At 29.4% G+C, this 72,089-nt stretch overlaps 2 protein-coding genes across 4 annotated transcripts; both read left to right on the top strand.

Moving 5' to 3' along the window:
- The first annotated feature begins 41,313 nt into the window (after positions 1 to 41,313).
- Positions 41,314 to 42,367, top strand: LOC147803054 (uncharacterized). Its single transcript, XM_087153202.1, has one exon. It carries the CDS (start codon positions 41,609 to 41,611, stop codon positions 42,365 to 42,367), a length of 759 nt encoding a protein of 252 aa, XP_087009328.1. The 5' UTR covers positions 41,314 to 41,608.
- A 5,130-nt stretch (positions 42,368 to 47,497) lies between these two features.
- Positions 47,498 to 59,418, top strand: LOC107436414 (chymotrypsin inhibitor). 3 transcript variants are annotated; one of them, XM_087153201.1, is made up of 3 exons: positions 47,498 to 47,657; positions 54,038 to 54,234; positions 59,117 to 59,418. In XM_087153201.1, the coding sequence occupies exons 1-2, from the start codon at positions 47,603 to 47,605 to the stop codon at positions 54,229 to 54,231; spliced, it is 249 nt and encodes an 82-aa protein (XP_087009327.1). In that variant the 5' UTR covers positions 47,498 to 47,602; the 3' UTR covers positions 54,232 to 54,234; positions 59,117 to 59,418. The 3 variants fall into 3 exon arrangements, with proteins under 3 accessions (XP_087009327.1, XP_087009326.1, XP_015903610.1); XM_087153200.1 differs by having other exon boundaries at positions 59,074 to 59,418; XM_016048124.4 differs by lacking the exon at positions 59,117 to 59,418 and having other exon boundaries at positions 54,038 to 54,275.
- Positions 59,419 to 72,089: the final 12,671 nt, after the last annotated feature.

The raw sequence follows: 72,089 nt of genomic DNA, 5'->3' as shown, positions 1-72,089 counted from the left end.
AGATAGAATTTAATAATTCTATCACGATACCTTAGAGCATGACGTGACAACCATTTATCCGGTTTATAATTTTGAAAACCAGAATTTCCGGTAAAATGATACCAAATGAACTAAAAAATTGCCAAATGAATGGTTAAAATATCGTATTTTTTTATTATTACCAGAATTATGTTTTTTTTCCAAACTACTGTAGCGTTACGACTAGAAATGTTATAACGCTACAGTAGTTTGACAATTTTACAAGAATATTTGTTCTCTGTGCAAGGTTCATGCAGCATAACTCAAGTATCTCATTGTTCTGTCGGGTGATTACTAAGTCTACTCTCTAAGTCAACTCTCTATACATTAACAATTATTATGTAGGTGACAAAATAACAAAAACGCTATCGAAATCTAACGAATCACAACTCAGAAAGGCAGGACTGATGACGTCAATTTTAAATGTCAGAAAAAACAGACAAGTGTTCAAAGGCAATTATTAACAACACCTCCAAGTCCTTTCTGGCAAATCAAACTATCTTTGCTGATTTTCATTCTGCTTTCGTCAGGTTTATAAAATTACCACTAAAGTAACACGAAATATTATTTTGTCCTCCAGAAGTTAATTCACGTTATGAAGTTTAAATTTTTCCCAATGCCCACCTGTGTTAACATCCGTCAATTCAGGCACATACAGGGCGATTTTGTTGGCCTCTCTTTTAGGGGCGCCATATTAGGTAGGCCAACGTCGCTCCCACAGTGAGGAGAGATAGTACAGATAAGGAAAAAACACTCATGCCTAGCCCGGGATTCGAATCCAGAACCTTTCTGATACAGGGACAGTTGTCTGCCCCTACACAGGCCGGTCGGCTTATGAAATTTAAATAATAATCTGGATTTTTTCTTCCAATGCCCACCCAGAATTAATCACCAAAGTGACACAGGCATCTGAAGGGCAGATTTGTTGGCCACTCTTTCTGGGGCACCATGGGCCAACGTTGCTCCCACAGTAAGAACAGATAGTACAGAGAACGAAGGAACATCCATGCCTTGTCCGGGATACGAACCCAGAAACTTTCTGATGCAAGGCCAGTTCCCAGATCTCTACACAGGCCGGTCAGCATTATCTGAAAATATGAATATATTGGAATATTAATTGCGTATTTAATTCTTTGGATTTAGTTGAATGTTATATTGAATTCATGTCGAGAAAAAGTATACGTTAACAATTATTATGAAGGTGATGAAATAAGAAAACGCTATCAAAATTTAACAATTCACAAATCAGAGAAACGGGACTGATGATGTCAGTTTTAAATGTCAGAAAAAACAGAGAAGGGTTCAAAGGCTAGCTATTATCTTATTAAAACAATTTATCTTATTAAAAACACCTCTCAAATAAAAAAAATCCCACCTTTATTAATTTAAAACCCTTACTGTACGTATTTGTTGGCTTAGTCTTAGCAAGAAGTTTTAAAATATATATTAACTGTGATAAAATACTTATTTATATATATATATCTAAATCACTCAGGAAATAAGGATGAAAATAGTTAAAGCCAACTGGGACAAAAACCAATAGTAGCGTAATGCTCTTTACATTTACGAACCTCTTTAAAAAATGAAAGACAAATAATGTAACAGAAAAAAATATTTCATATTAATATGAATAATATTAAACACTAAATAAATAGAAAAGTTGGACATTTTTAGGAAAATTTAACATCTGTCATCAAATTTAAATTCTAAAAGTTTTATGTAAAACAATTTATCATATTTTATATACTAGTATGACAAAGAAATAAGGTAATTTGCGCACTGAAGTACCAAAAGTGTCAAAATATTAATTTTAAAATGAAATAAATTATGCCTATTATTATTCAATATGTAACATATTTCCGGAAATTTTGACACTTCATCATTTGTAGCTAATTTTGTTAGAGTTATCCAGAGCACTAAGTTTGGCTCCAAATAAAGGAAAGAGTGATTTAGACAAGAGATTTATGATGTTGCCATGAAAAATATATTTCTAAGCAACAGCTGGGAAAAGCAGTAGTTGATAAATTAAGTTGACAAAACGAATTGAAAATAATGATACTTGTAGGAAAGGATCTCTTTTAAGATCTTGATGTTATCATTTTGAAAGAAAATTTAAATAATGAAAGATTCATACTGTATTTATGGTCTTTGTCTGCTTCCCCTACTGTAATTATAGATCGCGATGCTATAAAATAAAAAAGAGCTTACATCATAATTTTTTTTCTTCAAATTATAAGAAGTGTTTGGAAGTTTTTAGAAAAATTAGATAAAATGAAAATATTTGTATTAAAATTAACAAACTTTTTTAACAAGAAAAAAACTCATTTGGAATTTTAAGAGTTAGATTAAAGATGACAAATGCTTAATGTCTTTTGCAATAAGAATACGTTCTATTATCTTTCTTTTTCATTTACTTTTACATCACTTACTTTTTAAAAATTTGTCGAAATGTAACGTCAATAACAACACAGAGAACGAAATCATTGGAACAAATGTAAATGACGGAACACATGTTGTCTATATAACTAAAACACTCCCCACATCGGTTGTCTAGAGCAGGGCTTCTTAAACTTTTTTATATAGCGACCCCCTTCAATCTTAGGAAATTTAAACGACCCCCTCCTCCATATAATGAAATATATATTAACCGTAGATGTAGATGTAATATCGCACTATTTTACAATGTAAATAAAATAAGGATTAAAGAATACGTACCCATTCATTTCACATATATATAATTGGAAACGTTGACGGGATATCGGTCGTAATAAAACACAATAAATAGAATGACATAAAACTATATATATATTTATTCAATAGAAAAAATAAACTTTTGTAACAACTTTTTTATAAGAAAACATAAAACTATATCTATATATTCAATAGAAAAAATAAACTTTTGTAACAATTTTTTTAATAAAAACATATTATTAACATCAAACAATATTAATGTGACGGATGTGATTGTTTATTTTTACACAAATAATTAAATCTAGGCTCAATTTGAGTTAGTGCAGATCGTAATAAATTTTCAACGTTTATTAAAGTTGAACGGTATTTTGATTTGATGTAAGTTAATGTGGAAAAGGCTGATTCACATAAATATGTTGTACAAAATGGCAGTAATTTGTTCATTGCCATTTCCGATAGTAGGGGATATTCTGATTTGATTTCTATCCAAAATTCATGCGCAGGCACTTGAGAAAATCTAAGTCGCAAAGTAGTATCACTTGTTAATTCGGCAAATTCTTCTTGTGCTTTTAAGTTTAAAAAATTAATTTCTTCCATTTCAATTGAAAATGGATTGCAAATCCATTGTTGTGTATCGATATCATTGGGAAAATACCTATGCATGTAAACTTCCATATCCTTCAAATGATTAACTATAATTTTTGTTATAGGAGTATCTTTTTTTGAAATATTGTTACTAATTATATACTCGTCAGTAAATGGAAACATTTCGAGCGATCCACTTTCCACTCTGTTCTTCCATATAAGAATTTTTTTAACAAAGGCCTCAAGTTTATTTTTTAACATAAACATATTAACGCAGACTCCCTGCATTGATAAATTCATATCATTGATTTTATCAAAAATATCTGCCAAATAGCATAGCTTGAGAAGCCATAAATTATCTTGAAAATAATCGGCCAAATTAGAATTTTGCTCTGTTAGAAATATAACAACTTCATCTTTTAAAGTTAATAATCGTTTCAAACTTCGACCTCTTGATAGCCACCTAACTTCAGCATGTAGCAATAAACTTGTATAATCCGAATCCATATCAATGCACAAATTTTTAAACAATCGACTATTAAGTGCTCGACTTTTAATAAAGTTAATGATTTTGACTGCATCAAAAAACACAGTGTTTAATTCTGGTGCAATTTTTTTAACAAGTGCCTCTCGGTGAATCATACAATGTGTAAATGTAATATGATCATTTCCAGCTTTAACAAATGCTGTAAAACCAAGATCTTGTCCGGTCAATGCTGCAGCACCGTCCGTGCACACACCAACACAATTTTTCCAATTTAACCCTTTCGCGCCGACTGTCACAAATACGTGCCAGCATAAAATCGTATCAACCAGGGTAAAAAGATAAAACTGGTAATCAAAGTAATTCTTTAGCAATTTATTTGTGGGCGGAGTTATAATTGTTTGATTTATTTAACTCACCATTACTTTGTTCAAAATAAAAGTATTTTAGTTATACTTTGAATTAACATTGATTATATATATGATTAAACTAACAATAATTAAAACAAAAACAAAGTAAGTCTGTCAAATTAGAAACGACTACATTTAAGTTACCGTTTTTTATTTAATTACGTCCTGATCCTGATTTTGTACGAATGCTTTTCTGAATCACCCGTCCCCAAGAGGTTAATCCTTCTTTTCAAAAAACTCATTTACTTTTTTATATATATCTTTTCCACGAGTATGACCTTCCAGAGGACGACAAAACAGTATATCTTCATGAATACTTCCCTCATAAATATATCTTACAAAAAGTAACAACTGTGCCATTTTTGAAATGTCTGTCGACTCGTCCAGTTGTATTGCAAACTTTGAGCTGTCTTTAACCCTTTCGCGCCGACTATCACAAATATGTGACAGCATAAAACTGTATCAATCAGGGTAAAAATATAAAACTGGTAATCAAAGTAGTTCTTTAGCAGTTCATTTGTGGGCGGAGTTATAATTTTTTGATTTATTTAATTCACCATTACTTTGTTCAAAATAAAACTATTTAGTTATACTTTGAACTAACATTGATTATATATATGATTAAACTAACAATAATTAAAGTCAAAGCAAAGTAAGTCTGTTAAATTAGCAAAGACTGCATTTAAGTTACCGTTTTTTATTTAATTGCAACTTGATTCTGATTTTGTACGAATGCTTCTCTGAATCACCCGTCCCCAAGGGGTTAAGCCTCATAAGAAGCTGTTGAAATTGATCACTGCTAATGTCTGAAATTCTTTTGGACAAAGTGTCATTTGATAATGGAATTTTACTAATTTCAGCAGCATACTGTTTTCCATGAACAATTTCAGACATTCTTATAGCTGCAGGTAGTAAAAGTTGCTCTCCAATAGTAAAAGGCTTTTTCGTTTTTGCTATCAAATACGAAACTTCATACGATGCCAATAGATATTTATCATTCAAAGTAACATACTTCTCCAAAGTGTTCTTTTTTTTATTTGATGTTTGCAAAAGACGCTCAAAATATTCTATTGGCTTTTTTGATAACGTTGCATGTTTAGTATTCAAATGTCGTTGCAGTTTTGACGGTTTCATGCTTTCTGCAGCCAAAACTTCTTTGCAAATTAAGCACACTGGTTGTTCTTCATTGTTGTGAGAAGAGCATGTGAAGCCATACTGCAAATATGATTCGTCATATTTTCTTTTTTTTGTTTTGCTAGAAGTCGGATTTGAAGCACTGCAACTTGGTTGTGACGGCGTGGCAGACTTATTAGTTGGAATTTTAATTAGCCATTTATCCATGATGGTTAAATAATAATAAATAATTAAACAAAATGTAGTTGAACTTTAACGTAATAATTAAAAACACCAACTGAAAATTACACAGTAAATACACACATGTCACTACGAAGACAAAGCTGAGTCCAAACTGAAGTACAAACAGAAAAATAACTACACTCGAATCTTTACCAGTGCAATGACAACAAATTACGATCAGATCAACCACGACGCATGGCGTGTTCAAAGTGTGCAGCGCACAAAGGCACCGTATCACAAAGACGCCGAAAAAGAAGCTTTCATTTAATTTTTTTTATTATTCTTTTATAAAAATAATATGCCGATTCGCCTAGCCTAGCTTGATTATGCTTCCGTATTGTATGTGTAAGCTGGAAGGCGACGCAGCGTCTGGGTAATTATAATCACTAAGTTATCTTGCAAACACTGATTGTATTTATTATTTTAAATGCTACTTCCATATTTTCATTTATAGGCCCTACAGAACAGTTTTGCATTGCCACTTTTTTCAAAAAATAGTTATAATAAAACTACAATAGTATTTTGTATGATTTTTATTTGTATTTATATTTGTACGTAGTGTGTATACTAATTTTAAAATTTTATTTATAATGATTGAAAAGTATCAGATCTTTGCGACCCCCTTTCAGTAGTCTCGCGACCCCCCTGGGGGTCGCGACCCACAGTTTAAGAAGCCCTGGTCTAGAGTTCAGTCGGGGGCTATGGTTACGTGGTATGCTTCAAGCAGGGGTGTGCGGTAAGCAAGACAGGTTTCGACTCCGGCTGATAAGATATGTTTCAAAATTTTCACCCACATGCCTTTTTTTTCTTGTGTTCTTAGCAGCATGCAAGCCCAGGTTTTGGGGCGGTTCTTTTGTTAGACAGATCGTAATGCAGCTTTGGTACAATTAAGACATGTTTTTTTTAATTAAATCACGTTTCACAACTCATTTGATAAAACAAAACTTAACAGCAACTTAATTCCAATAACTTTTACCTTACAAAAAGCCCAGTTAAATTTTTTGTGTGTTTTCGGCACCCTGCTAGTTGTAAGTGGTTAAAAAACCACATAGTTTTGTTTTAATGGTTTCTTAACCCTACAAGTCGCAAACAGTTTCAAACCAGACAAAAAGTAAAACATGTTCTTTATCGAAAACTTTATGGTTAATTGGATGGATTGAGTACTGCCGCTTATTTTATCATAATTTAAAAATGAAAATTCTGACAGTGTGTTTCGAAATATTTTAAACTTTTAATGAATTTTTTAATATTTGCACCTTTTATTTTACTAACTAATTTAATTTTTAATTTTGGACATTTAATTTTTTTATCTTTACATTTTGTTAAGATTTAACTTCGTAACGAAAGTTCATGACAATTTATCGAAGTAATATTTTTTAGTTTTTATTAAGATGAATTTAACAGCGCTTAACAATCTATTTACTTTATTCATTTTGGAGAAATTTTGATGTTCCTTCTTTCTATTTTAATTTAAATTTTTATAAATTTATAGTTTTATATTTTAGAAAGCAATTCCGAAATTAAAGCTGTGTTTTTTTCCCAATGAAATATTGATGAGTTTCAAAAGAAAATAATTTCAAGATTCCATCATTCGAAAAATCAACAAAGCTTCTTTTAAATTTTCTCGAACGCACGTCGACTGAAAAATGAAGTAAATATAATGATTGATCGTAAATTATTTTTAGATTTTTGTGATACGTTTTTTTTTCTCTTTAAACAGATTTAGAATGGAAATCACTTACTTTTTAAAAAAAAGAAGTATTTGGAATGAGTCATCTTTAAATAAAATATGAACTGGGGCTCCCATATTTTACCTTTTTGAGAAAATGAAACGTCAAAAATTTCTTCATTTATCTCAAATACTCTTCATTTTAAATTCTTTCCACTAAAGAAATAAATTTATGCTGCCATTTGAAAATATTTCAAAAATGAATTATTATCGTGCTAGACTTTTGAAAGTTTCATTTTAAAGCAATGATTTAATTTCATTTCGGAAAATAATGAAATTTGGAATAAGAGATGAATGAATTTGTCAAACATTTATATCTATATTATAAAATGAAATAGCTAATAAATTCAAATAAAAGCATAGTGAAAAAACTTATATATTATGCATAAATATAGAGGACAAAAAGAAACATTTAACAGCCCAAGTTAAAAATTTGGATCGTTTTCCGTTGATGGATCAATATAATCTTGATGGTAACCATCAGTAATTCCCTCATGAACTACTATATTTTTGATGGTAAATGTAAGTAACCATCACTCGAATGTAGGAATTCAGACTGATTTATGATGGTACAACATGAGAATAGCCACTTGTTTTGATGGTTTGTTCTTGTTAAACTGTCAGAAATTTCCATCATAGTTTCTTAGAAATCAAATGTTGAAACGATCATAAATCAATGTAGGAATTCGGACTGATTTTTGTTGGGTCAACATAAAAAAATTGTTTTAATTTTATATTCCTGCTGAACCAACAATAATTCTCAATAAACCATCATGTAAATGCATAGTTGGAACCATCATGGATAGTTGGTCAATGAGAATCAAACTTTTCTTGATGGTTGACCATCATAGAATTAAAGTAGCATTTTTCACCATGGAATGATGGAAGCTTGTTGGCATATCAAAAACCATGAACGTATAATGGAAAATGTTGGATGATGGTGACCATCAAATGATGTTGAACCATCATGAATCGTACTGAAACCAACATAAACCATCAAAATGTTTAAATGGGGACCATCAGAAGTTTCGACTTAGGTATAAAGCCAGTCCTTCTTAAAAAATAAATCTTTATTGTGTTTCAAAAATAGTCATAATTTCTTCAAAAGGCATTCGATATACATTCTAAAATATTTCTATTATTCGTATGAGTATTATTCCATGGTCTCAGAAATAGAATATTTTTGTAACATATGAAATATGGTAAAGGCATTGGACAATATTTTAGTTGAAGATTTGGTATTTTTATCATTTGGTTACATCATGACTGAAAAAAGGGTTTCTCAAAATTTAGTAAAAATGCGCCATAAACAAAAGATAGTACAATTTAAAGACCCCATGTATTAAAAATTAAAACAGCTTATAGTCATTTTTGAACAAAAAGGCGTAGTATCAAATGTGCTATGTTTTCTTATCAGTTTTACACCACATTTATGCCTGAAATACATTAATACCTGTTAATATTTTAATTTAACAATATTTGATAAAAATACATTTCAGGCATGTGAGTACTTATTTTTAGAAAACGCATTTCACCAAAACATTAAATATTTAAGAGTCACGTCTGACACTTTATGTAAAATTGCCTGAATGACTTACAATGACTTGTTTTCAAACTGAAAACAAAAAGTTGATTTTTAAATATTATGTTTTTTTGGTGTGTGAAGTTCAAACATCTATATAGAAAACGTTTAGTTAATAGACATTGCCACAACGGAAAGAAAAATAATAAACTTTTTGATAAATTAGACAACTTATATTGTTAACTGTTATACAACGCAAAAAAATTCCGGATCAAATTCCGATAAAAAATACTCGCACTCAGGGTACCGTTGCTTTTTGCCGTAAAATCAATTTTTTCCGGGACATGTTATGAAGCAAAAAGTCTGTTATACCGTAATTTTTAAAATAATTATCTTAAAGTCACTAAATTACTCTAAATAATAAATTTTGCAGTAAAAATTACGATAACTGTAAAAGTTTATTTTACGGTAAAATGAACTTTATGGAGGATGCAGCCAAAGTGCCGGTACTTTATACTGTCATTTGATCCAGATTTTTTTACAGTGTAATTAATTGGACAATTAATATTGTTTTTACAGGTGATTACGCACATAAAAAAATTATGAAACACATTAAAATTTTAAGATAATAAGCGTATGTTTTAAAACTCAGTTATATTTACATCTAAATCAAAATATTGAAATTAATACTATACTAAATCCTTTTAATATTTTTTCTCGAAGTTATTAACTATTCAACAAGAGAAGCAGTTGAGAAGAGTCCCTTTTATAATAATCAATATTATAGTTTCTGAAGAGGTTTGAAGTTTGAGATAGCTTTAAAACTAATTAACAAGTTCGGTTAATTCCTTTGATTAATAACAGGGTGGTCTCCTTTGAAGCATGTATGTAATGATGTATAAAATTTCCTTTCTTGGTTCAAGTGGTGTTAAGTTCAAGTGCGAAAAAGGCACTTCAATCAAATAAAGTAGATAAAAGAGTGGGAAGCAATGTACTAAACTTCTAAATTTATTAAAAAAGAAAACTAAATTAATAAATTAATACCATGTCATACCACTTTTAATATTTTGAAATCATTAGTACAAACTTAACAAATTTTGGAGAGATTTAAGCAAATTATAATTTAAATATAACGAAAATTTATGTTACATAAATAACGTAATAGTGAATGTAGTATCATTTTCATTAACTTTTACTGCCATGAGAATGATAGCACATACCTATTCATAAAACTCGTTTAATTAATTAAAATTAAAGGTAAAAAATAATTTCAGCACACAAAAATATTATTAATTATTTAAATTTATGAACAAAAATAAGGAAATCGCATTAAATTACGGTAAAAAGCACCAGTACTCAGGGTGACAGTACTTCTTACTGCAAAATTAATTTTTTCCGAAACGTGTTATGGAACAAAAAATATGATACACCGTAGTTTGTGAAATTATAGCTACCATAAAATCACTTAATCGCTGTTAATAAATAAATATTACTGTAAAAATAATGGTATAATATTTTAAAGAGAAAAATAGATTTTACTGTAAAATGGATTTAAATTATCTGTTAAACAGCTTCAGAATTTTATAAAAAAGAATAAAAATATTTTTATTTAATAATTTTTGATAAAAATATATTTCAGACAGATGTGTATTTTTACAAATTGTATTTTACTAAAATATTAAATATTTACAAGTGTCGTGTTTGAAACCTTACGACAAAATTGCATGATTGAATTACAATAATTTGTTTTATTGAATTACAATGACATGAATGAATTACAATGAAGCAGGCAGTTGATTTTTAAATTTTATGTTTTTTAAGTGTGAAATTCTAACTTTTACATCGGAAAAAAATTTCGATTTATTTATAGATATTTCAAAAAGAAAAACAAAATAAACAACTTTTAGATAAATTGGATATACAGTGTATATCTTGACAGCAATTATTCACAGTAAAAAATTACGATAAAAAGTACCGACATTCGCGATACCGGTACTTCGAAAGAGAAGAAAAGAATAAGATATTAATGAATTGATAACAGATCACATCGCTTTTACTATTTAAAATGATTGGAACATATTTTACGAAATTTAAAGAGTTTAATGCAAATCGTATTTCAAATATTATGTTGTATTAATAATGTAATATTGAAGAATTTTACTGTAAAATTACGGTAAGAGTTTATGAAACAAAAATTAGGATACGCCATAATTTTTCACAGTAATATTTTCTTTAAAATTACTGTATCACTATAATTACATACGCAGTGTTTTTAGACCACTCATCTGCTTTTGACAGGGTTTGGCACCAAAATATGGCATTCGCACAGAAACATAAATGTGTCTGAACATGACTTTGGAGAACATTTTTACTTGGGCAGAGGAGCTAAAATTGAGACCATCTGTGCGGATAAGACTAGTGACTGCATTGTTTTCAACTGACAGACGACATAGAAGCAATTTCAAGGTTGACATCGAACTCTCAGGAAATCTCATAACAAGAAAATTCATTTCCCTACTTATCTATGTATTTCCTGAGATCCTGAATATAGCTTCATTAAGACCGTTGAACATACTGCTAATAGAGCTATTAGGAAACTAAACCTTCAAATGAAATTGTGCGCTACTTGCGGTTCAAGACCACAAACACTGAAAAGCATCTATTGCACTATCATTAGGTCTGTGATAAGCTGCCCCAATTCTGGCCAAAACTTAATTGCATGGTACAATTAAGTTCTTAGCAAAAACTTGATTCTGTTCTGTACAGACCTTTCAGAATTATTATTGGCGTCGTTTCTTCCCCCAGCAACTAGAAAGCTGAACAGGAATGTGGTCTACCACCTTTAGAGAGTACACGCAACTTGGTCACCATCAAGTTCATAAAGAAGAGTCACTGCAGCAATTCTGAACATATCTCTAGAAGAGCTCTCAACGACTGGAATTGTTCTACTAGACTTAAAAGATCCTCTACTTTACAATATGACAGAGACATTTGAAAGCGCATCCAATTGGAATATTCCTTCCTGAATGTTCTTCAAGAACTCATAATCCCAATTAAGCCACCTGAAGATTTTTCTAAACCTGAAGCAACCACCCACCAGAAATGAAGATCCCAACTTCACTGTAGTATTACAATAGTATCAGGCAAAAAGGCCTAGATACTGTAGTAAAGCTGTCTCAGGGGAACTTAGCTGTCGCATGCACCGACGCCTCCTCTGATAGCTTCCTCAACAGAGGAGATGCTGGCATTATGTTTATTCTTCCGGGAGGAGAGCAATCCAGACATCAAATCAGTATCAGTAAATTGCCCCCAATTTCACCTTCGAACTTCTGGCTATTAAAGAAGCCGTAAACCTATACTTGACTAACTCTTTAGTTCTAGACCTTTCAGAAGGGTTAGTCGTTTTCTTTGACTTCAAATCAGCCCTCAAAGATGTTGAAAATGCTAGATTATCTTCGCTATTAACAATCTAATAAATCAGCTGCATTATATGTGGAAATACTGTTTACTACAATGGGTACCAGCTTATGTAAATAAAGATGGCAATGAATATGCTGATCTTTTGGTCGAAGAAGCATGTGGCTACAGCAATCCAATAAAGACAGCATCCTCGCTGATGCAAATACAGTTGCCAAATGCAGACTAAATAACAGATCCACCAGAAAACCACTGATTACAGACTTCGATCGTCCTACAGATGTTAAATCTATGTTAATCAGACTTGACCGTAAAGCCAATGACTGCGGGTTCGAATCCTACTCTCGGCATGGATGTTTCTCTCGATGTGTTGTCCTCTGTTGTGTGTGATGTGTGAATGTGGCCCACCCTGTGAATGGGTATCTGTGGTAGCGTGGCGTGGGTAATGTTGTTCGCCTCCGTGACTTCTACTGGTATCCTGAATGCTGCTATTTTTTATCGTAATTTGTTCCGGATGTTCTGTACAGAGTATAAATTACAGTAAATTATTACGGTATTTTTTGTATTGTATTGATGGTTAGATATGATTCGGTCAGTTAGATTAACATTTAATTTGCAACATATTCTTAGAAGAAGAAAGTATCGAATATCAGAAAATAATGAATGCCACGAATACAATAACATAGAATAGATATTTTATAGCATTGGTGCCAAATTTCACTTTAATCTACCTTAATTAAATCAATAGAAACGATGTTTATGTTAACTAACCTTATTTTAATGCAATCATTACCGAAATTAGTAACACATTTATAATTTTTGTATTAAGTTGTCTGTTGATGAAGTGGTATATTTGAAAGTTTTATTATCAAAAAATATACATAATGCAGAATAAGTGTCATCCATAAGAACGCATTGAAAATTTTATTTAAAATTTTTAAATTACTAGGGCGAAAAAATTTAATCTTCATCATTCAGATTATTATTGCTGTAATAATAGTCTAGACCAATAATAATAAACCTAACTAACTTAGAAAAATGCATAGTTTATAATATTGTCGATTTAAGAAAAAAAACCTAAGTTAAATTACATATATTTTTCTTCAATAGTGATAAGTTATAAAAAGATAGAAAAAAAAAGGACGCGTTTTGGTTTCAGTGTGATAAATATTGTTAAGAAAATTACACTTCCTACAAATTCTCTACCACAAAAACTATTTACGAAAAATTATGAAGGAAATGTGTAATTTGGAGTCATTGTATGTGTGCAAATAAATGTTTATGATAATAATAAAAATAAGCAGTTTTATCCAGTAATAACTTTTATTGTGCGTAATTATGTATCCTCGTAAGAAATAAAGTAGAACAATAAATTTCCTCAATGAAGCAATGCGAAAATTACTTAGAAAGGATAGAAAAATTATCGAAAAAATAATAAACCGCTTACTGTTGGGTAATTAATTTTTAAAAGTAGTTAATTACCAAAACATTTTTTATTATGCTTAATTAAAAACTGTTTTTAATTTTTATTATCCTAGTTACATTTTTTTTAAAATTCCGTTATTTCGCTGAATTTATTTGCATGCATACAAGCAACTTAAGTAAATTCTGGAAAAATAGAATTTAATTTCATTCGAAGAAGATTTCGAAACCTAAGAATGTAATTATGCGAATTTTGTTTCTTAATTATTAATTATTTTTATGATAGTAATTCTTAAAGTAAGGTCTTTCTTTTAATACAAAACCCATTTATTAATTATGATATTACTTAATATTAAAGATGGAGCATTTTTCTGTTTTTCTACATGACTCTCACTTTCACCGATTCGTTTTTTAGATATAGAAAATAACTTTTGTATATCCTTGTCATGCCAGCTTCCTACCATGTCCTTGAAAATGTTTTAAATATTATTTTTCTCCTTGTAACAGTGAAATCGTCTCTCTCCTGCTGGAAATTCAATGGGACAACATCATAAATTCATTCTATAGTTAGGGTTTGGTAGTGACTATCAATTGATCGCTAAGTTATATGAATGTTTGGCTGATATAAGCAAAAGAGCCGCTCGTGAACTTTTCAAAGTTTCTAAGAGGTTGATAGTAGCTACATACAACCAATACAAAGCACGTCACCTAAACATGCATCCTACATGCAAAACATACAATTGAAATCTAACAAATTACTGCTGAGGAAAGTAAGACTGAAAAGCCTGTTTGGTTTTCAAAGATAACAGCAAAACTAAAAGGTGATTATTAAAAAAAACTAAGATTTATCACACAACTAAACTGGTTGTGAATTGTTTCAGTTCAACCTTCCTCAAACTGGTTGCGTAAGTTTCATATCGCTTTCTTGAAACTGGAATCGTCATTTTTCAATTTGCCTTCATCACTAAAGTTTCGATATTTTCGTTTTCAGTTTCTTCTTCGCTTAAATATTAACTTGCGACCCCCAATATGTGCTAGCTGTCTTGACATCCCTCTTTTTTGAAAACATTCTAAAAATTGACATTAAGGATGGTTATTACGGTTAAAATTTTTTTTTAATTATATGTATATATATATATATATATATATATATATATATATATATATATATATATATATATATATATATATATATATATATATATATATATATATATATATATATATATATATATATATATATATATATATATATATATATATATATATATATATATATATATATATATATATATATATATATATATATATATATATATATATATATACAAGGTTCGGCTATTAATTTCCAGGACTGACGTAACTGTAGGAGAAAGAAAAGCCAGAAGATGGTGCTAATGATTGCATATTGAAGAGTGTTTTCTTGCGCATGTGCAGTGCAATCGGCGCCATTCTGAAGTGAGTGGTTCTCGTGGAAAGGTGCATTAAAACGAAGCTCTTAAATTCCTGTTGTCGAAGTCAAATGGAGCAAAGAATTAACATTAAATTTTGCTTCAAATTGGGCAAGACAGCTGCAAAAACCTACAAATTGTTAAAACAAGTTTACGGCAAGGAAGCATTATCTCGCTCAAGAACTTTTGAATGGTTAAAACGCTTTCGAACGCGAAAGCGTGGAAGATGATCCGCACACAGTTCGTACGCAAGCCGGAAGCAATTGAAAAAGTTTGCGTCCACACATTGCGTTTGCCTGTGAGGCGATTCTTAACTCAGCATGGTGTCGTTGAGTAGCAGCATCCACCATACTCGCCAGACCTAGCACACACTTTTTCCGGTTTCTTAAGAAGAAAAATTCACTGAAGGGAACAAGATTTCAGGATGTCGATGCCTTCACGTAAACTGTAACGTCACTATAATAAAGAGCATTCCAAAAGAGGACTTGTAAACTTCTTTCCGAAATTTGTACAACCAAGCACAGACATGCATTACGGCTGATGGAGATTACTTCCAATAATATTAAATGGCTATGTGTTTAACTTTTTTTTCTTCTGAGTTATTCCATGAGTCCTGGAAATTAATAGCCAGACCTTGTATTATATATATATATAAGTTGGAAATGAAGAATAAAACAAAGAAAAATTATAGACATATGAAAAAAAGGGGGGGGGGAATAATAAGTAAAAAATAACAAACAACAGTTTATATAATATATATAATAAAAAAAAATAAAAAAAAAAATAAAAGATGAAATTTTATTTAAAAAACCGGAAAAATAAAACCGGGGAAAAAAAAAGATATAATCTTTTCTTCAGCCCACACGATTATATCCGCAAAACAGAGTGTACATATATATATATATATATATATATATATATATATATATATATATATATATATATATATATATATATATATATATATATATATATATATATATATATATATATATATATATATATATATATATATATATAGATATATATATATGCACAATTTTTTTTTCAATCTTGGATTCCTTAAGACATCCTGAAGTAGTGAAAAAATGTTTATGTTGATCAGCAGTTTTGTAATTAAACAGCAAAAAATCGAAAAAAAAAATAATAAAGTCAGAACAAGTTCTCTTTCCTTTTTCTTCCTCCGAATAAATGTTTTTTTTTTCTTTTAATTTTTAATATTATATGAAAAATTATATACACGTTATATATCTTTCGTTTAGTGGTGTTTTAATTCTATGAAAAGATCAAGTTTAGAATATTCACTAAAATTTAACACTTGCGAAATTTGATTGTAACATTCCGACCTAATGGCAGCAAAAATTAATCAAATTGTTTATGCGTCATTTGGTCACTCTCATCCAAAATTAAAGCCATTTTGACAGAAAATACTTGTTTGACATTAATTTTGTGCCTTTCTTTAAAAATGCGAATTAAATCATGCATCGATCTGTCGAAAAGCACTTGTCATTAGGTTTAAAAAAGGTAATACGTCTAAGCAGATTAATGAGGAATCATACGTTGTGAGCGAGGACACTACACTATCATTTTCTTCAATAAAATTTTGGACATACATCAGAATTAAAACATGACCCCATTTGAAGTTTAGGCATATGACTTTAAATATAGACTTTGCAAGGAGACTATATGTCAAAAAAATCTTATTTTGGCGAAAAACTGTCTTTCTTCTTTGTTAAATTAGAAAATTTTCAGAAAACTCTTATAAATAATTAACTAAAATAAATTGAATGCTCTCACTTTGGTTTCATTTACTTGAGAAGTTCTTGTTATATTCCTTTTTTTTATAAAGAAAATGTCAATTTTAGTTGAATTAATGAACTGTATGAATTTTAAAAAAAATAACCTTTTTACGAATACAAAAAAAGAGAAATGCGAAAAAAAAGAATCTTAAAACTGATTTTCAAAATACTTAAGAAAACATAATTTCAATACCTGTTAAAAGTCTTAACTTCTATGTATGAAAGAAATACTTATTAGAAATAAGTATTTCTTTTATCCAAGTATTTCTTTCCCCCATTACTTTTATATTACAATAATATAAGTATATGTATAAGTATTTCTTTCACCCCATACTTATTTGCAAAGAACGAAGGAGTTATTTCAAGATTTTGCAAGCAACATAATTTAAACTTGTAAAAACAAGCATGATTAATTCATTCTGAAAAAATGTTGTTTTTTTCAATTAGAATTCTATTTGTTTTACCTTAATTCCAATTACATTAACAAAGTTTTACCAAGCAGAAAATTGCAAATTAGAAACGAACTTGAAAACAAAGGGGATTTTTTTGGTAAAAAAATAAACTTAAATTAGAAACTGCAAAATTTTCAAATACACAAAAAAAGCTTTTATTAGTCCAGTTAACAAATTTATTCAAGACTAGCTCTTAGTTTCGAACCATTTTTATTTTATTTGAAAGAGAAACATGCTATTGCCCCATCAACCTGATAATGGAAATTATGGAAATCTGAAATTCCTATTTTCAATGAAATAATTCTTTTAAAAATCTCAAGAAAACAAATTAGAAGATTTTTATTTACTTTAGTGCAATCACAAAAAAAAATCTTATTATTTTCGTTCGTATCACGTGTAGTCTCTTTCATTGTGAAGTGATATAAAAGAGAAAAGGATTCGATTCGTTAAACTTATAAATTTCTTTTGCTTCAAAAATTCTAAAGAATGTCCTGCTTAAGTATAATTTAACTGTATTTTTAAAGAATAAATAAATATTATTACTTTTATCTGAATCATTTTATTTATTTTTGTAGAGAACGAATTGAAGGTAGGGAATGTAGCATTTATTTTTAAAATCATATTCTTGTATTTTTTTCGCCTTATTTATAAAAACATTTTTTAAATTTTTTAAAAGTTTTTTTTTAATATTTTTAATTTTTGTATTAATATTTATACTTATTTTATAATGAACATCTTGTTTAAAGAAAACCGTGTGAAATTAATATTTATTTAACACCAGCAATGTGGCTTTAACTACAATGAGAGGTCATTTTCACTGTTTGTTTCAAATAAATAAAATACGAGTATTTCTCTCTAATAAAGTAAAGTTAAAGCTTATATCTACAAAAGGTGCAAATTCTCAGAATAATGAGCTACAAAGTTATCAAAAAAATACCACGAAAAGCCGTATTTCCTATTTACGGTTAAGTAGACTGCATTTCAAAATTTTTTAATATTTTTAAAAGCTATTTTCCAAAATAAAAATTAATAAATATATGTAATTTTTTTTATTAAACTATGTAATATTCAAACATAGTAAAGTCAGTTAGAATGATATGGTAATCCTCAGAAGTTGAAGGAATTGTTGTTATGGTAAACTTTTAATAAGCTGGCATATATATATATATATATATATATATATATATATATATATATATATATATATATATATATATATATATATATATATATATATATATATATATACATATATATATATATATATATATATATATATATATATATATATATATATATATATATATATATATATATATATATATTATATATATATATATATATATATATATATATATATATATATATATATAATAGATAAGTAAATACAAGAAAACACGAAGAAAGTTAAGAAAAACAATAAGTTTCATTTATTGCGCTTAAGCTGCAAGTAAACAGAACTCATTAGATAAGTTCAAAATGAAGAATAAAACAAAGGAAAATTATAGACATATGAAAAAAGGGGGGGGGAATAATAAGTAAAAAATAACAAACAACAGTTTATATAATATATTAAAAAAAAAGGATGAAATTTTATTTAAAAAACCAGAAAAATAAAACCGGGAAAAAAAAGATATAATCTTTTCTTCAGCCCACACGATTATATCCGCAAAACAGAGTGCTTTCTGATATTGTATCAATAAAGCCAAAGCAAAATATATTAATACAATAGTAGGAGGAGCACTCAATTATTTTTATAAAAATAACAACAAAAAAATTAGATCACAAAAAGTAAAAATAGCATGTAAAAACAGAAAATAAAATAAAATAAAAAACATTTAAAAGGGACTATAAAGCGAGTAGCAAAATCAGATCAACTTACAAGGACAGAAAATTTTTCAAGAATGATTTAAAAATGTTTTCGCAGAAAGATTGGCAGATTACAAAATATGAAAACAAAAGATGAAAACAAAAGCGCAAATTGAGTGTAACAAGAGGGTTTTAAAGTGTCGTTCTTACTGCACTGCTGAAGTGATTTGCTATTCTGAGCTTTGATTTGTTAGTTACCAAGGATGGGCCCGAAATGGATGTGCGCAAGGTAATATTATACTGGATAATTTTAAAAACTGATCATAAATAGTTTTAAAAGATAGATGTTTATTTAAGAAAAAATATAAAATAGAAAAGAGAAACATAAATTGCCTGTTTTGCAAATAATTTTAGCCGCGGATTTGCACAATATGGATTAGCACATAGAAAAATTATTTAAATTATCAAAGAAAAATTTTTTAAATAGATAATTTTAACACGGATTTGCCCGAAATGGATTTGGACATGGAAAAATTAACAAAGAAAAAATTTCTAGTGGATAATTTTAACCACGGATTTGCCCGAAATGGATTTGCACATGGAAAAATTTTATAAATTAATAAAGAAATTTTTAGCAATCGATTTTACCCACGGATTTGCCCGAAATGGATTTGCACATGGAAAAACTGTATAGATTAACAAAGGAAATAATTTAGTAAAGGAATTTTCAGTAAATAATTATAACCACGGATTTGCCCGAAATGGATTTGCACATGGAAAAATTATACAAATTAACAAAGAAATTATTTAGTAAATAGTTTTGGCAATGGATTTACCTGAAATGGATTTGCACATGGGAAAATTATAAAAATTAACAACCAAAAAAAAATGTTTATTAAATATATCCACAAAAATATACGATTAATTCAGTGATTTTATATAAAATTTTATTATTTTAGTTGGGTATTCATTGTTTTTTATCAAATTTTGAAATAGTTTATCGATTTGTTTTTTGGATAAATAAATATTACTGCATATTCTTTTAATTCTGTCCATTTCATTAAAAGTGGTATTTAAATAGATGCTCCTGGAAACATTTGAATTCCAAGTAACTAGTTTATTAATATTAAAATTAAAATCATTTCTTTTATCGTATAAATCAACAAAGCAGATATTTTCAACTTTCATAATACCCAAATCCAGAAAATTGAAATTAATATTATCATCATGATTACGAAGTAAGATTAATTCCTCAGGGTATATATATCACTCAATAAAATAGTAAAATCTTGGAAATTAAAGATAATTAAGTCATCAATATATCTAAAAACAAATTTAATACTAAGAGTAAAATTTTTTTCATAATAATGCAAAAATAAGTTAGCTAAGAGAGGTGAATAAGTAGATCCTTGTGGTATTCCATTAATTTGAAGAAAAATATCCTTTCCATTGTAAAGATAATTACTAAAAAGACAAAAATTGATCAGAATTTCCCAATAATCAAAATCGCAACAAAGGATATTTTGAAAATCATAGTAATAATTCGAAAGGACATCTTTTAGTTTAGAAAGGGGAATGCTATTGACAAGATCCTGGAAATCAAAAGTCGCAATAGAATTAATTTTATTATGTTTAATGAAATCTAAAATCGGTTGATTATTAGTGATAATCCAAGAGAAACCTTCTTTAGTAATATAGTTAATAATCTCATTTAAGTAGTTAGAGAAAATGGTGCCAGGTTTAGTTAAATAAGTATTAGACCCACATGTGATAGTTCTAAATTTTACTGGAATTTTATGAAATTTAGGACTGATAATTAAGTAAGGAAATTGTATATTGCTAATTTTAATTTTTAATCTCTTGTAAAAAGCTAAAATTGTTTCAATGACAATATTATTATTGAAATTACTAAGTTCAAAATTTTTACTATTTTTTAATTCCGTATTTAAAAGTTCAGCATGGAATTTTTTACAGAATACAGCGTAATTATTGTTAGCTTTGTCTATGGGAGTAATTACAAAATTTTTTTGAAGTTGCTTAATTGATTGAACAATATTAGAAAAATTTGTTGAATTGTTATACTTATTTAAATTATCCTTATTATTGAAAATAAAGTTTTTAAAGTAATAATAAACTCCCCATTTCCACTCTGTTAGCATACCTAAAGGTAAAGAGAATTTATTTGATATCTTTAAACAAAAACTATTGAGATCATTAAGAAAGTATTTTAGAATCTTATTGATTGATATATGGTAAATGGGTCTAAATTTTGTGCCTTTTATCATTAAATTCGTTCCAAGTTTTCTATAATATTTAAATTACCAATAACAATATGTTTATGATGTTTATCAACAAATTCAAAATATTTATCCTCCTCACAGTGACATTCATAATCGGATATATTAATACTCCCTAAATTTTTGCTTATATCATTATAGTTAAATATGGTTCTACCAAGAGATTTGTTATATTTAAAACTTTTACTAAAATTTTATTCTTCATTTTGAACTATATATATATATATATATATATATATATATATATATATATATATATATATATATATATATATATATATATATATATATATATATATATATATATATATATATATATATATATATATATATATATATATATATATATATATATATATATATATATATATATATATATATATATATATATATATATATATATATATATATATATATATATATATATATATATATATATATATATATATATATATATATATATATATATATATATATATATATATATATATATATATATATATATATATAATGCTATAGTAGTAACAGTTCCTAGGAATAATTTTTCTCTAAGTTTCCTCTTAGATTTTATCACTTATTTTTGAATTGTATATTCAATGAATGAAGTTCATAATTTTTCGTTACATCAGTTTTCGAAGCGTCATTATTTTTGCATTCAGAGAGAACTGGAATGTAACAAAAACTATCAGTTTTTATATTTTTCCATTTCTTCCCCATTTTTTATATTTTTCCATTTTTTTTTTCATTTTTTATATTTTTCAATTTTTTTTATCTGGTGAAGTATAATCTTAATACTTCACCATACCACGTAATAATATATCAAAAAAGTAGCAAATTAGTAACAATTAGTGACACTTAGGGACAACTTTACAAGTTTTTACAAGATGCAAGAAAAAAGGGAAATGAAGTGCATAGATTTTGATGACATTGATAATATTTATTATTAACTTCAATGCTAATTATGTGGTTAAAAAAGGCGCATTATTATGTAGCCTGTGAAAAAATCCTAAAAATAGCAGAATTTTTTTTGTAAGAAGAAAAATAATTTTACCAGGATTTGCTGTTGTGTTCACTTTGTAAACATAAAGTATAAGATTTCAAGAAGAAAATGAGATGTGTTGTTGTACGTTTTTTTTATTTCTCCACATAAATAAATAAATTACTTATATTTTGCCCCTTCTTTATAGTATTGCACATTGAAATGGATAAAACTGTATTTCCTTCTAGAAATAAATAATTATAATAATGATAATATTGCAAGAAATGTTATAATAGCGTAAAGTTTGTAATTTTTTACTCGTTACAAATTCACTATTTTCTTATCTTTAATATTATTATTTTGATGGTGATTTAGAAAATTGTGGTAATGATGGACATTATTGAATTATATCGAGCTTTTATTTCAGGTAAAAATATTTTCTTAAAAATTGTAATGTTCATAATCTTTTAGAAAAGATCAAGAAACTTAAAAAAATAAAAAAACGTAATAAAAACACGCAAAAAATGCGTGGTCAAAACGACCAGTTTCGACTTTGACATTGCTAAGATTAATGTGAAAATATAGTTTTTCTGGTTGATATCCGTGTAAAATATTCTTAACATCAAATCAAAAACCTCATAATGGTTTCTGTTTATAATAAAATAATTATAACTTGGATTAAGTTTCGGACGTTGCAAGAGTTTTGATGAATCCGTTGAATATACTGACAAATGTGATGACAAATGTGACAAATGTGATCTTTCCCATATGTGATCTTAGCTTTGGCTAGTCGATTCAAATTCTGCTCCCGGCTCGTACCGACCACAGTGCTGACAAAAACTATCCTCAGTGGCAGACGAGTCTTGGGTTAGAATCCCAAAGCCGCTGATATAATCATGGGAGGTTTTCGTGGCTTTTCTCTCAATGTAATGCAAATTCGGGTGAGTTCCATCAAATTCCTCAACGAAGGCTAGTTTGTCCCAATGCTTGATTCAGGCGTTCCCTTGTCTTCTAGATTGAGTTCAAAATTACAAGACTACGGAGTTGAACATGGATAAAACTCAGAAATGGGCCTGCTGCTCAACTCTCATGACAATAAAATAAAATCAATTTTTAAAAAATTTTAATTTATGAAAAATAAATAAAGTAATGACTGACCACACGTTTATAGGGCCAATATACCAAGTATTCGATACACCGCACGACAGCCATCACCACACTACAGCATCATTGACCAAGCAATTCGTAGACCCAGGGCATAGACCCCGAGTAACGCACGAATAAGAGCACCACAAGTTGAGTCGACGAGGGAAGGAAAAATGAGAGCAGAAAGCGCCAAATCCAGGAACCACGTGGTGACAGCGCCATTCCAGCTGCAAGCTACGGTCGAAACCGGGCCAATAGTAGAGAGGCAACCACTACACTGCGATCCACCACCAAGTGGTTCTCTTCCACTTCATTAAAAATATAACTACGAAATCGAATGGACAAAGAAACATCGAAAAAGGAAAATCAATTTATACAGCATATTGAAGGATGCCAAGACCGGCCATCAAACCACTGTCACAGGACTTATCTGTCCTATTTTAGATTTTCCACAGCCATGCTGATTTCGCGGAAACGTTTTCTTGAGAGCGCAGTGATTCACATTCAAGTCCAATGTTTCATTTCTACGACAAAAAATTTTGCTACAAATAACTGTTTGGCAATCACGAGATGAGTTTCCGTCTTATCTGAAAGCAATCTCACCAAGAACTTATCTTGTCATTGCCAGACAATACTGCACTGAAAGAATTTTCAATTACGATAAAATAACAGGTAGCAATCTGCCTATCCAATCAGCAGTAAAGTTTACTCTAAGGAAACTTTTTTACTTTTACAGTTTTGGAACCGCTTACAACTAATATAGTTAAAAAACCACGAATACGAAACATGTTTTTTAAACCATTTACAACTAGCATGTTTCCAAAACCCTAAAAGAGATATTTAACTGGACATTGGATGTAGGCATTTCGTTAGGTAATGGGCAGAGAGTTAGGTTATGACTGAGTTCTGTTTTGACAAATAAACTGTGAACTATAGTTCAATTAGTTTGACTGGTTGTTTCACCTATTGTAAGAGATGGGAAATACTAGACTTTTTTTCGTTTCAAGCAGCTTTATGGTGCTGATATCTATGCGTGAATGAGAGTATCATATTCTAAGAGTTCAGGGTCACAAATTGGGGGGTGCAGGATTGTGGAAACTATTCAAGTGTTGAAAAGATTAGTGTAAATTTCAAGGTGTCAACGCTGTGATTCGAATTCTTTTTTTCGGTTGCGAGATTTGACAGATTAGCCCTTTAGGCAGTAATACACACTCAGCTGCAAAGCATCGAGTGACTTTATTAGATGAGCCTAGTTGGTGAGATAAAATTCTGGTTTAACTATTAATAAAAGCAATTAATAAACTTCTTTTCTCACAGTTAACAGTTTCAATATCTTTTTATTCATGGTTATTTGACTGCTTTGTTTGAATATGGTAAAATAGCAATTAAATAAATTGTTATTAATCCATTTTTTCCGAATTATTACCCAATTTTAAAACTCATGCGTCGTTAATACTTATTTTTTAACTTTTTTAATCATTTGGTGTGAAATCACTCATGATGTAGCTTTTAGTTTAATGGCTTCTTAGTTGGATAATCTATTTCCATGCGCGTCAATTAAAACTGCAATGTTGTTTCTTGCAGTCGTTCTAAACTGGGTTTGGACAGGGCACGTAGGATATTTCTGCCCACTTCCTAAAGAGTTCAAAAGTGTTAAAATTTGTTAACTGCATTAAAACCAATATTTCAGAAAATAGTTAATGAACTTTGAACGTCTACACTGAAGGAAAATTTACAAAGAGTTTAAAAGAAATAATTTATTTCAACATTCTTGTAAAATTGCAGTGAATTAAATACAGAAATATTTCGCTAAAAATATAGAAAAATATTTGAATTTTACTGAAATAATTTAAGGAAAACTTTTTCAATTACTTCCCGGTTTTTCACACGTAGTCTTTGACAGACCAGAAATCTTTGAGACATTGCATTTGTGTGAAATCCAAACCACTAATACATGAGTAAAGTAAGTGAAAAGATGCCCAATTTTTAGAATTGCATACAATAAATAAATGTACGTTCTAAATATTTAGGGTTGAAGTGTGAAGGACGAAGGAACTTTAAAATTAGAAAAAAAATTATTTATATCGATAAAGTTTTAGAAAGTGAGAGAAAAATTGATTTCATATTTTTCACCCATGGAACGTCAAGCTATAATCAATTGTGAAAGTTATTTAATCTCACTGATGATTTCTCCATCTTTCGTTCATCATTATATTTCCGTAAAATTAAAATGATGGATCTGAAAATTATTAAAATTAATTGTCCAAAATTTTGAGTATATATTCATTTCAGTTTTTTATTTTAATTCATTTTCCAAAAGTTCGCCAAATATTAGATTTTATCGTCTGTTTTTTTTTTTAAAAAAATACGAAATTTTATCTTTAAAGTTTCTAAAAGACTAAAAGCGAAAAATGTGAAAAAATTAAGGCATGAAATCATAATATATTCAATTGAATCAAAATGATAAGGATCAGCTTTTTTTCAATTCATAAACTATAATTTCTTAGCAAAAGACAACTCACAGAACACCACTGAGATCTTTGCACGGTTTAACTGAAGAAAAAAGTTTAAAACAATATATTTTTAACTAATTTTCAAAAATATGTCCTGAATTATGGATTTAAAAAAAAATTATATTTCATGAAAGTGTATTGAATGGTTGAATGGTCATGAAATGCACTTTAGAATTAGTTAATTATTTTAACTAAATGAACTTTATATTGTTACAGAATGTCACAAAAAAACGTGTATCAAAGAGAGAATGAAGGATGAATAATGATTGTTTAACTCATAAGTAGAATTGTTCTGGAAAAAAAAGCAATTAAGGAGTGAAAGATTTTCTCTTTGAGTAAATAGACTTGCAACATTACTTGAAATCTAACTTTAAAAATGTTTTTTCGTTCAAGCATTTCAGATTTATACTACATTTTAAGCTAAAAGGTTTTCGTATCTTGAGGGGATTTAGTCCATTAAAAGGTAACGATAACGTTTATTTGGTTAGTCATTCAAATTAACTATTAAAAGGATTTTACTTCTTTAACGTCATGATAGTAAAAAGCTGTTGAAAATTAGTTTAGATTAGTTAATTGCCTTAAAATATTTTTTTTTGTTAGCATATACAGAGTATGGTACAAAATTTAAAATAATATCATTTTTAAATTTTGTGATAATGAAACCCTTAGAAATTTCTCTATTGTTTGTTCATACGTTTTCAGATTGTATTCTTTCTTAAAATTATTTACATATCATTAGAAAATAACTTGTTTTATGCATTGAATAGATTCCAAAGCTAATTGCATTTACAAGAATTAAAGAAAACATACATTCCCATTAGATAGCATGTATTATAATATTTACACACCGAAAAAAATATTGTTCTTACTTCAGTCTTCAAACTTAAATTTACAAAATACATTGTTCTCAATTTTTAATTTTATTTAAAGTTGAAGTTCAAAATAACTATTTATTTGCATGAATTAGTAGGTATTTAAAATATCAATGGCACTTTGTATGTGTAGTTGTATTATATGTAATCTAATTATAGTACATGAAATAATAATGGTAACATATGTAATAAAATTATAAGCAAGTAAAATTAATAAATGTTTTATATGCAATAATAGGCATAAATTCTATTTACTTTGGGGAAGATACTTATTTATACTTTTATCCTGTTTATCATTACTTGAAATATAACAATAATATGAAGTGTATGTAATAGTAAACTGTAAAAACTGTGGAGTAGTAGCTAAACGAGTTTGGTGTTGAAAAACGCTTAATATATTGTGCGATTGATTATTTTATTTCAAATTAATACCGAATTTGTTTCAAATTAATACCGTTTTTATACATTTATAAGGGTGTAGTTAAATTCATAAAGTATATACAATATCATTGTACATACTCTCATTGCTGAAGAAGGTTGCATTTTTTGGAGATACGTAAAATTGGCGGAGTGTATATTTAAACTATTTAACTAAATTCTGGTGTTAAGTGATAGTAGAACATGTTTTAAATGAATAACAAATGCTTTTGGACCATTATTTAGAGTTTAAAGGTGAATGATTATGTAATTTTACGATAGTGGTAATACTGCGGCCAATATTGTTTTGATAAAGTGTACTGATGAAATGTGAGTTCTTCTTGTCGGATTTAATTGACAAGTTTGTCATAGCTTGTTTAATTCTAAGTTTCAATTCTCTTTCGTGATTGAAAAAAATATTGATTTTTGTCAATTGTCGACATGTTTTGTGCACTCAAAAATAAGAGCCCATTCTCAAGACTTGTTAGAAAAGAAAGAGGAAAAAAAGAGAGTTGAAATAGGAAGCATAAGCTGCTAACGAAAAAATGGAAAATAAATAATAGGAAAAAGAAAGCTAATTAATCCACGGTAGCAGAGAGTGAAACAAAAAACTTAAAGAAGCCAACAAAAAATCATAAAATATAAGTTTAAATATAAAAATGGGAAAACCGCAGTGGTCGAGAGAGACAAATCCATGCACTATAAAGAGTCCATGAGGAACTTATGTCGTTAACAAGGGAAAAATTGGTATTCATATGATTGAAACGAGATTCCAGGGAATCAAGATGAGCTCATGTGAAAGGAATGAAAATAATTTTGGCATCATCGAAAATAAATTTACAACAATAATGTTAACAATGTAAGGCGATAGATGATTTATAGAATTCTTTATTACAGACATTTGTATCGTGTTTCTTTAATCTGAATTTTAGAACGCGCTTGGTTTGTCCAATTTTACGAAAGTCGCATTGTGAGGCCAATAACTGTTTTAATGGAATTCGAAAATACATAAAATCTAATGTAATTCATAGAAAAACAAAAGTTTTATTATATAAATCTTCTATGAGATCAATTTTAACATATGCCTGGGAAACCTTGACCATATCTTGTACGGATGAGGCTATGTTGAGTACATTTGAGAGAAAGGTCTTGAAAAGTATTTTTGGATGAATTCAAAAAAAATGGTGTGTGTCTTAGAAGATCAAATCTAGAGCTTCATCACTCTTATAATGAACCTGACATTATTAACTTTATTAAACGACAAGGAATAAAATGGACAGGTCACGTTATCAAAATGGACGAAGACCGTACCACGAAAAGAGTTTTCAATGCCAGACTAGTTGGCACACGAAAAAGAGGCAGGCCGAATTTGAGATGGATCGATAGCCTAGAGACCTTTTGGTCTTAAAAACTGAAGACTTCTTGAGAAAGCAAAGCCTACCCTGGGATGTCGAGCTATTGATGATGATGATGAAGTTATATTATAAATGCACTAGCTATTTTTAATACTGATGGGATCTTCAAAGGACCAAAACGGTGTAGAATATTAACAATTTTGTAGAGTGTAGGGTAGGAAAAAGACATAATAACAGGGATTAAAATAAGATGATTATAAGGATTAGAAAAAGAGGGGTATTTGGGTCTCCTAAGTTTAGTAAAATTTAAACAGAAGGAATAGGATAGATATACGTCAGTCATCACACGAATTCGATAAATGATCCGTCACAGCATATTGTTGGAATCTTGAGCATAAATTTAATTTCTATAATGCCAAAAACTTTTCCCTTCCTTTCACACCAGCTCATCTTGATGACCTGGAGCCATTCCATTCCATTCATATGAATGGAATGGAATTCCATTCACTTGAATGACGATTTCCTTTTTAACGAAATGAGTTCCTTATTTCTACTCCATAGATTGTAGAAATTTATTTTGTCCTGATTTCCCTCTCTCGGCTAAGACGGTAATTTTAGTTTTTCTTATGTTTATTTATTTTTAATTTTTTGTTTCCTACTTTACATTTTCTGTCTTGCTTTTAGCAACCATTTATATTCTAGTTTTGTTTTTCAACCTCATTTATTTTCTGTTTTTTCAGTAGCAGCTTTAGTTTCTCTGTTTCAAACCTCTTAGTTGTGTTTACCTTGAGAATAGTCGCCTTGTGTATCTTGAGAATAAGCGCCTATTTTGAGCGCTTGAAACATCTCCACTTTTTTCACCCTCATAGGCTTTTGAAGCAGATGAAGGTTTTATTATCAAGATTCGCAATTTAGTTCAAAAATTTATCCAATGTATGTTATTAAGTTTCTGTTGTATTAGCTTTTCAAATGATTCAATCAGTGTTCAAAAATAGACAGCTAATTTATTGATATGAAGCTTATAAATGCCCAGACAAGAGAATCCAAAACATATTTTTTGCGCATGTTAATGTTACTTGTGTTATAAATACTACTATATACACAAATAATATATATGCTACTATTTCATACATAGCATACCCTTATATCATTGCATTACGTACATAAATAAATATTTCAAACTAAATACATACATGTATACAACTCTTAAAAAAATATTATATTATGTTCACAAGTCTAGTATTTGAAACATAAAGAAAGGGAGTGCAATTTAATTTGCAAATTTATTGATCTTCTGTTAATATGTATTTTCGATCAAGTTTTTTTTTTGCGATTAATTGGGCCCTCTTTAAAATGTAGCTTGTGTTTTTCTTAAATTCTTTTTTATTTTCTAAGCATTTATTGCGCTGATCTGTTTTTAATTAAAGAATTCATTCACAGCTAGCCTATTAAATAAGTAATTTCAGTTGTTTTTTGTGATAATATATCAGGAAGAAGCATTTTATCGATGAGTTATTTTGACTAAAAGCGCCTGTTTTCATCAATCCTCAATATGTATAGCAAGAGTAACTACAACTATTTTCCAAGATAGTTTTATGCACCATTAAAATAATTCCGCACCATGCAATTAAGTTGATTACAGTTAAGCTAATCATTGCAATTTAGAAACGGTATAGGAAGTAATTTGTTTATCTCGCCAAGAAGAGATGCTTTTAGTTAAACTGCCATTGTTGACTCTGTATTTTCATGTAACAAAGGAAGTGAGCAAATGTTTCATTTTAAGGCAAGCAAGATAAGAAATTCAATGAAATCTAGTTGAAGGGTGAATCTTGCGATTTAAAATAAATATGTCTCCTTTAATTTACTTTAAAATTTACTGTTTAGAATTATAAACTATTAAATTTTCGTTTTATGGTAAAATTAATAAGAGTTGATACGAAAATCAAAAATTTTTTATTTTTTATTAATATGAAGTTTATGCTATAATTATTTTCCTCTCTCAAATGTTGCAAATCTCTCTGTATATATATATATATATATATATATATATATATATATATATATATATATATATATATATATATATATATATATATATATATATATATATATATATATATATATATATATATATATATATATATCTTACAAAGAATGTTCTTATTTCTTTTTCGTGATAGGAATAAAGAATTTAAATATCAACCGTGAAAGCTGGCATAGGTGCGAAAACTTAAATGTACACGTTTACAAAATTCTGAATAATTTTTTTTCTCTCGTGGACAACGAAAAGCTGAAAGAAAGTGAGCATTTAGTTAGGAAATATTGAAACATTAAAAGCGAACAATTCATATAAACAAACAAGGCGCTTTATATTATATTTCAATTATGCTTATGCAGATCATGAATTATCATAAATTTATTCAATGTTGTTATTCATTGAAAAATGGCTATTATTCGTGCCGTTACGCTTCTTACGTATAATAAAAAAATCATGGTCGAAGAGCAGAAGAAAGCATCGATGATGGTTATGAATAGTGTAACGTGGAAAGCAGACTTAGGGGATGTGGCGTCATGCATTTTTTTCAAATTCATTTTTTTAAATTAAGTAATCTATTATTGACTAAAATATTTATTTCTTCAAAGATTAATTAATTTAAATTCTTAAAATGTTACGCCAGAACACACTTTATATGGATTTAACTTAATAGCGAGCATGGTTTAAAAAGCAAATCAAATGATATTGCGTATGCATGGAGTCTTTGGGGTTCAGGATTGTGAATGCTTCAGCGCATAATGAGCGAAACCCACTAGTATACTTTTATTTATGATGAAACGCAGTATTATAATAAGTTTTATTCTTCTCTTATTGAACCATAAATGATGTTAAAATTTAGAATAATTTTTTCTAGACGATGCTTTTTTTCCAGCTTTTTCTAGTATTTCGATTATCGTTGTGACGTTACTACCACTACGATTATTAAAAATAAATTCACTAGTATATAAGACGTTTTAACTCGTTTCTAATTTGAGGTACCTTGAGATAGTTGATGGTTGGAATTGTCATCATTATACGGAAAACTCAGGGTGGGTCAAGGATTTCCTCGGAAGATAATTTCCAAGCAATCCTCTAGTTAATATATATATTATTAAGAAACAAATTTCAGATTATGATATTTTATTGTTTTCTTGCTCGCAAGGGAACACAAATGCTTCAACCAAGTTGCTCCGGATTGTCATACCATTCCATAAAACTACATATAAAAACATAATGAAAATGAATGCCTTTGCTGAACCTACGAGAAAGCATAAGGAATAAGAACTGGAGTGAGACAGATATTAAGGCAGTACCAGATTAGCCTCGCCGGGGTGCAGTAGCCACCTTTAGACTCCTAACAGGTCATGATTGTCTAGGAGAACACCTGCATCGTATGGATGGTGTTTTCAGTGGAAATGTAAACAATAACAATCTCGAGCTGTATGCCTGCTCTAGTTCCGGTTAAAAAGTTCGCAGCTGCTTACTACATGTTATTCTGCTAAGCGATATTTTCAAACGGATAATTTTGTTTTCAATATAAGAAATAAATTAGATAATTTCTGAGCTCAAATCTTTCGTATTTCATAAGATATTAATGTTATTTTGTAATTCTGGTGAGTTTGAAGTGAAAAATTTGTTTTAGTTATTTAGAGATATATTGTTAAAAAAGGTGACATGGTTGTAGATTTTGAATAACTCGCTTTTTTTGGCAGGTCTTGATATGGCCACTTTCCATAAGTTTATAACTGTTTATTCTTGTTGCAAGCTGTGCACCATCTTACGTTAGTGTTAGCACTTTTAGCATTGTAAACACAAGTATTGTTAGCATTGTAAACACAAGTAATAAGTAATCAAATACATTGTTCGCAGGAATCTCAAAACACAATGATGCCAAATGGCTTGAAAATACAAGGAAACAGTAACCCGGAAATTTAGGCGGTTCCGAGCTTGCAGCGTTCCCTAGTGTAGAAAACACCATCTATAGGTATTTATGACCACCCTCAGTGTCAACTGTGTGGTTCTGGAGCACCAATGAATAGAGAGCACCTCCATTGCTGTAGGAGGCTCCACGGACTTGACTCGGAGACCACAAGATATTGGCGTGCTGGAGAGCTTTTGGGAAGATAACTTCGGTCTTTTGTTATTTTTTTTTTTATTGTTCCTTTGTGTTATTGTTGGTATTCCCTGCCATTGGAAATTAAAAAAAAAGAATTTTATTGTACGAAAATTAATTGCAATTTTAAATAAGGAAGTTTTAAATTTTTTTTTTTGAAGAAGCCTGATTTGCGATTTATGGTCAGAACAAACTAAAATAAAAATATTTATTTCTAATAATTAAAATTTTTTGCATGTTGAAGTTTAATATTTTCAGTCATATTGTAATCAAAAAACAATATTTTTTCATTTTTTAAGTTTCAAAATTGTTTTAAAATATCTCGGAGAAAAGTTAAAAAATTGAAGTCAAAAATTGAGCATAAGGCAAAACTATTTTAATACTTTGAATCCAAAATAAATATTTAAGTTAAGATTTTCTTATATCATCACTTAATTTAATTTGTCTATTTAATTAAAATTAATGTAATTATGTAGTTTTGACGTAACATATATTTTAAGTTACAATGCATAACCCTAAACTTGTGCTAGCATGCAATATCGCACTAAATTCTGATTTCACTACAATTTTGAAATAACTTAAATATTAAATTTAAATTAACAGCATTAAATACATTTTGGTCCAGTTTTGAAAACATTTACATTTGAAAAAAAAAGGTATTAAGTATGGGAAAATGGGTAATTTTCAGAATTCGGATTTTAGAAATTAAGATAAACTATAGCAATTTTCTCGAGAAAAAAGTATGGTCAAAACTTCCAGAATAGGGTAAAATTTACCGGAGTGCTTTCATTATGATTTTCATAAAATTAACAATACAATATTGGTTTATAACATGTGTTGAAATTTACTATTATGTGGAAAAATTTAGTAATTTTATTATGATACCTTAGTGTATGGTAAGGAAATCATTAATTTGGTTAAATAAATTCATTTTTTCGGCTTTGTATTTTTTGTTAAATGTAAGGTAATAAATAACTATAATTTTGAAAACCAGCATTTCCAGTAAACTTTTACCATATGAACGAAAAAATTATCAAATAAATGGTTTAAATGTAGTATATTTTGGTTTTATTAACCAAAATTATGTTCTTCCTTATTTTTTGCTAGACATGTCATTCAGTATGTTAAATTTTACCAGAATTATTCTCCATGCTTGGTTTTGAGATATTTAGAAGTTTCAGCTTGTACAATAGAATAAAATGTTACATTTTGATTTGTTGTTAACGACAAATACAATTTTGTTTATCATTTTAAGTTTTCAATTCTGTATAGAAATATTGATTATACGGAAAAAATAACTATACCAAAGTTCTTTTAAGCAATTCGATTCTTAGAAAGAGCTAAAATATCTCTGTCCACCGTTATCAAAATCTTTTGGGTCATCTTTTTTTTAAAAAAATAAACACTTGAGTGTCTTTTGTTAAAATTTCTTTCAACAGTGTTCTCAAAGGAAAGCATTTACTTTGAAAAGCTTTTTTATTTCTAAGAAAAGGACAATTTAATTCCTGCTTTAATATATCTATTAGATTCTTTTGAGATTTTTGCCATCGAAGAGAATATACTTTTCTGAAACTAAATGGTTTTTTGATGATACGCTTTGTGTTATTTGAGTTTTTTTACACTGAAATTTTATCTATTGAAATAATTTTGAAAATTGGATTGCTTTCTTTTTGAATCAAGAGACGAATAAACGATGCTAAGAAATTAATTATAAAAATAAATTTTACTAATTTAAATTTAAAAAAAATGAAACTAGATTTATTTACTGCATTCAAGTATTTTATGTTTTATATAGAGGTACAGTTGAGTATTAAAAAATTATTTTAATTTTAAAACTCAGATTGCATGAAAAGTATCGCGTGTATTAATGTTGTTTGAAAAATCATCTATACAAGTGAAGTTATATTGTTTAAAAAATCATGTACATAAGACTGAAGTATGATTTGATACTAAGAAATAGAATAAATTAACTTATTTTAATAGGTTGATTTTTTAAGGATTTTTATTGCAAAACAATTTTTTTGAATTGATAAATTTAAAGAATTCATGTCAACATGCAAGTTTTAACATAATATAAATCAGTTTTATTTAATAATATTATCTAACATTGGAAAACAATTTTCAGTAGATTGGGAGTTTTGAACGGATCTCAGATATTTTTGTGTTGATGATTTTAAATCAGTTTCTCTCTACAGTTTCGAAGCAATTCAATAATATATTCCCAACTAGGATTTTTTAAAATTCACTCAAGTGAATAATAAGTGTTCTCTCTTCTCTGGTACATAAGGAATGGTAGTAAGAAGGTGATAAAACATTTCAGTTTATAATGTGTACATAACGTTCAATTCAAATGTTCTTTGTCTTTAAGTGTTGTTTTCAAAGGAGCAGACAAGTGTGTGTATATATATTTATACGATATTTTTATACCATATACCATATTTTATTTTATTCTGTAACCGTCGTTGAACAGCCGACCCAGTTTTCGGGTTTACGACTATTAATATTCAACTCTGAAGTCTTGCAATTTTGAACCCAACCCAGATGACAAGGGAACTTCTGAATCAAGTATTGGGAGACATTTGCCTTCGATGGAACTAATCCTTATTTGCGCTACATGGAGAAGAAAACCGCGAAAACCTTCCAGGTTAATCCGTCTGAAAGGGGATTCTAACCCATGATCCGTCTATCTCTGTGGATATTTCATGTCAGCACTGTGGTCGGTGAGAGCCCAGTGCGGAATTCGTATCGACCAGACATCGCTGGGATTCGAACCCGGTTCACCTCATTGGAAGGCGAACGCCCTATCCCTTGAGCCACCACGGTTCGATAAATATCATATAAAAAAAATTTCTGGCTTTGTCATCGTGTTTTTAAACTAAACTCTTCGACAAGGGTATAGAAATTGGTTAGTATATCTCATTCTGCACAGGACAATATAGATGTATACTCCAGACTTTCTGAAAGCTGGACACTTTCTATTCTGCTTTTTGTAGAGGTTTTAGTTGCTTATTCATTTATTGAGAAATGAGATTAGCTTATAGCATCTAACAATACTTAGTTCATTTTTATTATGACATAGATTATAAGTAAAACCTTTATTAACACTAAGCATCGTCCTTATTAAGGTACAGTTTTGAATATTCAGGCTTGATTTATTCGTTTATTTAAGAATAAAAATATTTTTTATAAAAGCGTTTTTCATAAAATTTTGTAACTTTACAAAAATATAAATACTTTTTAAATATTTATTTTTGGTAAATTAAATATACCTTTGTTGTTTCGAGCAAAAAAGAACACAAATACCTTTCAAACTCTGTCAAGCAGGAAGCATTTTTAATGTTAGTCTAATTTTGATTTGCCTCCTGGAAAAACTATGATGGATTGGTGACAAATTAAGTGGGAGAAATTTATTAATATTTCTTCAAAAAAATACAAAGTCAACTGAAAAATAGTACCATTGTTTGTGTGAAAAAATTCCATGAAAGAAAATTATACCTGCATTTTATACCTACATATGTATTTTGATATTTATATGTATTTTTTTATTGGCGTTTTGTTTTACAAGTGTGTAATATGATAACAATAATTCATATTTTAATTACTTTATTAGGAAGAATAGTAAATTGCACAAAATAAAAATTAAAAATATTTAAAAATTTAGTTGGTGTAAATTAAATAAATGAAAAATGAGAACTTTAGAAAATTTTAATTAGTTAGTGAAGAAAAGAGAAGCCTTTTACATGCAAAGGAATAAAAATATTTTATTTTAATACTTAGTTTTAAAATAATGCAACACCAGATTTTATATTAAAATGAGCATAAATTAACTTTATCATCTTGTTGCGACACATGAAATAGAAACGGCGCTAAGAAAAGTAGATGGAGGGGAAAATGAATAATGAATGCTGAGGTAAATAGTAGAATCGTTCCGAAGAAAAAACACTTAAGATAATTGTAAGATTTCCTTATTTAGTAAATAAACTTACATTATTTAAAATTTAACTCTTAAAAAATTTGTTTTCTTCAAAACATTTCATATTAATATAGCGTTTTAAGCTAAAGGAGTTTTTGCGTCTTAAGGAGATTAAATCTATTGACTCGAAGCGATAACTATTGTTTGTTCAGTAATTAGAACTAACTAAAAATTGGATTTCGCAAGTTTTATAACATGATAGTTAAAATCAGTGGTGGAAATAACATCTCCGTAGCGTTAAGGTAATGCGCATAAGATTTGAGGCACCCTGTCTAAAAAATAACTCCATGAGTTAAAATAAAAATGTTTTTTTTATTTATAAGAATTTTTTAATTCCCTTTATAAAAAAATAACTATTTATAATTTAAATTTTTTTGTGGTATATATATATATATATATATATATATATATATATATATATATATATATATATATATATATATATATATATATATATATATATATATATATATATATATATATATATATATATGTATGTATGCCTTTAAAGGGCTAGATAATGTAAGAGACTAAAGTTGATTCAACAAATAAGGCATTTTATTAATTGATCTTAAGTTATTTAAAACAGTGTTCGTTGGCTAATTGCACTGATTGCTTTGGTTGGGGTTCCAGAGCAGGGATGTTGGGATTTGGCACAGATTTATCTAGACATGAGAATGTTAAAAAGCCATGAATTTTTGGTGCTCTTGATATTTAAAGGGAGGTTCTGAAAAGGGAGGTGGTTGCAAGGATATTCTTATCTTAATGATGCGTCATTCAAATGATAAAATTTGGAGATTTTGATTCGCTAAAAGGATTGCGCTATTCTGCCATTGTGGAATTTTTGGGGCTATCTTAATGCGTACTTCATCTATGAATTATTGCCCATTAACTTCAGAAAATAATCTCTTATTTGGTCTCTTGACTTTTTATGGATCTTTGTTAGAGACCGACTTTTATATCTTAAAATTGATAAGAGACATCTGTTTCAAGCTTATCATTTAATATATATATATATATATATATATATATATATATATATATATATATATATATATATATATATATATATATATAAGCTGCAAGTAAACAGAACTCATTAGATAAGTTCAAAATGAAGAATAAAACAAAGAAAAATTATAGACATATGAAAAAAAAGGGGGGGGGGGGGAAATAATAAGTAAAAAAATAACAAACAACAGTTTATTAAAAAAAAAATGAAAGGTTAATTAAAAAACCGGAAAAAAGATGTAATCTTTTCTTCAGCCCACACGATATAATCGTTTTGCGGATATAATCGTGTGGACTGAAGAAAAAATTATATCTTTTTTTCCGGTTTTTTTTAATTAACCTTTCATTTTTTTTGTTTTAAACAAACTGTTGTTTGTTATTTTTTTACTTATTATTCCCCCCCTTTTTTTTCATATGTCTATAATTTTTCCTTGTTTTATTCTTCATTTTGAACTATATATATATATATATATATATATATATATATATATATATATATATATATATATATATATATATATATATATATATATATATATATATATATATATATATATATATATATATATATATATATATATACGAGTTATCCATGCCAGCCAACGATCAGAATCTTTCAAGGTTTATCGCGGTGTTAGACAGGGTTGTATACATTTCCAACAATCTTTTTAATTGCTATTGACTGAATTATGAAGGGAGTATCAGATAGTAAAAGGTGTATAAGATGGAACTTTTCTGAATATCATTTTACTGCTCTTGCTTTTGCAGACGACATATATTTACTGATCAACACCCTTCAAGACAGGCAAACAGACTCAAAAATTTTAAACGTAGATATAAAGAAAATGGGGCTTATTTTCAACCAAAATAAAGCTAAAATTTTGAAAAAATTCATCCTAAACAGTTGACGAACAAATGACATGTTAGTCTAAGAAAATAATAGGATGGAGGAGGTAGTCAGTTTTACGTACTGTAACTGTATAATTAACAAAAAGGGAGGAACTGATGAAGATGGAACTGATGAAGATATGCTAAATAGATTAAACAAAGCCTGAAGCAGTTACGCCATTCTCAATAAATTCTGGAAAAACAAAAACATGACAAATTCCACAAAAATTAGAATTTTCAATACAAATGTTAAATATGTCCCACTCTATGGATCTGACACACGGCACTGCAATAAAAATAACAAGAAAAAATTTCAAGCATTTATTAACAACTGTTTAAGAAGAATATTGTGTATGATGTAGCTCCATAAAATTAGCAATGCAGAAATTCTTAGAAAAGCAAAACAGAAACCGATTGATATGAAAATTAAAAAACGTAAATTGAAATTTTAATGATCATGTTCTACGTAAACCTGAAAATTTAAAGAAAAACAAGCTTCTGATTGGAACCCTCAGGGCAATAGTAAAAGAGGAAAACCTAAAGATGCTTGGAGCAGGACGTTTGCAAACGAAATAGAAAACGAAAGAAAAGACAAAGAGAAAGGAAAAATATCTGGTCACAAATAGAGTGAGATGGAAAACTGTGATAGAAACCTGATGCTCCAATTCGGAGCAAAGAGGAATATTTATGTATGTCATATTAGAACATGTAATAAAAAAAAAATCCTATATGCTCTGCATTCTTGTTCATGCGATAATAAGCCTAATTGTTCACTAAGAGGAAATTACTTACATAACTGAATCAGATCAAAAATGTATACACTGTAGCGTATCACGCTATATTAAAGAACTGTTCAGTTTTTTTATAAAAACTTTTATTTACAAACAACACAAAGAGTAACAAATATGAATTACCCGTAACGGGATAGTGAAAAGATCATAAAACAGCAAGAAAAACCCGTAACGGGATATTCGAACACTTCCGACTATTTAAACTTGCCTTAGTGTATGTCTGTCCGGGCGGAATTTTGTAATCGATTTAAAACTAACTTCCCGACTAGCTACGAACTTCAAATTTAGCACATAGTTCTGAATTGGATGACAATGCATGAAAATGAAGAGAAAAAAAACATACAAAGTAAAATAAAATTAAAATTTAAAAAAAAAATTATTTTCGAGATTGTCTTTTGTTGTCGTTTCCATTATTTCAAATTATTACATGTCAGGTGAAAAGATTTTTATTGTCGGAGTATTTTTATTGGCTGAAGAATCACGTGGTAGGATCCAGTTTTTCCTCATTCATTTCCAGATTGTTTTGGTTGTCATCAGCATAAAACTAATGAAAGTCGTAAAGGTATTGTTTTTCTATAAAGATTTTTGTATCCCTAATTTAAAATGAAAGTTCTATTATTTTAGTAGTGGTCTTGTTGTAGTCTTGACTAATCTTGACTAAGAAAAATAATCTAAATAAAAATATATATTTTTAAAAACCACGTTTTTTGTAGTGAATAATAATTGAAAAGAATTAATTTTTTAAAAATATAAAAAAAAAATTAAAAAAATTATAATTTAAAGTAAAAAAATTCAAAATAAAAAAGTTCAAAATAAAAAACAATATTTTTAAAAACCACGTTTTAGTAGTGGAGAATAATAATTAAGAAAAAAATTGAAAAATGAAAAACGTGGGGCGCATGAAATACATAACAGTACATATACACATACATATACACATTTTCTTACTCATCCGCATACATATGCATATACACAATCATATTCCACATCCACATTCAGATACAATTACAATTACAGATATACATACACATATTCTCAAGAGCACACGTACACACACTAATATAACATTAGTAGTGGGGAATAATAATTAAGAAAAAAATTGAAAAACGAAAAACGTGGGGCGCATGAAATACATAACAGTACATATACACATACATATTCACATTTTCTTACTCATCCACGTACATATGCATATACACAAGCATATTCCACATCCACATTCAGATACAATTACAGATATACATACACATATTCTCAAGAGCACACATACACACACTAATATAACATTACTGTTATGTATTTCATGCGTCCCACGTTTTTCGTTTTTCAAATTTTTTTTAATTATTATTCTCCACTACTAAAACGTGGTTTTTAAAAATATTATTTTTTTTACGTTGAAGTTTATTAAACAAAACATGAGCCAAACAAACAAATAGTTCAGAATCTGTAAGATTTTAAAAGTACTATTTTTGACTAGTAGTTAGTTACCCTTTCCTTCTGAAATATTCTTATTATAGGAAAAAATTTTATGCTTAAAAGTACCAAAAGTTGATGCTTATTTTAAAACTATTTATGCATTTCATACTGCTATCTAGAAAATTTGCCCATAGGTAAATATAGAAAATTTTTCTAGATGGCAATATGAAATGTAGTAATAAAATTAAGATTTCTACCTTTTGGACATGAAATAATGCTAACGTCCAAACTGTTGTTTCCATCACCTCAAAATTAGTCACATTCGATTTAATGTAGAAGGAAAATCGGTAATAAACTGTAGTATTATTATTAATCGATAATTGAATCGATTAATGAGATGATTATAAAGATTTTATTATATGTTGGATGGCAACAGCTACAGGAAAAAGATAGAACAGAAACTATAAATAAAATACTTACTTACTAACCTTCTGAATAAGATGTCTTGTATAAAAGCGATGAAACAACACTTCAATGGTGACTATGCGGACGATTTGAATTGATATTAATTATACCCATCAAGAATTTTGTTTAGTTTGATTCTGATCTCAGTTTGAAAAAAAAAAATCTGGTGACGCCATTCAGACTTCTTTCGCCATGTCTGAGGTAAGTGCTGTACAAATACCACTATATAACAGATCAGATCCTGCTCTTTGGTTTATTATGTGTGAAAGCACGTTTAGATTGGCATCTCCCAAACCTATAACAGAATCCATAACCAAATATAATTACATTGTTTCTCAATTACCGCCAGAGATTGCATCGATTGTACGAGATATTTTAATGAATCCTGATGCTACAGATCCTTACAATAATTTAAAAACAGAATTAATTGTTAGATCAGGCGAGTCATCGCAACAAGAAATTCGCCAACTTTTGTCTGGTGAAGAACTGGGTAACAGGAAGCCTTCCGAACTATTAAGGATTATGAAACGTCGTGCAGAAACATTAAAAGTCCCTGAAAAGCTTATGTTAGAATTATTTTTGCAGCGTTTGCCAACATCAGTACAAACGATTTTAGCAGCTGTTTCAGATTTAACTTTAGAAAAAGCAGCCGACATTTCCGATAAGATATTAGAAGTCACGCCAGTTCCCATGGAAACCCACTCTATAACTGAAAACGATTCAAATTCAATGGAAGAGAAATTACTTCGCCAAATAAAAAAATTAAATGAAAGAATTGACAAACTTGAAATTTCTCGCTCTCGTTCTCCTTATCGCAGGAACAGAAGTAATAGTGTTAAAAAACGAGATTCATCTGTTTGCTGGTACCATCGCAATTTTGGAAACAAATGTAAACCAGGAAAATGCGTTATGCCATGTAAGTTTCGGGAAAACGGAGTTGGCGAAGAATAAACGCGACATGTTCTTTGCCACAAACATCGCGTCGCCTGTTCATTCGAGACCGGACAACAAACTTATCATTTCTGGTCGATACTGGATCCGACGTGTCCATTCTCCCGGCAAATTATATTCAAAAAAGAAATAATCCTCTGCAAACAGTTTTCGCTGCTAATTCTACACCAATTAATGTTTATGGACAAAAAACACTTTCTTTAGATTTCGGATTAAGACGAATTTTTTCTTGGTCATTTTTTATTGCTAATATTACGACGCCAATTTTAGGTGCCGATTTCCTTCACTCTTTTGCCTTAGTGCCAGATTTACGCAATAAATGTCTAAGAGATTTGACGACTAAATTTAAAACAAAAGGTCACGTTAAGGAAACAATTTTGCATTCAGTTAAAACAATATCAGGTGATTCCGTGATTCATTCACTTTTAGCAGAATTTCCCTCAATTACTAAATTACCGGATCCCAATCAACCCGTAAAACATAACACCCTTCATTTTATAAATACGGTAGGTCCTCCAGTAGTAGCAAGACCTCGCAGATTAGCTCCGGATAGACTAAAAATTGCAAAATCAGAATTTAAAAAAATGATGGAATTAGGGCACATAAGACCATCTAGAAGTAATTATGCATCCCCACTTCACATGGTCCCAAAAAAGGGAACACTGGAGTGGAGGCCAGTTGGTGATTTTAGGGCACTAAATGCACAAACAGTGAAGGAAAAATATCCCATTCCTTGTGTAGCTGATTTCACATCTGAACTGCATGGCGCCAAAATTTTCAGTCACATTGACTTAGTAAAGGCCTATCACCAGATTCCAATTAACCCTGATGACATTCATAAAACGGCCATTTGTACACCTTTTGGACTATTCGAAAGTACACGCATGCAGTTCGGACTGTGCAACGCAGCAGCTACATTCCAAAGATTTATTGACGAAGTCACTAGAGATTTACCTAATATTTATGCATTTGTCGACGACATATTAATCGCGTCTAAAAATCATAGTGAACATATACAAAACCTTAAGAATTTATTTGCAAGATTAGAACAATATGGTCTTTGTATCAATGTTGAAAAATGTACATTCAGTAAAAATTCTTTAAATTTCTTAGGCTTTAAATTAACAGAATTAGGAATCGAACCTCTACCCGATCGCGTAAAATGCATATTAGAATTCCCTCAACCTTCCAATTTAACACAACTTCGCAGATTTTTAGGCATGTTTAATTTCTATCGCAGATTTATCCCAAAAGCCGCTGATATCCTTAATCCTTTAATACAATTTTTAGAAGGAAATAAAAAGAAAAATCATTCTAAGGTCAAAAATGAGCCATTAAAATGGAATGAAAACGCAGAAAAATCCTTCTTAAAGGCAAAGGAAGCAATCGCGCAGGCAACCCTCTTAAAACACCCTATTCCTGGTGCAAACTTAAGCTTATGGGTCGACGCATCGGATTTTGCAATAGGGGGTTCATTAATGCAACTTTCAGAGGGGAAATGGGAGCCTTTAGCTTTTTACTCGATGAAATTAAATAATTCTCAAAAAAATGGTCAACCTATGACCGCGAGTTATTTTCGATTTATTCGGCAATAAAAAAATTCAAACACATGTTAGAGGGCAGAGAATTTCAAATATATACTGATCAAAAACCACTAATCTATGCCTTCAAACAAAATCCGGATAAATGTTCCCCAAGACAACTGCGCCATTTAGATTTTATATCTCAATATTCAACTGACCTTAGACATGTACAGGGACCCGAAAATATAGTAGCCGACACACTTTCGCGTATAGAATTAGATTCAATTACTAAATCGAATTTTCTGAATTTTCACGATCTGGCGAAGGCTCAACAAACTGATGCAGAAATTCAAGATATTATTCAAAATAAAAATTCTTCTCTTTATCTTGAACTCAAACCATGTCAAAATACAGACATTGACTTAATATGCGACAATTCAAATGGTTCTCCACGCCCATTCATTCCGACAACATTTCGAAGACAAATTTTCGAGCACTTGCATGGCATATCACATCCTGGTATTACAGCTACTACTAAGCTCATCTGTGCCAGATATGTTTGGCCAAATATGAAGAAAAACATAAAAGAATGGGTGAAATGCTGTGAACCTTGTCAGCGTTCTAAAATTCAAAGACACACCAAAGCTCCTCTAGGAACATTCAGCTTACCTGATGCTCGATTTCAACAAATACACGTCGACATTGTAGGCCCGTTACCTTCATCTGATGGTTACCGCTACTTATTAACAATGATCGATAGATTTTCACGATGGCCAGAAGCCATACCGATTGTGGACATGCAAGCCAAAACCATCTGTCGTGCAATTTTCCACACTTGGATATCTCGATTTGGATGCCCTTCGATAATTACAACAGATCAAGGTTCTCAGATGCGATCATCTTTATATCGTGAATTTTCCGGAATGTTAGGAACAAGCCGAATTCGTACGACAGCATACCATCCCATTTCAAATGGCATTGTGGAAAGATTTCATCGCCACTTAAAATCATCAATAAAAGCGCATGAAAACTCACAGTGGACAGAAGTACTTCCAGCAGTCCTTTTAGGAATCCGTACTGCTGTAAAGGAGGATATCAACGCATCGTGTGCCGAACTGGTATACGGAACAACTCTTCAACTTCCAAGCGACATGCTAGAAACATCCATCATTCCACCATGTGATGATATTTTTGTTGATCGTCTTAGAAACACCATGCGTGAATTGAATCCAATTGCAACATCTGCTCATGGGCGAACTACATTTTACGTTAATCCCTCACTAAGCACTTGTTCTCACGTGTTTTTAAGAGTGGATTGTGTAAAACCTCCCTTATGTCAACCCTATACAGGTCCACATAAGGTTTTGAAGCGATCAGCTAAAAACCTTACAATTCAACTAAATGGCAGGCAATCTACTGTGTCCATAGACCGTGTAAAGCCAGCATATTTGATTCCTACTACAGAGAAGGTTGAATCAAACTTACGGGTTGTAAAACCTGGAATTTCCAAATCCTTACAAACAGAAAAAAATCATTCTCCCAAGGAACCCGACAAAATTGTGACTAGGTCTGGAAGACATGTACACTTTCCAGCAAAACTGGCAACTTATGTTAGTTATTAACATTATTAGCTAAGCAAGGTTGTTCAGTATAAAATATTAATTTCAATGATGTAAATAGAGTAATATTCAAAATTTTATGTAAAATATTATGTCGTTTCAGAGTATAATTCTCTGACACTGGGGGGATACTCTGTAGTATTATTATTAATCGATAATTGAATCGATTAATGAGATGATTATAAAGATTTTATTATATGTTGGATGGCAACAGCTACAGGAAAAAGATAGAACAGAAACGATAAATAAAATACTTACTTACTAACCTTCTGAATAAGATGTCTTGTATAAAAGCGATGAAACAACACTTCAAAACAATACCTTATTTGTCTTGTTACTATAATTTAGTTCTTCTCTCTATTTACCTCAATTTCCCTATCTTGCCGAAACCCTAAGTTTAAAATCTGAAAATATAGATCATCAAGACTTCTTGGTATGGAATATAGGTAAAGTGGAATGCGTGAACTGGGTTTATTTTTACAGAAACGGGAAATATTGATTTCTGTTTTAACTGTTGTGTGTTCTTAATTAATGTACAAAATTTTTACTAACTTATTTACTCTGTAATGAATTCGATTGAAGTTTGTTACCCTCTTCAAATGTTTAAGTTTATAAGTAATTTTAAAACTTTAGCTTTGATAAACCTTCTAAAACTTTAAAAAAAAAATTCGAAATTAATTTGTGTAAGGTTAAGACATAAACCATTAAGATTGAGTCCGAATAAGCCGAAAAAAATAGATCAAAAGTTATTCAGGGTGTTCACTTTTTTATTTTGCGCATTGCACAAAGTTAAAAAAATAGTAAAAACCATAACTGTTAGCAAAATTTTAATCACCAGTTTGATTCTTTTTGAATTGTTCCTGTCACTATAATTTGGACAATAGCCGTTGAGCTCTTTAATTTTTTTTAATGCAAGGAGAGTGCTATATAAATGTTGCAATTACTATTTTTTTATGATCACTGATATTTTATTTAATGATTAACAAATTAACCAAAATAGGCAATTTAATTGTCATAATTTTATTAGCGATTTTCGTAATCGGTTGTAATTATTTGTATTGAGCTTGAATTGTGAGTGGTTTCTTAAAAATTAGAAATTCGGTGAAGTGAAATCTTTGTAAGTTGTCCATTGGGAGTACATTACTTAGTCAACCTTGATAGGTGATATGACAGGTTATAGAAAGGATGAATAAATGTTTTAATTATTTCCTACGAGTATATAATTGTATTCAGCTTACCAATAAAATTATATACATATAAAATTATATTTTTTAACATGACTTTAAAGTTTTATTAAGCATTAAAATATGACAATTATCAGAATAAATTACTATTCATTACGTAAATTTAGTTTCAAACCACTTAGTTTAAAATAAATATTGGGTACATTGTTTTATAGTATTAAGTCCCCTTTAAACATAATTATTTTCCTTTCAAAATTTTAGAGTGGCTTTACCACTTCAGTGTCTTTAACAAAAATTATTTTAACAGATATCTAAAGATGAAAATTTCAATCAAGGACAACAAAAGGTCAAATATAAATAAGAATGAAATATATTAATACGTAAATGCTGCTTGAGCAAAGAGAATAAATAAAATTCTGATAGAAAAATTAAATATGATTCGATGCATTTTTAAAGACTCTTCTGATATTAAAAAAACTAATAAAATATCATACTTTTATGTAGAATGTCATAACTTTATTCGAATCAACTGATCAGAAATGACTGTAAATAGTACGAAATGATAGATCGTAAGTAAAGGTATTTGTAAATAAACGCAAGAAAAAAAAATAGTGGAATGAACTCAACAATATGATAGTCATAAAAAGGGAAGGAAAACTTTTTGAAGCAACTCACGAAGTCTAGCGATCCCATAAAAAGTTATAATTACAATGAATACATTATAAAGAATTGATGAAATATAAAACAGAGAGCAAATTCAATAAATTTTGAATCAAGGTCACGTACGTTTTTCCAGCTGTTTTTAATAGTTTTTATTCCAAATATAAGCATAATTTACTGTAGAATTCTTTGTAAAACATTTCCGAATAGAAAAGAAACTTCAGAATCTCTTTTTAAAATTTATACAAGATGAAAGCTTTCTTTTTATTCGTCACATTGGCTGTTGCTGTTGCAGTATGCCAAGGTAAGCTAAACTTTTTATAAAAAAAAACTCATGCAGAAATATCTTGAAGATTTGTTATAAAGTTGTCTTTTTCAAAAATTAAAACCAAGTTCGGAGCAAATTTTAGAAATATTCTCCTGAGTTTTGTGTGCTGCTGTGACATTTAATGAGTAAACAAAATTTGTCCGTTTAAAGCAATTGAAAAAATTAAATATTAATTTTTGATATAACTGAAAATATTATGCTTTAATATTGACAATTTATTACTTTAATTTGTTTACTATTAGTTTTACTTTAGAAAAATCAAAATTAAAAACAAATAATTTAATTTACTTAAAACAAAGTAAGATGTATAAAATAATCATGTTTTTGAGACACGTTGCGTTAAAGCTTTGAAGTAATTCAAGTTTCAGCATACCTCGCCTTCTAATTCGGATACAAGCATAAATCTTAATTTTAACGTGAATTAATAGCATTACTTTTTTTAATAAAACACACACAAAAAAAGACCATGGTTCCTAGTTTTGATCATAATTCAAAATATATGCCTTTGAACAATTTTCCTTTAATATTTATTGCCTGCACTTAACGTTCTATTGCCTGCACTGCGTTTTTAAAATCTAACGTAATTTGTTTTTGATTTCGTACTATTACCTTACATTTCTGAATAATCCGAGAAGTTTTGGAAAAATTTCGAATCCTTAAGTAGCTTATAATCGGTTTGTTGACTTTGCAAAGTATCACGCGTATCACTTAAAGGCTTATACAAATCATATATATGTATATACATAAAATGATAGTTGAAAATAAAATGATTAAAATTTAAAGGGAAACTCATAAAAAGGACAATAAGAAAGGTATATTTCCTTAAAGATGTTTTTTGATCTCTCATTTTCTTTATGAAATACCAAAAGAAATTCTTTCTGCTATACATTCAAACCTTCAGAATTTGGTTAGCTTCCGCTATTTGTATGTGATTCGCGTTGGCTTTTTCCCAATTTGAACTGCTGATGATGTGAATACTGACTGGTATAGCTTGTTTAAAGTAGGAACTCCCCTAGCCATTCATCTGGACCCGTGGCGGTGACTATGGTAACGAGGTATAACTATTTAACGTAAGGGTGTGGTATCACTGTTTAGGCTCGGGGATGCGAGAGAAAGGTAATCTTTTTCTCCGGTCTTTTGTGTTGGCCCTAGAGTGAAAGTTAAGTTACCAACCCTGAAATGCGCTATTCTTGCTTCTATAAAGCAGATGGCCTCAGACTTTGTGGCAGGGGGAGTTCTTACCGTAGACAAACTAAGTTGAAAAGCGCGAGAGAAAAAGAGGGGGAAAACAAAGGTAACAATAAAAGAATCGGTGGGACACTCAATCAGTTTTCATTTTTAAATAAAAGATTAACAAATATGCTAAGATAGCTCGATATTCCAAAAAGGAAGTTCCAGTTACTCACAAAGATTGCTTGTCGATTTTTTTACGTCGCTTAACATTTAAAATTTGGGTAAATTTTCAAAAATTCAAAACGAAATGTGTTTGATTGTCTAAAGAAATTAAAAGGAATTTAATGTCGACTATTTGGAACACCGCAAATTTTCAATCGGGAAATTAAACTAGATTGTATGTTTAAATTTCATTTTCCTCAATAGTGATTCAACAGATTTTGGCAGCAGTTTGGTTTTTTCCTCCTTAAATCTTAATTTTTCAAAACTTTCACCTCAAATCTTAATTTTTCAAAACTTTTAATTTTTTGTTTAAAACCTTTTTTAGAAGGATTTGGAAAATATGTACGGCATGCACTATATATAAATAAAATAAACTAAGGAAAGTAAGTTTCCTATAACATATAGGAGTTTTTCTTTGTAGCATAATAATCACTCCTGAAAAGTTTTTTGGTTACTTTATTACATGTTACCTGTCTCATGCAACCAGCTGGTACAAATTTTTAAATAAGCAGCTTTTCAAGTATTTCATAATTGAAAATCGTAGAGTCAATAATTAAAAAAATGTAAATAGAAATTTCGCTAATAGAAGTTACGCTAACTTGCGTATTTGTTTCAAGAATGCGTTTTTATTTCACCATTTAAACTATTAGTTTTGCGAGATTAATTAGGCATTTCATTTTCTCTCGCTATATCGTCTGTATTTATTTTTTAAACATTTCGTAACGATGCTGGAACGGCTGGTACGGTTTCATCATATCGTAAGCTGAAACAATAAAAAACCCATTTTTTCTAAAATTGCACGCCAACAACTCAAAGAGAGGTTTGAAAAAATGGCAGTATAATCTCAAAAATATAAGCAAACTGTAACAAAAAACGCTTAGCCAATCAGTGAAACCATTCAAAAGATATCAAAAAAAGTTTCTCAACAAAGAAATTTTGAATTTTCGATTTTACCCCCGAATTACATTGCGCTGGAAAGTGGGGATTGTTTTCAAACCAGGGTATAAAAATTTGCAAGCTGTCGAAAAAAAAAGGACGAAAAAACACGATTCAAATCTGTGTTCCAATTCTTAAGTTATTAGGGAATATACATACAGACAAACTTTCGCTTGTCTAGCCGAGGTAGCTCAGGGAATAGAGCGTTTGTCTTCCATTGTGGCAACCCGGGTTCAAATTCCAGCGTTGGTTGGTTAGTACGAATTTCGCACCTGGTTCGCACCGACCACAGTGCTAACGTAAAATATCCTCAGTGATAGACGGATTATGGGTAAGAGTCCCCTAGCCTTCAGGCTAACAGTGGGAAGTTTTCGAGATTTTCCTCTCCATGCAACGCAAATGCTGGTCAGTTACATCAAAAAGTCCTTCACGAAGACGAATTTCTCCCTATACTTGATCCAGGAGTTCCCTGGTCTTCCGGATCGTGTTACAAATTACAAAGATGAGGAGGTAAACATTTGTCGTCTTAAACCTAAAATCGGATCAGCTGTTCAACGACGGTTATAAACTAACATTAAATAACAAGACAGCCGAATTTGTAGTTGTAGTTCATTTACGTTTATCTTTAAGGACGTTTCAAAGACATGCCATCACAATTTTGATTCACTGCGGAGGGGATAGCTCCCTCGCCTTGGTAGTAAAACGACCTGTGAGCGAAGTCAAGCACTTTACGGTAGAACAGTTTACTGAGGACTAATATCACACACCCTCGGTCCCTTTGTAGCCTGATCAAAGTGGTCACCTACCTGTGCCCTGACTGCAGCCAGTAATACTTGGCTTTGGGTTTCTACTGGGAACCGTGTCTTACGATTAGTCATCTGTGAGATACAAGAAAAATAATTCTGGTGAAAATACCGTACAGTATGGGAATGATATTTCAGGTAAAAAAACATAATTCAAGTAATAAAAACCAAAAAATACGGTATATAAACCTTTCATTTGGGAATTTTCTCATATCGTAATTAATGGTTTATCGGAAATTCTGGCTTCAAATTTATAGTTCTTATTACCACACATTTAGTAAAAAGTACAAAACTGAAAAGTAAATTTTACCGAATAAATTGTTTTTATGCCATGCTCTACGGTATCATGGTAAAATTACCTAATTTTTCCATAATTGACGAATTTTATCGCAGATTATAAAACCATATTTTATTGTTAATTTTACCAAAATCATTACCAAAGTGCTTTGGCGAAAATTACCGATCTTTTTGGTGTTTCCATAGAGTTAGAAACACAGTGAATTTTATCATAATCTGGTAGTTTTGACTATACTTTTCTTCTTAGTGAACAGCCAGCTAACGATTTCCACCTTTCTGATCGCATTAATTATTATTTAATATTAGGCGCACCGCTCTCAGCTCGATTCACTCAATCAAGCTCCATGATTACTACGCAGTCATTTTTGTCTACTGTTAATGCAGGACTATTCCATCAAAATTAAAAATTATTCTATTAAAAGATCCCTTGCATTTTATTGTTTAAACATATATTTAGTTCCATTTTTTCATTCCTGATATTTTTTGTCTGTTATTAGAGCAACTTGTTTTCTTTTTCAACGAGTTTTCTTTTTCTTAAAATTCGTATTTAATTTTTGGTTCAGTAAGTTAATCGGTTAATTAATATTTTTCGCCTCTGATTTTATTCATCAACAGCGCGAAATTCCGAATAATGCAAGCAGAAAAATAATTCCTAACAATGCAATAGAATTTTAAAAATACTAGTTACTTTATATACATTATTTGAATTGCTGACTAGACACAGTTTTGCGAGAACTTTATAATGAAAGTAAACGTTATTTATTTAATGTATAATAACTGTAAAAAGGCAATTTAATATGCTTATCAAAAAGTTGTACATAATATGTATAGCTGCATCTGTAGTATGATTAGATTAATATATAATATAATAAAAGACAATCACTTTCAGTCTAAAGCCTTTAATTTGGAACATTAATGAAAAACAAAAGGGTTAGAGTAGCAGAGAATAATATTAATAAGGTACGGTTAATTAATATCACTGGCGCACCATTAAAAACGAGTTAAATAAATAATTTGAAATTAGATAACTTTATAGCTTTCATTAATTTTAAGATGATGAGAATCAAAGTTATTTGTATTTTCTTTGTTTACTGACAACCATAATATGTTATTTTTCTGTCTTATACGAATGTGCGAAATGACGAGATGATATTTATCTTTTTCACGACGTCTTGAAAAAACTTAAATTGATTGCCACATTTATATTTTATTCTTACTGAATTTGCATTTGACATTTACATCAAACATAAGGCTACATTTTTTAATTTACAGAAGGAATTTCGAATATAGGCTTATTTCTTTGGTTAGCACAATATGAAGTTAAAGGTTCTGCATGATTTGAGAGTTTATGACAGTTTTTATAACTTCCAATAATTCATTTTTTATTAAGTTCATTTTAAAAGATCACATGCTTAACAGACATCCATTGTAGATAGATTTGCTTTATTGAATGATTAAGAGTGAAGTTCATAACTTTTACGCATTCATCAACATTTTTCCTCAGAATTAGTTCACACACCCCTTTCATAATATCTATAACTCCAATCCTTCAATTTTCCAAACACTATAAGGCATTTCTGATCAAATTACGGTTTGGAGTACCGGTACTGTGGGTACCCGAAAAAGGCAATTTTACCGTTTAAATTTACAGTATTATATACACCGAAGAGCCATTACATTATGACCACCCTCAATCTATGACAATGGGCTCGCTCTGTATTTCATGGTTTCTCGCCCAGGAACAATGTTTTCATGGGGTACATTAGGACCCATAATCCTCATAGAACAATCCCTGACGTCTGTAAGCTACTTGAACATAGTTGCAAACCAGGTTCACCCATTCATGGCAACAGTTTTTCCTGCAGGGGATGGTGTTTACCATCAGGATAATGCACCATGTCATAAAGGTCGAATCGTCGAAGAACATTCCAGTGACTTTCAAGTCATGCCTTGACCCCCAAATTCACCTGACCTTAATCCAATAGTGCATTTGTGGTCCTACTTGGAAAACCAAATTCGTGCTGCCACGCTACCTCCTCGCAATGTGAGGGAATTGCACGACCAGTTGGTGAGCGCTTGGTACCAGATATCTCAGACTACCTATCAGCACCTTGTGGAATCAATGCCACGGTGGGTGCTAGCAGTTTTGAGGGCGAAAAGTGGCCCTACATGTTATTATCAGGGTGGTCATAATGTAATGGCTCTTCGGTGTATTTAATTAGAGTGATAAGTGATTTTGTGGTAATTATTACAGTAAAAGTTACTGTATATACGATTTCTTGTTTCATACATGTTCCGGTAAAAATAAATTTTCCGGTAAAAAGTACGGGCACGCTGAACACTGATACTTTTTACTGTAATTTATTCCAAAATGTTTTACAATGACGAAGTGTAATCCATATTAGTAACTTTTTACTTTCTGTACGTAGGGGGAAGTGGGGGAAGTATGAAATGTATTATTTATCTTATTCTTAATTACATTTTTTAAAACTTGAAAAAATAACAAATTCTATTCATTCAGAAGAGATTCTATTTATTTTTAAAACAAATGACTTACAAAAATTTTATTTTACAAACTTTCAAGTATAATTTTATCACATCAAAAGATGGTTTTAGCAGGTTTTGGTGATTCCGTTCTTTCAGTTTTGGTACTAAAAAGCGACTGATTTCATAATCAAGTGATTTTATTAACGGTAGTCACTGAATTATTTTATTTTATTAAAAATTAAAATAATTAATCGTTATAGAACAGAAAGCACAGTGAGTCGGCTAACTTTTAGAAAATTACTTTTACCATATAGATTGTGATTGGGTATTCTGTAAGTCATTCAGAAATAGAGTTACATTTAACGTTCTAATTGAGAATGTTTTTTTAATGAGATGATATTAATTTTCTAAGCTGTATAAAAATACTTCTTTTTGTAGCTGGACAAGAGAATTGTGATGAAAGCAAGGGTGAAAAGTTTGGCACCTGTTACTCAGCCTGTCCTGATACTTGTTCAAACTACAAAGATCAAGGTCGTATCTGCACTTTGCAATGCATCATAGGTTGTGGATGTCCAAGTGGAACAGTTCGAAGAGAATCTGATCAACATTGTGTTAAACCTGAAGAATGCTGAAAGGTGCATAGTCTGAATGTTTTTCAATAAAACTTTTCAACCTATCTGCGTTTAATTTCCGTCCTACGCAATTTAGTTCTTAATACAGGATGCACCAAGAAAAAAAACTTGTGCAAACAGTTTTTAACATGAATTTAATGAAAATAAATAAATTAACAAAATATAGCAAATAATAATAACATTAGGCTTTTACTAATAAATAAATTTAAGTGCTTCCAAAGTGGTCGTCTTTTGCAGCGATGCAGAGGTGCAAATGCTTATTGAAATCTTCAGCAATGGGTCGCAAGTCTTTTACTTTTAATCTATCTCATTCCCACTATAACGATTATTTCAGAAACTCCAAATTTTGTGTACAGAGCAAACGACAGATTTCCTTCTGTGAACAGCTCTAAAATAGCAGGTGTCTTTTGATTGACATTTTATAATTAGCGTAACGGACACTTCCTTTTATAACAAAGTTCTTATGAAAGATTTTTACTTGTTTAGCATCTGCTGGAGTTTTCTTTCTTGAACAAAATTGTTCATTCCTACAGGGCAAATTAACCAATTTGGTTTCAATTTTATTTTTAGCACTATTCGATACTATTTTAGTCGAAAATCTTTTACGTTTCTCTGTAACTAATGTGTTAGTCCCCATTTTGTCGCTCACAATCTCTGGCAAGCTTTTGCTACCTTTATTGGAATTAATCTTCATCTTTTCTTCCATAACTGATGATTCAGTTCTAACATGAATTTTACTATATTTTACTTCCGAAATCTTTTCAATTCTTACATCTTCACCTTTCTGGCAAACTTTATCATTTTCAACCAAAACCATTTCACAATTTTCCGACAAAAAAATATCTGCATATGATGCTTCTTTCTGGCACTTTGGATGTGCTATTTCTTCTTCTACAATTTCTACCACAAAACTGACTCGATTGACTTGGCCATCATCTTTTTCTTCATTTTTCATCTCAATTTTTTCTTGGATGACTTGATATTCCTTTTCTTCTACCACCTTTACTATCTCTGTAGAAATTCCGTCGACCAATTCGTCTCATGGTACTGCACTTTTTATTTCTGTGTTTAGTACACATGGACTAACTTCCAATATCATATCTATTTCTGCTCCTACTATTTGATTCTGTTCCTTCCGATTCTCTATAAGAATATTTCTAACACTTTCAAAATGTTTTCATCAAATTTTCCGAATTCCTTACGAAAATAAGCTTTATTTCTTTTTCCTTTATTCTCTTCAAAACTTGGAGAACTCCAATTAGACACTGTTTTAAAAATATTTTCTTCCCAATCTATAATCACATTCTTATTTACTTTAGTAATTGGCTCCATTTCTTCTGGTACAACTGTTGGCGAGACTATTGCTCTTTTGGAAGTCGATTGGCTTCTTTCAGAATTACTCCTGGCAACATTTCCATACTTAAAGCCACCTAATTTACCAATATTAAGCCAACTTGATTCTGTGTCCTTCGAAGTAACTGTTGTTTCAATAAAGGAATTTGGTACTTTTCGGGAAACATTCGGTGATATATTTTTATAGTCGGATTGGTGGTTACTATATTTCCAACTTCTAGCGTAATTTTCTTTCCTATAATCCAAATCTCGATGTCTACAGTATTTCTTAAAATGTCCTATTTCACCACAATAGAAACATTCACGTTCAGATTTAAATTTCTTCACAATACTTGGCGAATTCCATTTCTTTTTAAAATGTTCCTTCTGCCGATCGTTATTACACGGAATATCTTGTGGATCATACTGAAAATTGCCAATGAGATTTTCTTTAAAGTAATAATATTCATCATCATAACTTTCTGGCCTTTCAGCAGGAATAAGCTGCAAAGCACACGAAAACCAAAGATCAAAATTCACCCTAAATCTCTTCGCTTTCTGTTCAAAGAGTTCGAAGTATCGTCGAATTCCACACTTTTCGGCATCAATTTTAAACATCTCATTCAGGAATTTTTCTTAAGTAAGAAATCCATAATAACAATAATGTTTAACTAAGGTAGACAACGTTAAAGAGCACAAAAATATTTTTGTGCTCTTTAACGTTGTCTACCTTAGTTTGTATTTTAGCACAAAGGTCGCCCACTTGTGTATTTAACAATAATGTTTGTCACCAATTCTTTCAAAAACTTAGTAAAACATTTCTGGAACGGATCCCACCGCTGCCACCAATTAAATATATATAGCTGTAGCGTATCACGCTATATTAAAGAACTGTTCAGTTTTTTTATAAAAACTTTTATTGACAAACAACACAAACAGTAACAAATATGAATTACCCGTAACGGGATAGTGAAAAGATCATAAAACAGCAAGAAAAACCCGTAACGGGATATAAGGAAACTCACCCGTAGCGGGATAGATAAAATATTATAAAACAACTAGATAAAGTGCCCGTAACGGGATATATAAAATATTATAAAACAACTAGATAAAGTGCCCGTAACGGGATATATAAAGATTATAAAACAACTAGATAAAGTGCCCGTAACGGGATATATGAAAACTCAAATTCCACACAAAACTAATTCTAAAAAATCAACAACTTTCTGGTGTTCTAATTTTATCGTCTGCATTTATTATTTAAATTTATCTTCTTATGTGTTTATTTTATTTATGCTCTTGCCAGCCCGTTAGTTTTTAATATTTTTACTTTTATTCATGCTTTTGGAAACCAATTATCTTTCTTATATTTTTAGACTTTATAACTCAATTAAAAATGTAAAAAATTTATAAATTGAATGGCACTCCATTTTTTTCTTTAATATGGCTGAAGAGTTTTATTGCAAAAACGCAATAAAGTGCAAATTAATGGAATTTTACCAATATTTGCTATTAGGTTATGCTGGTGTAAAAAAATTTACAATAATTGGCTGAAATAGTGGCTTTCTTGCAGTAAATTGTCGTAAAATGTATAATTTCATATACATCATTAAGAAACATTTTTTGCACATAATATTTTTACTCTTATTTGATACTCTATGTACACAACTATTACATACATCACGCATTAAGCATCGTTTGTATATTATTACATTAAAAATGAGAAAAAAGCATTTTTGTCAAAGCTAATAGCTAAGTATTAATTCCGGACTCTACTTTATAATGAAAAAAGAGTAATTTATTCTGCAAATGTATCGATCTTTTGCTAATATATGTTGTATTTAATTTTTTTAATGATTCGCTAATCAAGTAAAATAGCTTTTTCTTTCTTTAAGTCCTTTTTTCGTATAATCATTTGTTAATCTAATTTACTTTCAATTAGAGAATTCCTTCACAGTTTTTCTATCAAATCATTAATTTATTATCATTAATCTATTTTAAAGAGTTGTATGCTTGGGCATTTTATCGAGGCGTTATTTTGACTGAAAATGCCTCTTTTTTATGTTATCTAAATAAGTTTATCAGTTCATTCAGGATAAATTTATGCACCATTGAAATAATTCCATGTAATTTGGTTGATGACAATCACGTTAATTACTATAATTAAGGGATGAGCTTTAGTAATAGCATTGGAAGTAATTTGTCTATCTTGCCGAGAAAAGATACTTCAAAGTTAAACTGTCAATGTTGACTTCGTATTTTCTTTCAAAGAAGGAAGTGCGTAAATGTTTCATTTGAGGACAAGCAAGATTACAAATCCACTGAGTCAGGTAGAGAAATTGTTCAAAATAAAGCATCGCTCCTTCTATTTTGTTTTAAAATATACGTACAGAAATCTGAATTTAAAAATTTTGTTCTAATGTTAATATTTTAGGAGAATCGGAACAACAACTATGAAATTTCAATTATTATTTTTATTTTTATAAAATTTAATGACAGCAATTATTAAGTTGTAGAACATAATTTTATTTTGATTAAAATGTTAGATAAAGCTTACAAATAATGTCGGAAATTATGTATGAAATTTATTTTGCTTATCTTGAAGTATTTACTAGGTTATTAATTATGAAAATGTACAATTTTTGATTTGAATAAGTAACTGAGTTTAATTTATTAAACAGACTGCATTAATGGGGACAAAATAATGGAAACATTAAATAATGGAAACTAATACATCTTTTTATATTCCTCCAGAAATCAAATCGGACTTTCTCCATCAGATACTAAATATGATTTACTACAAAATTAATGAAAAAAGAAACATAAATTTTCTTCACCACGCATGCGTAACATAAGATAACTACTTTAAATACGTATATTTGCATGATTTTAAAGGAATTTGTTTCAAATTTGAAAGCAATAATTTTGTAATTAAATTTAAATTGCTCTAAAAATTCTGTTTAATTTTATTGAATATTTTTAAGTTATAGCAAAAAACGTAAGCCAAATCAATCAGTTTTATAAAAATGTTCCCATCTCCTTAAATATTCAAGCTAGTCTTGTGAAATTTTGCGTAATTATTGCATATATTAATCAAAATAACTGTCACAAGCTACAAATCTATTGCTAAATCTTTTTGGCATAGAGTGTTCCAAATCATTATTTTCCGTCTGTAATTCATTGTCTGTCCCTCAAACCTCTAAAAGCTTTAAACTTCATTCATATGTATGAGAAATAGCAAGATCTAAAATCTTCTAATATTTATAAAATGATTATCTCTTTATTTCTGGAAAAATATGAAATAAAAAATGAATTTTAAGTTTTAAGATAATTTCAAGATAATTTTGTTGAGATTATCTTGAAATTGCAAGTGAGATTTAAATAAATAACATTAAATTTTCGTTTCAATGCGATTTTGAGATAGTTAAAATTTGAAGTTTTAATCGTTGCTGCAAAATAAAATTCTTATGTTTATCTTATGTGTATTTAAATTGCAATATGTTTTTGAAGTGTATTTTTACTTTTTAATTCTGTACTGAAATCGACTACAAAGTGGAAAAACCCATACCGAAGTTCTTCCTTCAAGCCTTTCTGTCGATCTATACAAAAGAACTAAATCTTTCTGTCTGGCGTCATCAAAATCTCCTGGTCTTTTTGAAAAAAATAAACACTTCAGTGTCTTTTGTTAAAAACTACTTTAAAAGTGTTCCCAAAAGAAAAGTATTTATTTTGAAGATCTTTTCTTACTTCTAAGAAAAGGAAAATTTAATTCCTGTGCTATAATCTGCCTATTAGACTCTTTTGTGATAATGTAAAAAAATATACTTTTAAAAAATAAACGGTTTTTTGATTATACGCTTTGTGTTAAAAAGTTACTTAGTCATGAAATATATTGTTATTTTCTAAAAAAACAATTTGAAATTTATTGTTTTTTGAATTATAAGATAATTAAAAAATAAATATTACGAATTGAATTTAAAAAAAAAAAGAAACTAGATCCACTTGTTACTCTTAGATTGTTTTTGAGTAAAATCTGGCATTAAAAAACACATGATAATTGAAACATAAAGAAATATTTTAAAACTTTAAAAAGGTATTTTAAAAGTGGATTAGATTTTTTAAGAATAATTGTTTTAACCGGCTTTGAGTACGATTTGCCAGTAAAATTTTGGATTTCAATTTTTTGTGTGTAATAAATTCTATTTGTTAACGCATTTTTCAAATTTTTTTTTAAGAAATCGATATGTATGCATTTGATTGCAAAATTCAAGATTTTATAAAAGGCAAAATTACAAAACTGCAAATGCAAATAATTTAATTACATTAAGTTTATTACACTTTAATTACATTAAAGATTTTTGATTAAAAATATGCTTCATTTATATTCAGAAATGGGACAAAAGATAAAAAAAAAATGCGGGAACTTATGAATGTTTCCCTCTGAGGTACTGATGAACATATTTCACCAATGAACCAACATAAATTTTTCTATTAGCTCTGAATAAATAAGCTACATTTTTATATTGCTTTTAAACTGTTTGAATTGACACCGGTATAGAAATTGTTACTCTTATGTTTTACCTAAGAAACAATAAAGACTTAAAAAAACAAGTTACTACATTATTAGTTTTTCTGTTTTTGTTGGCAAACATATACAATGACTTTGCAAATGGAGCCGTGATGGCTCAGGGGACAGAGCATTCGCTCTCCAATGAGGTGAACCGGGTTCGAATCACAGCGATGGCTGGTCGATTTCGAATTCCGCATCCGGCTTTCACCAACCACAGTGCTGACATGAAATACCCACAGTGGTAGACGAATCATAGGTTAGAATCCCCTTGCCATTAGGCGAACCGTGGGTGGTTCTCGTGGTTTTCATCTCCATGTAACGCAAATGCAGGTTAGTTCCATCAAAAAGTCTTCTTCGAAGGCTAATTTCTCCCAATACTTGATCCAGGAGATCCCTTGTCTTCTGGATTGGGTTCAGAATTACAAGGGTATGTGGTTGAGCATTAGTAGTCGTGAACCCAAAAATTGGGTCGACTGTTCAACGACGGTTATAAAATAAAATAAAATGACTTAGGAATAAATAAAGATATCGTCGAGAAATTGAGGCACATATCCCATTCTGAGACAATTGACTCATCTAAAAATTAACAAAAGCATTTACTCAAGAATAGACAGCCATATATAATTCCGAAATTGAGAAAGATAATTTAGTCAGATAATAATGAAATTTGCAGAATTTGAAAAAAAATTACTTTTTATTAATCCTTTTGCCTTTTACCTGCAAGCATTGACAGCGACGTATAAAATGGTAAAAGTGTCTTACAAAAAAATTGTCAAAATTATTTAATTCTAGAACTCACAAACGTACAAACTGACACCTTTAAAAATAACAAAAAATGACGAGCTAAATTTTATTCTGGATCTGACAATATAAATTGAAACCTTTACAAATTAGCAAAAATTCACGAAATTACTTCAATCTGGAACTGACAATTATATAAATTGACATCTTTAAGTATTGACAATAATTTACGAAACTATTTCATTCTGGAACTTACAATTATATAAATTAATGCTTTTAAAAATTCCCAAGCATTTACGAAATTTCATTGTGAAACTATCAAATATATAAAATGACGTATTCAAACAATTACAGAAATTGATAAAATTATTTCATTTTGGAAAATATAAACTTCTTTTAACGTAAAAAAAAAAATATGGTAAAATTATCGCAGTATATGGCATTGATGATTTTGGTTAATAAAACCAAATTATATGGTGTTTAAACCTTTAATTTGGTAATTTTTCCGTTCACACGTAAAGGTTTAAAGGAATAACTGTTTTTTTCAAATCATGGCTCTTGTTACTATACATTTAGTACAAAATGAAAAACTGAAAAGTAAATTTAACCAAATAAATGGTTTTTATGCTATGCTCTAAAGGTATCATAATAAAATGACCAAATTTTAAGAGATATTTCATAACCATATTTCATTTTGTAAAATCATTAACGAAACTATTTGATCAAAATAACTGAGCTTTTTGATGTTCTCATTGAGCCAGAAACATGATAAATATTACCATTTTCTGGTGGATTTGACGTTTTTCTTAGTGTAAGTTTTAATATTCATTTTTCTAACATTATAGATTATTTTTAAATCCCAGAAAATTATTCATTTAATTGCGGTTAACACATTAAAAAATATTTTTACATAAAATTATAATGATTATATGTTTTGTTTGCAAAATGATCTTTGGAGTATTCTGATCTTCTTCCATATTTAGGAAGTTATACTTTATTTCTCAGTGTAAGAGCTGACCAAATTGTTTCATCTGGAACGTTAAAAACATACCAATCCTGGAGAGGGAAACATTCTCAAGATTCTGTCAATTGAATAGATTATCTAAATTTCTTGACATCGCACTTAAGAATTAACTATAAAAATAGCACAAGATATTACAGAAAGTGTGTATATCTTTAGAATCCTTGTGAAAAAAATGAAGACAAGAAAGAATACGCATTGTCACGCATTGAACTCAAATTGTCACGCATTGAAAGTATACGCATTGAACTCAAATCAATATTCAGGCTTCTCAAATTAATATTAAGCAGGTGTATGAAACACTAAATCTCATTGTATTGTATCAGGAAACAGAGAGGAGGTGAAAGACGAGTATTATAAACATCTTAAAATTTCAACCTGCAATCAAACAGGTTTTGATGATTTATATATGATTTATAATCATTTGCTCTCGAAAGAGATTTTTTAAATTTGGATGGCTTATTTTTTTACCCGCACTGCAAAAATGTTTGATCAAATTATGTTAAAATCATTGTGTGCTTTTTACCGTGAAATCAGTTTTTACCGGGGCATGCTATGGAATAAAATATCTGATATACAATAATTTTTACAGCAATAGTTATCGTAAAACTACTGAATCCCTCTAATTAAATATTACTGTAAAAATTATGGCGTAATATTTTACGGAAAAAATGGATTTTACGGACGGATGATTAAGTGCCGGCACTTTCTACCGTAGTTTGTTCCATCCTGAATTTTTCATGGTACACTTAAATACTATATTCTGATTCTTATGATCATCTCACTTTATTTTTGACAAAGATAATAAAATATACAGATTAAGATTTATCTTTATGAAAATACTTTGTTTGTCATTGAGGTTTCTAACTTGATCTATCATTTAGGCGATAGTTGGATACAGAAACCATATGCATTATTAGTTATTTTACTAAGTTTTCAAACTATTTTTTCTTTGTTATTATTTGCAATTAATTCCTAATTTCTATTTTATGCGACAATTTTACTTCCAGAGAGAATTTGCAATTAGGAAAGCTGCAAGTCAAAAGAATCGGAATATCTGTTTTTGAGAATATAAGCGCAGAGAAAAAAAGTATGGTCAAAACTACCATAATACGGTAAAATTTACCGTTTTCCTTGACTCTATGGGAACACCAAAAAGATCAGTTATTTATACTGAAGCGTTTCGGTAATTATTCTGGTAAAATTAAGAATAAAATACGGTGTCATTATATGTGATAAAATTTGGTACTTTTATCATGATACCTTAGAGCATCATATAAAAACTATCCATTTGGTTAAATTTACTTTTCAGCTTTGTATTTTATACAAAATGTGTGGTAGTAAGAACTATAATTTTGAAAACCAGAGTTTTCGTTTAAACGTTTCTATATAAATGGAAAAATTACTAAATGAAGGAGTTAAACACGGTATATTTTATTTTTATTCGAAGAATTTAGTTTTAGTTTTAATATGTTTTGTGAGGTAATGAGAACCTTAATTTTGAAAGTCCCGCAGTGGACTGATCGTTAAGACACGGTTCCCAGCAGATCACCGAAGTCAAGCATCACTGGCTACGGTCAGTGTGCGGGTGGGTGACCACTTGGATCAGTCTGCGTAGGGACCGAGGGTGTGCGGTATTGGTCCTCGTTAAACTGTGCTACCGTAAAGTGCTCGATTTCGCGCGCAGGTCGTCAGGCTACCGAAGCGGGCTACCGAATGCCATCACAATTTTGATCCTCTGCGGAGGGGGGTGCCATCCCCTCCGCAGAGGATCAAAATTGTGATGGCATGTCTTCGGATCATCCTCCGGGATGCTTCCCAGACCGTCGCCAGTAGCCCATTGTGCAGTTCTAGTGTGACGCAAATTAACAACAACAACAATAATTTTGAAAACCAGAATTTCTAATGCACTGTCAACCATATGAAAGGAAACATTATTACTAGAATTAAGGAAAAATTATTACCTCTGTATTACCAGAATTATTATTTTTTCACCATGAATGTCATTACCATGCAGTAAAGTAGTTTTACGAGAATATTTTTCTCCATGAGTTTAAGTATTGTAAGATAAAATAATATAAAAATAATACCTTTTAGAAAAAAAGTGATTTTTTCATATCACTATTTAGATATTTTTTTTCTTTAAAATAGATAAAAATATATCATAAGTAGCAGCTGTAATATTTCTGTTTACTTGTTTACTTTAACTAAGAAAAACGAGGGTTTACGAATATTTTACGAAGGTTTTGATGAAATTGGAGCTAATAAGTATCAATTCGGATTCTTATTTGACAAGATTTCACGCTTTAATAATAAGCAAACATAAATTTTATAGCTTTCTCCGAAAATAATAAAATTCCCAATGCATTTTGATGAGCATATTAAAAGACATGGTAAGAAACATTGTTTTTGTCTTGTGTTGCAAAAGAACATTTTTTACTCGAAGCAAAGGGGTGTCATAAAAACATTTTATTGCTAGCGCGAATAAAAATTATTATTTGAGTAATAGAATATTATATTAGGATGAGTAGTTTTATTTTCAGATGTCGTCAAGCTTTTTATAAGTTTTGTCAATTTATAAGAATAATGAAATTGAATTCAGAACGAGTTAGGAATAAAACTATGATTTAGTATTTGAGGAAATTAACCTGTTACCGAACTGTTTTTTAATTATTTAAATTTTTTTATTAAAATCTATTTTAACTGTATTACTCAGATATATAAAGGATGTATCTGAACTTGCGGGCCAGGTATTATAGAAAATAGAGTACACTGTAAATAATTCCGGAATAAAGTATCGGCACTTAAGTGTCGGTATTTTTTTTACCATAATTTGATCCGGAATTTTTTATAGTGTACAGTGCGCAAGAAAAAAAATGATTATCTAGAATAAATTTTGAATCCGTGGGTGCTTAAAATCCATTTTACCTTAAAATTCAATTGTTCCGTAAAATTCAGTAATGCTTATTTAATCAGAGTGGTTCGGTGATTTTATGATAAATATTACTAAAATGTACGGTAGGGTAAACTAACCAGTGAAGAAACACCTAAGCTTCGCTTGCCTTTTAAAAAATCATATTAATTTCAAAATTCGTAATTTTAGTTAAATGACAGTGTCAACCTATTTGCTACTAATTGCAAGTTATGTAAAAAAATTGTAGAGAACTTACATAATATTGTTTTAAAGTTTTGGAGGTTCAAATAACAAGTAGTAAGAAGACCAAGTGAAGGAACAGCTCTTACCAGTGAAGGAACACAAAATTTACCAGTAAAGGAGCACTTAATTTTGGTTATTTTTTAATGTTCTTCATGAATTTATATGCCATACAAATATCTAAAAACAAGCCTATTCTTGAAATTATAACATACAAATACTTGGAAAATGTTAACTTTTTTTTGTAATCATGAATTGAAAAGTAAAGTGTCAACATATTAACACATACTGTTCATTCACTGGGAAATCTATCCCATGTAAAGGAACATGCCAGTTCTTTCACTGGTTAGAAGTTGTTTTTTGTATTTTTAGCATACTTTTGATGCAAAACATCATTAAAGGTACAAGAAAATTAAAGTTTTTCTTTCATTTTCATTAACTTAGAAAAAACCCAGTAAAGGAACACTTATTCCTTCACTAGTTTTTCATCGTTTGGTGATCCAGTGAATAAACACCCCCTAATCTCAGTACTTGATTATGTTATGATGCTTAAAAAAATAAAACGTAACTTCAATATCTATATTTTGAATTCTTATTTTCACAGTGAGAAAAATAGAACTATTACGTGCAATTAATTCCAATTCAAGCATATAAATACAAACACTCACCTTATAATGTTTTCAAAGAAAGCATTGCTAGATGACTTCCTATTCCTTGGCAGGTTAGCTATTGTTACCAATCAATCTAAAGAAAAACTTTCAAATTCCTATTTTTAAACAATATATATGAAATGTTCCTTCACTGGGTAGTGTTCCGTCAATGGTTGGCTTACCCTATAACAGATTTTTTTTATTTTACAGCATTTTTCGGTAACAATGTATTTTATTGTAAAAAGCGTGGTACCCTCAGTACTGGTACTTTTTACCCTAATTTCTTCGGAAATTTTTTTCAGGGTACAATACGCAAGAAAATAATTGAATATCGAGAACAACTTTTGAATCCGCGGTTTCGAGCAATCGATTTTACCGTAAAATAATATATTGTAAAATTTACGGTAGTTTTTATTTATTTAGAGTAATTCAGTGAATTATTGCTAAAAATTATGGTATATCTGATTTTTTATTCCGTAACATGCTCCGCTGAAAATAAATTTTATGATAAAAAGTACTTTTTACCATAATTTGATAAGGAAATTTTTACAGTGTACAGTGCACAAGAAAAAAAATTGTTCAGAATGACTTTTTAATCCATCGAAAAATGATATATTTATTCAGAGAAGGTAATTTTTTGTGTTTGATTTCGTTGCTTAAATATTATCTACACTAGTTAATTAGTATATTTAAAGTTAGACCCTCGTACCATTGAGATTGGAAGCCCAACCTTTTCAGTGCGTGATAATCCGACTATTAGGTCAAAAGTTATTTAGGCTGTTCCGTGTTTTTTGTGCTAAAAATTGAGAACTGCATAGCTACCAATTTTTGGAAATGTCATCGCACGCAAATGCTTTTCCATTATGAACTGACTTTTCATGCGTTTTTCATCTGGATTTTTAATTAATCTGAGTTACATTAATTTTATGTTTTTTTCAAGATTATTGTCAAAATTTTGCTTTAAATAAGTACAGCAATAGCTGACTTGTAGATATTTGATGGTTTGGTTGCCGATTTACCCTGTCTGCAAAGTTTCTCCTTAAATTATCTAATTTCTGCAAATCAGCTATTTTCTGCACATATTTAAGTGTTGTTTTTGACAATATTCAATGAAAAACTTAAGTTTAGGATAATTTTGAAAAATAAGAATTGTTATGAACTCAGACAGCCAGTCCATACTATAAAGGCAATCCTAGCTTTGTTATGCATTCTCGAACAGAGTTTGCGATGCAGTTCTCAATTCTTTTTATACTGCGTTTAAAGTATGCGTCAATGATTGCAAAATTTACTTAAAGGCAAGAATAATTTTGATTTTTTGCAACACAAAATGCTTTTTTTTTCAAAATTGATAAAAAGGTAGAGTTTAAATGGAAGTTTGACGAATTTGTGATAACATATTTGTGATAAGTGACATTTGTGACCTTGTCATGACTATGTCAGTTGTGACCTTACTTGAAAATGACGTAGCATAAATATTTTGCAGAAAATTTACACAATTGCTCTGTTATTAACATAGAAAAGTGAAATCAAATAAAATTAGTTTTTGCACTGAGAAAAAAAGTATGGTTAAAGCTACCAGAATGAGGTTAAATTTACCGTGTTTCTGGCTTAATGAAAACACCAAAAAGCTAAGTAATTTTCATCGAAGCGCTTTGGTAATGATTTTGGTTCATTTAACCACAAAATATGGTGTTATGTGATAAAGTTTAGTAAATGTGGCAAAACTTGGTAATTTAATCATGATTTTTCAGGCCATAGTATAAAAATCATTTATTCGGTAAATTTATTTCTCATCTTTGTATTTTTTAACTGAATTTTTGTAATAAGAACTATGATTTTGAAAACCATTTTACTATTTGAAAAAGTAATTTTACTATTTTACTTTTACTATTTGAAGGAAAAATTTACCAAATGAATGGCTTATAAATATCCTATTTTGTTTTTAATACCGGAATTATGTCTTTATTTTTACCAAAAATGTCATTACCATATAGTACGGTAATTTTACCAATATTTTTTCACAATGTAGATTTGAGGAGCCAAATTTATTTACTATATATTTTGACTCCAAATATTTGTTTTAATCATATCCTGAAAAAACAATTTTTTTTAGGAAAAAATTGTGCCACAAGGGAATTAACGCACTGTAAAAGAGAAAGTAATTTTGTTCTTAGTACAATGAACAAAAAATAAATAAATAAAGTAAACATCAGTTAAAAATTCCATTCATAAAAAATGTTTTCATATTCATCTGCGCGCTCTGCTTTTGCTTGCAAACAAGCATTTTCGGTCATTATTATTAATTTATAATTAAGAATTAAAAAATAAACATAACTGGCTATAAAATACAATTTTTTTTTCTGTTCTCTTGAAGTGCACGCGTGCGGAATGTTGCAAAAATGATTACTACACCAGACACGTTCCAGACACCTGCATAAAAAAATTTAAAAATTTCTTCAAAGCGCGTCGAAAGTTAATGAGTTTGTTAAAAGTATTACAAGGGTCAGATGTCATAAAATTAGTATATGCAAGCAATTAATTAATAAAAAATCTAAGTTTAAATTACATATTTTTTACAGAAATTAAAAACACGAGTTTTGCTCCATAAGTTTTTTTTTTATTTTTAAAAATAGAATATCTTACATTTTATGCATTTAATAACCATATTAGTTTTTTCTCCCTTGAGGAATAATTATTGAAAAGAAATAAAAAAAAATACCCCATTTTTTTAAAAGCTATTTATACTCCCTAAAAATACGAACATAATGAAAGTAAACAATACACATAATTAATTTGCGTAAAAAAAATCAGTAAATTTTGATGCAGCTATTAAAATGAATCAAAGTAAAAACTTTTCTTTTAATAACTATTTATTTTTTATATTATTGAAATAATGCAGATGAAAGTAAACAAATAAATTGCAATTAGGTAAAACAAATATTTATTTTACGGTATAGAGTAATTTTTTTAACCCGCAAGAAATTGACTCAAAAAATATTTCTATTTAAAATAAATAAACATTTCGTGCATTCTCCTATATTTAATTGTGGTGTTTTTGCAATTTTTTTTTCATTTAGATGGTTTTTTAAAACAAAGCTTGGATTATGATTTCTGTTTTCTCCTTTTTTTTTAATGTATTGAACAATAGAAAAATGCATAAGAGCATAACAAACGCAAGCTAGCAGTTGATTGAGAAATCTGATCATTTTTTTTTAAATTAAAGAAATGTAGATTGAATAAAAAGAATGTTTATTTTTTTATTACAAATGTTAAGAATACAAGTAAAAAATAACGAAAACTATTGAATGAAGGAAATAATGAAATGAAGGAAAGAGTAAAATCTTCTTACTTAACTGAAAAAAGTCTAAAAAACTAATAAATCTATTTAGTTTAGTGTAATTAAGAAGAATATAAAAAATTAATCTAAAATAAAAATGTAACTAATTTCATGTCAGGAAGTTTTCGGTGATATAATAATTCTGCACAAATTTCTTTTTGAATAAGTATAATATTTTTATGTATTCACGTTTGATAAAGTATTTACAAAATATTTCTAGACGAACATAATAATTAATTTCCAAGTTTAGTACGAGACAAAACCATGCAATCAGCCAGCAACTTTTAAAGTATCCTGCACAATAAATGTCTCAATGTGGTCGTCCTGCGCAATAAGGTCTCAATGTAGTCTTCCTGCGCAATAAATGTCTCAAAGTAGCCTTTCAGCACAATAAATGTCTCAATGTGATCGTCCTGCGCAATAAATGTCTCTATGTGGTCTTTCTGCGCAATAAATGTCTCAAAGTAATTTCTCTGTACAATAAATGTCTCAATGTGATCGTCCTGCGCAATAAATGTTTTTATGTGGTCTTTCTGCGCAATAAATGTCTCAAAGTAATTTCTCTGTACAATAAATGTCTTAATGTCGTCATCCTGCTCAAGAAACGTCTCAATGTAGTCTTCTTGTGCAATAAATGTTTCAAATATTTCCTTGTAATCATTAGGAAGTTAACCCTGCATTGAGTTAAATCATATTCGTAATCATACATTAAATTTGATTGGAATGGATAAATAACGGCCTTTTGGAGATGGTAGAAATTGGTCTTCGCTGAAATTATAAGTTTTCCTCAGATTAAATGGTGAAATGGGGCTTAATAGATTGCTCATTCTTGATTTTCATATCTTTTTTAATCCAGAACAAAAACCATAGTTGAAGGAGTTACGTCATCCCACGTCATGGTTAGTTGTTACTCTTCACGTTGTGGCAAAAAAATAAAACCTTTTTATTTCCACAAATATTTCTCAATACATACAACCGTAATTAACGAAATTTTTGTTTAATTAGAAACGAGACTTTGGGACATTTTGTGGATTTCTCTAAATCGAACAAAAGCCTGACTTGCAATTTCAGGTCATTTTCGCAACTGAACAGTGGAGTGACCTGATTCATCAAACGATCATTTTTAATCCCTTCATAATAATTTCATTAAATTAAAAAGTCACGGAAAATTATATAAATGAAGATATAAATTTGAAATTGATACGAATTATTGAAGAATTTTTAAAATAACAATTCTTATGGTAACCAGTACCCAGCTTCACAATTTCTAATTAAAGGTTGTAAATGACTTCCGGATTGCAATCTTTGATGTTGACCTCGAGTTCTTTGTCCCTTGCGTTCCCTGAATATCGAGACTATTACAAAGCTTATCAGTCAGTGAAAAGAACATTGTTTTACTGTGTATATCTGGGCATAGATATCAGTTCAGGGGCCCCATAAGGGGGGAGGTGGGAGCACGATGCGCCCATTTAAAGCTTTGGGGGGGGGAATTTTTACGCTAAATAAAACGAATAGTTTGGGGGGGGGGAATTTAGACGAGAGAATTTTTTTTTTAAGTACATAAACATAAGAAGCAACGTAGCACTATTTTGAAGAAGCTAACATGGAAGGGGGAAGTTAGCAAATTATTTTGGGGGGGGGGATGAATGCGCCCAAGAGCTTGGGGGGGATGGGGGCCACTGCCTCAGTTGATGAAGGTAGTAAGTGGAAGTCGTTGAGTATTTTTGGAGTGGGACAAGATCTTAAAAAGTTGACCGATAAAAGGATAGTTGACCTTAGGAAACTTGATTTAAACTGAATGACAGGAATTATTATTAAAACTCAAGTGAGGAATTAATTTTTGAAAAAATTTGTTTATAAATCAGAATAAAAAAGTTTGTGATTATAGTAAATGGTTAAATAAACAAATAAATGAATAATTTCTTGTGTTTTTTTCGTTTTAGCTACTCTTGCTTAAACATGTCATTTTCATTGTATTCTCTATGCAATAATAACAATAAAAAACACTTCAGTAAAAAAAGGGAAGTGTCTTAAAGCTGCCCGATAAAAAGCTGTTCAGCAATGAAACTCATTTACAAAGTAATTGTTATTTTTATAAATTACTAATTAACACATTCTTAATTACTCTTATTCATAGTTAGTTTCCTTTGAATTATGCTTATACTTTTAATTAAGTTCAAAAAATTTGAAAAGGCAACTGATTCCAAAATATTTTTGTTTCATTTTGAATTTTTAGCTACCTTTTCTTAATCGTTTCACTCCAAATTCAGCGTTACCTCTACATAATAAAGAAAAAATAAACTTCGCTAAAAAAGGAAGTGATTTGAAAGTTCTCTGATAAAACTTTATTTCTTCAATGAGTCTCATTTCCAAAGTAATGGTTAAAGACTGATGGACAAAATGAAAAGTATAGGTGGCCAAAATAATAAAAAAAGATTCCTCTAAACGAACAAAAGCTTTAAAGCTCTCCAAAAAAGAAGATTAAGGTTCTTTTCTTGGCAAGGAGTCTGTGAAATCAATATTCTTTGTAAAATGAATCAAATACATTTCACCCTGGGATAGCAATTTTACGGTTGCCAGTTGGGCGGCTAATAAAAAGCGATCTATTTTTTATGGTTTCAAGGAATATGCTATGTTTTAGAAGAACATGTTACTGACAAAAAAAAGAAAAGAAAAAAGGACAGTCTTTTTCTGTTTTTGATGAAATGCATATTCTTGGCGATTAGAATTCTCGTAAAATTATACAACTACCTTTTAAAGTTATGCTACTTCCCTGAGGTGGGATTTTACATTTCGAAACTTTTTAGTCTGAATTAATTTTTACTTGAAAAATTGTTCGATTGGTTTGCTTAAGTAATTTCGCTTTGTGGAATTAAGAAAATAAGTTAAAATCGAAAGCTGATCAGAAAAATGTAAGAACAAATATATACATTTCTATCTTTAATGGAATGCATATTCTTATCGATTTGAATTCTCGAAAATTATATAACTGCCTTTCAAAGTTTCACAATTTTCTAAGGGTAGGATTTTACATTTCGTAACTTTCCTGTTTG

Source organism: Parasteatoda tepidariorum, chromosome 10, assembly GCF_982258835.1.
Source record: "Parasteatoda tepidariorum strain Cologne lab strain chromosome 10, Ptep-v5.0, whole genome shotgun sequence".
Classification (NCBI taxonomy): Eukaryota; Metazoa; Arthropoda; class Arachnida; order Araneae; family Theridiidae; genus Parasteatoda; species Parasteatoda tepidariorum.
This window is presented reverse-complemented; position numbering and strand designations above follow the sequence as displayed.

Coding starts and splice junctions, on each gene's coding strand:
- LOC107436414 (XM_087153201.1), top strand. CDS start 47,603: ATGAAAGCTTTCTTTTTATTCGTCACATTGGCTGTTGCTGTTGCAGTA. Junction 47,658..54,037: donor TGCTGTTGCAGTATGCCAAG/GTAAGCTAAACT, acceptor TTCTTTTTGTAG/CTGGACAAGAGAATTGTGAT.
- LOC147803054 (XM_087153202.1), top strand. CDS start 41,609: ATGTCTGAGGTAAGTGCTGTACAAATACCACTATATAACAGATCAGAT.